A 71211-nucleotide genomic window follows, 5' to 3' on the forward strand; every position below is an offset into this window, starting at 1 on the left:
CTTGTTCTGTATTCGTTATTACCCTGTCTGCATTCATGGCCTTGAACACAGTAAAAATTACAGCCCAAAGAGACCAGAAATTGGAATCTTTTTGCCCTGCCTGACAGCCTTTTTCACCTTAACTTTCACTTTGACCCAGATATCAGAATCCCTGGAACCCTCATCAGGGAACCAAGGAGTTTACTCTTGCTGTCTCTAAACACTTTTCTAAACCAGACTGATAGACATGACTTCCCTGCACTCTTAAAGATGCGTAAGCATAGCAAGATGAAGAGAAGATTTATCTTGTCCCATTTCCTTGTAATAAAATGTACTTACCTTATCTGACTGTCCAGACTTACCTTCAGGGACCCTGTTCCAGTGCCATAGGTCGACGTCTAGGGTGTTAGGAGCCCTGCGTCCGGTCGCATTCCTTTCTGTGTTTCCAGATGCTCAGTGGCCATGCCACTCCAGCATGCTTTGAAATGAACCAGTCCGCAACCACCACCACCACCACCACCACCACCACCACCACCACCACCACCACCAGCACCACCACCAATTTGGTTTTGTAAATAAAGTTTTATTGACATCGCCATACTCAGCATTTACATCCTGTTCAGTGCTGCTTCTGGCTGCAGCTGCAGGGCTTAGGAGCCACAGAGCCCTTTAGGCTCCCAGAGCTGAGAGCATTGACCATTTGCCTTTTTTGTGAAAGAGGTGACTGACCCCTGTGCTCGAGGTGGCCTTTCCGTGCCCTTTAACCCATAGCATAGGTCTCTGTGCCATCCTCTCCCTTTGCTATGCTGTGCACTTCCTGGTACATTTCTGTTAGCTCTTGACATTTCCAGAGCATTGGGTCTTGCAAATTGAATTTGCATGGCACCAGGAATAGACCTGATAGCAGGGTGTGGGACACTCCCTATGGGGAACCCTGCCCAGGGGCATAAGCTTACTTTTCCAGTCAACTCCCTGAACAGTGAGCCTTTGTGGGACAAGGTACTTCACGACATGACTTGACCTCTCTGCAGTGCACCCAATCCCTGCTTGGCTCAGATGTCCCCCAGAGAGGTTGTGTGTGTGTCCCCAGTAGAGGCAGCACTCTGTGTGGTGGCATTGACATGGCATCCAGGAAACTCAAAACCCGAGGGACATGTCGGGCAGTTGGAAGCAGATGTCTGCGTCCATGGAGAGAAGGATGGACTAGACACTCCTACAGGGGGTGAGCTGAGAAGCACTTCCTTGGCTTTTTCACAGCCCTGTAGGCTGCATGCCATGCTGTGTACCCATGCTGTGCTGAAGCCTCAGGCTTTGAGTCTCCCACAGCTGCTGTGTCCTGGGTCCAGGGTAGGATTAAGCAGACTTCAGCAGGAGAAAGGTGAAAACCCTGGTTGCAGTGTGGGGATGGCACAGTCATAAAACTCCTGCACATGAGGCCCCTGACTTAGAGCCGTATAGCAGCTGTGACCAGCCAGCTCTGGTGACACTCATCTGCAATGCCAGGCCATGGGGGGTAGAGGCAGTAGGATCAGTTGTTTAATTATCCTTGGCTACATGGCAAGTTCGAGGCCAGCCTGGGCAACTTTGTCTATGAAAATAAGACTAAACTAGGTCTTGACTCTGAGCATCACTGCCTGTACCTGGCATGGTTGCCCCACCCCAGGTAAGAAACCCCTCTGTCCAGAGGCCATAACTGCAGGAGACCCCTGGCCAAGTGTCTATACAGCGCCCTGTTTGACTGGTCTGTGCTGAGGACCAAACACGCTCTCCTCAACAGGAAGGACATGGGAGAGGCTGTTTCTGTGAGGTCCCGGGCCCTGAGATGGCCAAGAATAAACCCTGTCCTTGGGAAAGCCATGGAGACTAGGAACCCAGGGGATCTCTGCAAACACCAGGGCTGGCAGGGGACTCTCATCCTCTACAGCAGCTGCTCTCAATCTGTGGGTTCTACATCAGAGCTCCTGCACACCAGACATTTACATTACAGTTCCTCACAGTAACAAAGTTACACTCATGAAGTAGCTCTCCAATAAGTTTATGGTTGGGATCACAACATGAGGAACTGAAATAAAGAGACACAGGATTAGGAACGGTAAGAACCGCCCTTCTATAGGAACCCAGGCATTTGCACTCGGTGTCTGGAAGTGTGATAGGCTAGGCTTCACCCTCAGCGATGCCAGCATGTGGGCACCAAGCCTAGGTTCCACCCCAATGCTTCCTGGATATGTGCAGGCCTGGTTCCATCAAGAAGTAATAAAGGAACCCTTGGCAAAAAAACACTGGGTACCAAACAGGTCAGGAAAACACACCCCCTCTTCTGCAACTCCTCTCAGGAGGGCTAGTCTTTCCAGGAGGCCCCGGCTATAACCAAACCTTGTCTCCCAGTGCTTGCCCATTGGTGTCTTGGCCATATTCAGATTTGAGGACTTTGAACAGAATAGCTTCCAGCAGATTTGCATCAATGAATCCAACAAGCAGTTGCAGTCCTACTTCACCCAGCGCATCTTCAAGCTGAGGCAGGTGAGAGTGGACACCTATTCCCCAGCCCAGCCCGGCCATCACCCTGAATGTCAGCGATGTCCCTCAGTATCAGCAGGATGGGGCCTGGGCACCGTAGGTTCCCCAGGACCTAAAGCTATGTCCTTGAACTAAGTGCCATGCTCAGCCCTTCCAGCCTCTTTCAACCCTTCTCGATGCTCAACTGCTCCTGCAGCAAGGCATCAGTGTGCACATTCTGTCACGTCATTTGTGTGTGTCTACAGGTGGTCAGAGCCTGTCCCCTCTGTTCCTTTCTTTTGCTGTATTTGCCTTTCTGAGGAGGCAGGACTCACAGGTATGGGAGGCAGCCACATGCATATTCTGCAGCCATGTCTGACTCCTCTGAGGCTCAGTCCCACTTACACACCTACCCTCCAACCTCCCCACTCCATGTCACCCCTGGAGCTCTGTAGACCTTCCTGCTTTCTGTCTTTATATAACTGGTGACACTGCAGCCCTCAGTGGTGTCATACAGTGTTAGTTTGTCTTTGCACTGCCTGGAGGTCTGACTTAGGAGAATGGCTACCATTCTCATTCCTGTTCAAGGGTCAGAATCTGAATCCTCTGTAAGGCTGAATAATATTCCAGCACATGGCTGGGCCATGTTGAATTTACACAGCCACCTATGGATCTTATATTTTGGCTTGTAAACACACACATATAAGACTCAAGTGACACCCAAATGGAGAATTGCTGGAGTCCTCCATGGCTTTCTGAACCGTCTGAGAGACCATCCTGTCCACAGTGTATAGGGCACCATCTACTCATAGCTCACACAGCATGAGAAGATTAGGGAGGGTTAACCTGGCTTCTCTGTCTCCTACTTTCTGCCACACTAGCCCTAGCATCTTTCTGTATTGCAGTGAATGTTTAGAACCCAGGAGGATGGCAGCTCCCTTGCTCAAATATAGCAAGTTCCTCCTTGCCTGTTTGAGACTGAGTCTCATGCAGCCCAGGCTGGCTTTGATCTCACCATTAGTTAAGATGGCCATGAACTCCTGGTTCTCATGCCTCAGACGTCTCTGAGTGCTGGGTGACAGGTATGCACCACTCTTAAGTCCTGCCACTGGGACAAGAGTGAGCAGAGCCAGCTCTGAAGCACACACTTTGCTGGTGTCAGTGATGACTGACTTATGATCCTGTCTTCCTTGCCCATGGCCCTTCTCCTTGGTGCATGCCATCCTTCCTCCCTGTGACTCATGGGGGACACCAAGCCTGAGGATGTCAGGAAGAAGTTTACTTACTTCACTGGGTTGGAGGCTGTTAGATTCCTGCGTCAGTAGGTGAGATTCAACCTAGAAGGTTTGTGGCATGAGAAACGGGAACAGAACTGGCATGGCAGGAACAATCGTCGCCTGGCTCTGAGAAGACCATGTGGGCAGAAACTCATCGTTGGGCAGGTAGTGAGCTCAAGACCAGGCTGGGCATTGCTCAGCACATGTGAACAGGTGTGCTTACATGGACATGTGTTTCCCCCACATGGTCACCACTTATCCAGGCACGGTGAATACTCCAAGGAGCTTTTTATGTTTTAACATTGTGTGTGTTTGTGTGTCCATACATGCATATACACACATACATTCGTACATATACACGAATACACGTACATGAAAACACATGCATATACATGACTATACACATTCATGCTGACACACACATATATACACACCTACATGCATACACACATACACACACACATACACACACATACACACATACATGCATACACACATACACATATACATACACACATACACACATACACACATACACACATACATGCATACACACATACACATATACATACACACATATACACACATACACACATACATGCATACACACATACACATATACATACACACATACACACATACATGCATACACACATACACATATACATACACACATATACACACATACACACATACATGCATACACACATACACATATACATACACACATATACACACATACAATACATATACACACAAACAAATACACCTATACACACATATAGACAGACATATACACACATATACATATACACGTATACACATACATGCATACACACATTCATATCCATACGTACATACAGACATATACATACATACTCACATACATGTAAGCACATGAGTGGAAGCCAGAGGACAGCTTGGCCCTTGGTTCTCTCCCTTTTACCACGTGGGTCCTGGGGATTGAGTCAAGCTCATCAGACTTGACAGCAAGCCCCTTTAACTGTAGAGCCCTCTTGTTGGCTGCCAGTCACCTCTTTCCACAAATTCTATCCATGGTGGAATGTTTACAGTTGTTATTCTCATGATTCCTTCAGCAATAGCGCAGACATCATTTACACTGCATTAGGAGTTATAATTCATGTAGATGTCAGGAGAGCTGGAGGCGTGGATCAAGAAGAGAGCCCACTTTCAATGTCATTATGTGGTATTGCCTTAGGCCCTTTTATACACTCAGGTGGCCTTGTCTGAGTATATGTTTGAGGTCTCTCTATGACTGTGCAAAGAAGTAAGGGCTAGGGCTGGGCCACAAAATAGGAAAGTACTTGTTCATCCAAAAACAAAAACAAAAAAACAAACAAACAAACAAACAAAAATAGCTCTAGGGTTAAATATTGGTGCTAGTACTGAACTACACAGCCAGAAGGTATTTTTCTAAGTAAATAACACAATATTGGGGATGACAATATGATCAAATATCCTACAACATAAGTTTGCAATGTTACCTACATTTTATAAAACAAGTCTGACCACCGTTTTGGTTGTTTCCAATCATGTCTGAGTGCATCATCACGGGAATCCCAAGGAAAATCAGAAATGGGTTCTTGAAGCTGTTGCACAGGGCCAGTATAGACCTAAATACCACAGAGGAAACCTTGATTCTTATCTCAAGGGATCATTCACCATCCCTCTTGTCACATAACTTATGACAAGACGTCACCTTTCCTAAACTTAGCCTTTTTCCCAAGTGCTGCAGAAGGGAAGATCTGGTGTCAAGGGGTCTGGATTCAAACCACAGGACACTGAATTCATTTAAATAGGTGTAGTTTATTAATGCACACACCAATACAGTTCAACCAGAGCAACAGCTCACAACTGTGTACTGGACATTGCTAGGCCCAGCTCATTGCAAAATCCACATGGGCTCATGCACAAGTGTTGGAAATGCTTCGGTCTATGGGCCCTGACTCAGGCCATTTTACACATAATTGTTCCTATTTTCCTTGAATCTATTGGGTCCTATGTGAAGAATACACTTGGGGAACTTGTTAAGATTAACAAACCTCATAACATACAGAACATAACAGGGTATGTGACCAGCACCACACAGTTCAACGTCAGAGTTTTTTGTTCTTTGTTAGTGTTTTTCTTGGCATCCATGATGTGGAGGCGTATTACAGAACAATAGGAAAGAGATGGCTGCTGTAACAAATTCACTGCTATTAAGGTACGTATGGGGGCAAGACCTCAACAGTAGCCCTTAAGATGGGAAGGAGATGATGTGTTTGATAACTGAAAGGAGCTGCCTCAGCTGTGTTTCTCTGCCTGCTCAGTGCCCATTCAACATCACTCTGTCCCTGAAGAGGAACTCAAGGTCTGCCCGCTGCTGCCTGTGAGCCAGGACTAGGCACAGAAAGGCAAGGCCACAGCACTGGTTTCCAATCCCTCAGTAATGCTGGATTTCCAATAAGGTACTTGTATACACAAATACAGTGTGGTAAGTTGCAATAGATACTAATCATTTCTCACATAGGGCAGCAGTTGATTGACTACAACTAATTCTATTAAAAAAAAGAAACCTGGCTCTTGTAGAAATATACAAAGAAATATCTAGGATGGTGGGGGATGAATTCTGCCATGGACTGAACTCAGAAAAGAGGGGTTGGGAGAAAGATGCATGGTTAAATAGCCCACCAGGTTCACATTGTGTCAACTTGATTTAATCTAAGGACAAAGAAGTGGAGTATCTCTGATGGCTTCCTTCTAGTCCCTTTAAAGCATCACTGGGGTTTGAACTCAGAACTTCACACTTCTTGATGGGGCAACTACATTCAAGGAAGCTTAAGATTTCCATAGGCACAGTATTATGCTATATATACAGAGTAGATAATACTAAGATGTTCAGATGGTGATGTCCATTTGTATGCACTCTTAATGTGGACCTAAAAAAAGAGAGATCAAGGTCCTTAAAATAGAAAGATCAGTTCCAGTTGTTTTCTACCATTCCAAACAGAACGACTGGTAGGGAGAGAATGGTAAATAATCGAGAATTCGTAGATGATGCTTTGAATGAAGTGTGGATTTCTGTGCTGGTTTAAAACAGGGTCTCAAGTATCACATGTTGCCCTCTACCTGGCTGGCCAGGATCACTTTGAGCTCAGATAAACCTCCTTTCACTTTGCAATAAATAGGCTTATAAGAGTGGCCTCCAAGGACAGTGCAGACAGCATTAGCCTTTCACAGTTGAGGTGTGTAACCCACAACTATAGTTTTAGCCATGTTTTTCCATGTCTACCAGCTATTTCAGATTGTTGCTGTTATATGCCTGACAATCAAGGATGCAGAAAAATAACCTGATACAGAGTAAGGAATGGTGATCACATGGTGATCTCATGGTGCCTCTTCCGTACGTTATGGATGAGGTTTGTTAAAATTCCAATATTGCAAAAAGCTTTATATAGGGCCCATCACATTAAGGGTCACTATGCACTGTTCTATCTAAAATGGCCTAATCAGAACTGACTCCCATATAACACTTCCTGCAATCCTCATATGAGAAGCTTGAGCTTTTAGTTTTGACTTTTTCTTTTCTCGTTCTTTCTTATTTTTTACTATATAAGTTGAGACAAAGATAGTTAAGGCCATGAATTTGCCCCCAAAATTTGAACTACGGATGTGATCAATCAGTGTTAGTGGGTGCATTCTATAAAGTATTCATTTTTTACTATGATAGATGCTTTTGTGTTTGGTGGGGTGGCCATTTCCCAGTGTACAGGTGCTGGGACCTTGCTCTATCCACTTAATGATGTTTATAGCCTCATATTAGATGTTTCTGTGCACCCTCTATATCTCTTGTGTATTTTATTTTTCTGATAAAAGCTCATGGTATATCTTACTCAGGCCTGTGAGCAGTGCTCCTTTGGCGGCAATGGTGCAAAGAGCAGAACCCCACAAGCAGCATGAGGTTCCCTTCACTGGAGTCTCCAATATTGCATTTTCCTCTGGCAACTGGTCTCCACACTTTTCCTAGCACCATAAAGACTTCAACTCTTTCTCCTAAGGAATTTTCTGGCAATTGTCGATTGCTAAGACATGACTTCATGAGTGTTCCCCTAATACACACGCATGTTGTAACCTACCATGCAGACTATTTCTTGATGTGATATAAAGCACCTGTACAGAATGAGACAGGAGAACTTTTGACTGCATATTCAAGCTGGTGTGAAATCTCAGGAAGTTTTAATGGCTAACATTGGTGAATGAGGACAATTTGAGTTAGGATGAGACATTTATTTAGGCAAGATTTGACAGGAAACATTCATTTAGATGCATAGGAATTACTAAGGTTTTTTATAATGAAGCCTTGAGGAAAATTTGGCTTTGGAAGGAGATGCTCAGTGGCTCTGCCCCAGGAAAGTCTCCTGGAAAGGGCCCCTCAGCATATGCTCAGTACAGGGAGAACATTAGCAGGAGGCAAAGTCTGCTCCCCATGACATCTGCTGTCCCTTCTTGGACATTCTATTGTCTCCTAGAGAGTTCTGGCATCCTCTGTGATGTCACCAGTGTTGTAGTGACAACCAGTGCCCTAGTTTCTCTCAGTCTGAGTCTGGCGGTTACAACCTAAGACATGTTTTCCTGTCTTCGCAAGCGTTTTGGGAGGGGGAACGTCGATTGTGGACAGACTAGAGTGAAGGAGTCTGGCTTTTCGTCTCAAAGTAATGATGGACAAAGACAGCACTTCTGGGGAATGTGGAGTAAGTTCTGGGCAGTGTATTTTGAGCATCCTGCCAGTGTGGCTGCAGGCTTAAGCTGACCTTTCTAGCAATGGGCCACAACAACTGGAGCATCTGAAAAGGAATTGAATTTTCCATGAATATCACAATTCCTTAAAGTCAAGGATTTCAGAACTTTAGTTTCCCCATCCCCACTGGGAGGATATGGTAAGGCCAATGCTATTATACTGTGAACTTCTGGCCTTTACTTTTCTCTTCATTTGTTCTGTTACATTGATATAATAACACCATCAGTAGTCATGGAGGGTCCACCTTTTCTGAGTTTAGACAGGGCAGCAATGTATTTCACTATCATTGCTTCTTTAAATACAGTGGGTATCTGACAGTAGTAACAGGGAGAGATTGTGCTCCAGGCAATAACCTTATTTCTTAGACCTTCTCTGATTATTTCTAACTGTCAGGGTCATCGTTTGCTTTATATATTAGAGGTTGTATGTTACAAAAATTTTTCTACAATACCAAACCTATTTTGAACGTGTAGACCAAGATTCAGCCTGTAACCTATTCGCAATTCTGGGGCATTTGGTATTTCACATAGGGACACTGATAAGTCTGTTGAACATATCCTCCCTGGAAATGCATTTTAAATCCAAAGTTGTTGGCTTATAGTATCAGGGTAGGGCATCTGAGTGTCTCCAATCACTCAAGTTTTGTGGATGGTGAATTTATCATCTGAGTTCTGAAGCCACAGGAGTGAGGGTCCTGAAACCAAGCTGTACCCTGTTCAGCTGATAATAATCCTGGAGAAGCCATCTCCGTGGTACATGTAAGCACGTGATGTCCGGCATAGGGAACACTTGGCTGCTTCCGTCTCTTGGTCTCTATGGAGTAGTGGGAGAACTAAGATCCCCTGAGGAGGTCTCTTAAGCATAGACCAATCGCCTAGCAGTGACACTGGGTTCCTGGCTTGTTCTCCTGTTTAGGCCTCACTGAGGTCTATGGACACTCTATGCATTCTCCCCATGCAGGTTCACTTGTGTTCTTCTACCTACAGACGCTGGGAGAGAAACATCATCACCTGGCACTGAACTAAGCAAGAATCAGGCCAAGAAGGAAAAGGAGAGGCTGATTAAAGAGCTGCAGCTCATTACCGAGGAGAGCAATGACCTGAGAGATCGCCTGAGGTTTCTGACAGACAGATCCATGAAGAACAGGTATGAATTGCTCCAAATGCTCTTGTTTTATTCCTGGGTCTGCAAGGTCACCTTCTTATCCTATTAAGGTTTTGGGTTCTAGAAAGCTGTGCCTTTCTAACCACCCTGTGCTAAACCTCACCTCCTGTATAGTGGAGATTCAGAACCTGACCCTTCCTGAGGAGTGAGATTGAAAATGGACTCATCTGCTTCCATTTATTTAAAAGCAGAACTTGTGGTCTGAATGAAGAATTCAGGGATAAAGTCAGGGATAGTGAGTGCCCAGTGTGCATTTGCAAAGCCCTTGACAGCTGGTGGCTTTGCAAGATTGTAATTGCAGTGAGTTTATGGTGAGTCTCTGTCCTTGCTAGGCAGGGGACTGAGTGCTGGAAGATCCAGGCAGCAGCCTGGGGTAATATAGGACCCACCCTGAGTTCATATATTCCTAAATGCCGATGTTCATTGTATTCTATCATTTCGGACCAGGCCACACTTCAGGCAAAATCCATATTATGAAGACCTGGAGAGAATGGAGGAGGCGGTCATGTCAATTCTGCACAACTTAGAGATGGAGAACACTGAGGTCCATGAGAACAACCATAAGCTGAAGAAGGAGATTACCTTCTCTAGGTAAGTCCTGGTCAGAAAGGCTATCACTTGTGGAATGGCCATTTCTGACTTTCTTTGTTCTGGATTGGACGGTCTTCAGCTCTGGTTCTATCTCTTGTGCTATTTACCCATCAGTGTTCCAGGGTCATTAGGACTCAGTTTTCAGTTCCATAAAAGACTGTTACTCATCCCAGGATTGTCTAGGCATCTTCAAAAGGCTCTAGAGAGAACAGTATTGATCGAAGTCAGCAGAAGTTTATTAGGCTGACCTGGACATATGGTGTCACACCAGGTTTTACAAAACTCAGTGCGTGGACCACATGGTTAGCATGACCTTCTCTTGGTTCTACTGACCTCCTTTGAGGGTGTTGGCCCACTACTAATTGATGTTGGCCCCATGCATTGGGCTTTCATGGATAGTGGTAGATCCATGTTCTTTCTCAGAGGTGTGGACACTAATTGGTGTCAGGCCAAGCAAACAATTTATTCTTCCCCGAATTAACTCTTTATGGTTTGTGCAGCAGCCTTATATGTATCAAGATGCATTTTATTAAGTCTTCATGGGTATGTGGGACCTGGTAGAGTTAGTGGGACTTGGGAGTAGGAATGGCAGAAAGGGCCAGCATGATCTTACTATGCAGACTGTATTTCCAGAAACCTGCTCAGCCAGCTCCTGATGGAGAACACATGTAGGAAGAAGTTGGTCCCACTGAAGCAGGAGAGCAAGGAGGTACATCTTGATTGTGCACTGAACCAGAAATATTTGGTTGACTTCAACAAGAAAGATAAAGACCATCAACGGCCAGAACCAGCATTATCAGGTAGGGACGTGTTAGCTTAACAATATCTGATAAAATTTGCCATATTGATACATCTTTGCTTCTCTTACCACCTTTCTAATTTACACTCACAACCAGCCAACCACCTCATGTAATGGAATTGTTCATTGCTCTGCCTATGCACAAGTATTCTGGGAAGTTAACCACTTTTCAGAAACTGAATTACTGTGCAAGCATATTTTGCTGCTCTTTTTGAAGCTGCAGTCTAGAAATGGTGACAGATGAATAACATATCATATTATTGCATATCCATGTGATACATTGGATCCTATGTAGAGTTTTGAACAGTTTCTTGGTTCTTTGACAAATGACACTCTGTGGTCATGTGATCTCTTGTGTAGGAAGCACCTTTGGGATAAGAACCAAGTGCAAATGTCAAATTAGTACTTGTCATTGGCTTTAACCTTGGTGACATATGGACATCTCCTTTCTTCCTGCAACCTGATGAGGTCTCTTGCCATTGCCCTGTTCTTGGTTTGCACTGGTATAAGTCTGGGTCCCATATTGGCAGCCCACATTACTGTGAGGCTCTCTGGAGATTTTGCCCTGCCCACAGAGTTAGCAACAATGATATCACTTAAAATGTCCATGTCGACTGTCCAATAGAACTGAGGTGGTAGAAGGCAGCATTCTGACAGCTGGCTTGCATTTCCCCACCAAATCAGTGTCTGAAAAACTGCCTTCCTCTCCCAGGTCTCAGAAAGTGCAAGAGAGCTGGAATTGGACACACAGCAGTAAGAGAGCTTCCTGAAGAATAAGTTGCTTTCTCAGGAGTCCCTGATGACCAACATCCTGAATGGTAACAACATTTTTTGGATGAGTATTCATCCTCTGAGTTAATTTGTCATTTCTTAGAGACCCTAAATTTATATACCACTAAGCCAGCCTGACTGATTGAAGTCTTACTTTCTTCTCAGAAAACAGCACTTGAGAGACAACTTGGGGGACCGCCTTTCATTATGTGTGCTAGAGGAGAAACAGCAATACGTCTGTTCTTCTAAATGTTCGTTAAGAATATGCTTTTAGAAATATTTTTGTTATGATTTTAATTGAAGTTTTCTTTTTGTTGTTTCATATTTATATGTTCTTGTTACTATTTTTACTTTCAAATATTTTTAAATATTTTTATTCATTTTAATCCTGTTTTGTTGTAAAAATGTATTTGTTATGAATAAAAATTGAATTCTATCTCTTGACTCTTAAGACCATCATTCTTACTCAAGGGTTCTGTCCCCTCCTGTGGACTTAGAACTGACAGCTACAGATGGATCTCTGCATGTTCCATGGATCCTGGGCTAATAAGTGAATTCAAAGTCACCAAGGGGTACACAGTGTGACAGTGTCTTTTGTGTGGAGAATGTGGCTGTTCCTCGGACACACACTTTATGATGTAATCACTGACACACTTTACCCAATTGTTAGGGTCCACGTGGTTCTTCTGAGAGAGCAGCAGATGCTCTACCCTGTGAGTCATCACCACAGCTCCTGCAGGTGGCTTTTGTTATTCCACATGAGGGGCTGTATTAGGTGGACAGGATCACCTATGATTAAATAGAGAGATCTCAGGAGATGTGTGTTCACAGGGAACTTACTGAGCCGTACATGCTCAATGTGTTAGCTTGCCAGGCATCCCTACAGGGCTCTGGTATTCCCACTCCTCATTGTGGGTCAGGATCATCCTCCAGCACCACTTAGTTTTCATATTAGAGCAGATCTTTCACCTGTTATCAATGATGACCATATGTATTATGCACATCTGATAAAATACAGAATAGAAACTAGATCCTGTAAGCCAGCTTGGCATAATGTGTTCTATTGATAGCAAGAAACGTATCTTAATCTAAGCAGTTTAGGGAGAAATACAGAATAGAAACTAGCTTCTTGTAGGCCAGGTTGGCATAATCAGTTTTTTGATAGTTAGCAAGAAAATTATTGTAATCTAAGCAGTTTAGGGAGGAACCTCAAGAGCATCCATAGTGAATGCAGCCTGCAGCTGTGAACACAGGTTTCTGTTGGAGAGCAGGCCTGTGCAAGCCCAACCGAGGTGGGACAGTTCAAGCTAACCTTTTTCCATGGCCAAACTGGGATCGTATTAAGAATGTATTTTTTTCAGGTGACTGATTTCCAATTTGTGGAATTGATCTAACTTGCTGAGAGTGGAGGTGACTCAGAGAGTTAAAGTACAGAAGAACCAATCCAGTATGTCCACAAAAGCTTGCTGTCACCCCAGGGCTTTTAAAAGCTCACCAGCTAGAAAAGCAATGTAGTATTTGGTTACTCTCATGCTTAGGTCTAGTCATTCATTATAAACTGACCATGACACAAAAAGTGTCATCTGTGTCAAAACTAGTTGTAACTAGATTCACCCCACACTATCACATCACTACCGTATTTGAGGTTCTCAGTTACTATCTAAGAACCTGGAAGAGGCCTGGGTCTTGCTACACAAACTCATAATTTATGTCTTCATGACACTGTGTGCTTTGTTCTGTTGATGCTACCATTGGCATACAATACCTTGGATACTTTGTGCTGACATCTGTGACATGAGACAATAGTTCATGTCATCCTATCCTGAATAAAATGTCCTTAGAGTACAGTGTAGTGGGAGGGGCCTTCTTTTCCTGTGAGATAGCAAAACATTTCCAGTCTTCAGTCAAGTCTGACAGACATTGTCCAGTACCTGTCTTGAGATGTCCACCTTTTCAGCTGAGAGTCTTCATCGAGGCTGCTCTGTAATTCTGTAGAAGATTAATAGGGTTCCAGCCCTAGGATTTAATTCAGTGTGACTGTACTTGCCGAACATGCTCAAAGCCCTGAGATCCACCCTAGCCCTCTGTGCTTTAGAGAAAGAAAATAAAGAACCACATTGCAGTTGAAGTTTCTCATCCAACAAAAGGAGAGCCTGCATAGGGCCTTTAAGTAACTCTAAACCCCAGCTTCTGCCCACAGCTCCCTCCATCAATTCCATGATTGGTGTGTTTTCACTACTACTCACTTTCTTCTGTGTGCAAAGAATGTGCACCATGTCAGTAAGTGTGTGTGTATGTGTGTGTTTGTGTGTGTGTGTGTATGTGTGTGTGTGTGTGTGTGTGTGTGTGTAGTCCCTAGTGAAAACTGTCGAGATACATGCAGACTCATGCTACTACTGTCCCATGGCACCTTGCAGGGAACCCTGAAATGGTGGCTACTTTAATACAGTCTAAACCGGGTGTGCATGGTTTCTGTAAGGTCACCACTACAGAGAGCAGGAAAAGCTTCAGTAGTCACATGGATGTGATCAATCAGTGTTAGTCATGCCCTTCCAGCATGGTAGACTGCAGGTTGTCTGTCCCCAGCACTTTGCTCTCTTGTGCCCAAACAATGCCAAGGTCAGGGCCGTTGAGCCGTGAGGCAGAGGCTCACCACCCTCAGTCCTGCCTAAGACCCCTAAGACTGTCTCTTTTGGGTGTGTGCGTGCTGGACACTCATGGATCCTGAGATCTCCGCAGCTGAGGTGAAACAGTACCGGAGCCATTGCAATGTGGGCACACATTTGGTTTTGGAGCTGGGCCACTCTTTGACTTTTATTGAGTGGAGAGACAACTGTTGGCTGAGCCTTTGGTGAACCGGATGGCCCCTGGCCACGTCAGCAGTCAGCAGTATCAAAGCTGAGCAACCAGTGTTTTATGTTTCATTTTGTCATCGCTGGTCACTGTTCTGATGCCACAGCACATGGCTGGTCTCAATCTCCCCATGTGGCCACAATCCCTAATTGATATTGCCTCCACTTCCCAAGTGCCACTGGGATTTCTGTAGAACCCCTAAGGCAGCAGCAAGCAGGAGCTCCTGACTATTCCCTCCCTGCTCTCTGGATCTGCAAGTCGTTCTGTGTACATATGGCTATTCCCTCATATACTCTTGATGCCATGATACCTTAATAAACACTTGAATCATGCCCTGATGGCCAGTTTTCAACTGCTACCTGACACCATCTATAATCGCCTGGGAAATGAGGGACAGTCTGGATCAGACTGTCTTTTGAGCATGACTATGCGTGACTGTCTTCGTTGCTGTGGGAGATGCCAGGCAACCTCTTTTCTGATCCTAGAGTCCCTATACCCAGCCACTTGTCCCCTCTACAGCCAGACCCTACTTCTGCTCCTAGGCACTGTCTTGGACTTCCTTCCCTCAGGTGGCTTCTCTCCTTTGGTTGCTACAGAAACCTGTTATGAGGAAAGGAACAGGGAGTTAAGAGTTCAAAGCCATCTTCCCACTGATGTTCTTTCTCAGAGGTCAGTGGGACACTTAAAGAGTTTTGTGTATACATTTTATTAAGCAAGGGACAATCATGCATCAGACACAGGAAACTAACAGCACATCTACTGGACCTCCTTCAACACCTGGGCATCTCTTATGGCCTGTGCTTCTGTGTGCTGAAACCTGGGGACCAACTTCCTGTGGGGTTTCCCAGGGTGACTATGCACATTACTACACTGGCGTAAATCCTCAAAACTCACAAACATCAACAGGACTGCCACAGGAACGGTTCTACATCAACAGATACCACAGATCAGCAAGCAGAAGCATGGGAGGGTGGTGCTGTGGCTCACACACTTCTCTTTCCTCACTAGGGCAGGTGACCCGCTGAAGAAAACAAGGGGGCAGCAGGATAGAACAGGAAAACTACAACCCAGTCCTTGCATTAAACACCCAAGCACATTTAGACTAGAAGAGAGAAGTTTGCCAAGAATGAGGGCCACTTTGGACATCCATCATCAATAGCCCTGGCTGTCTAGGCCAGCATCAGATCCAGCAGTCTCCAGGCAGCTTTCCGCCAGGCCCTAAAGGGTGCTAAGAGCATTAACCATGAAAAATAGAACAAGATCTCTGCCTCTTGCCTGACTGACAGACAAGCATGTGTATGCCCTGGCTATGCTCACGCTGGGACCCCTTCTAGATATTAAGATATAGAGACCTGATAGTTGATTAGGACCCTGTTCGAAAAGGAAGACACCGGATATTTCCCTCTGGCATCCATATGTGCATGCATGGTTGTACAAGCTGGTAGAATCTCTCTCTCTCTCTCTCTCTCTCTCTCTCTCTCTCTCTCTCTCAAAGTTTTGAAGCACAGCAGAAGAATCTCTGGGACTCTAAGCCTGAGCAACCTCATCTGTGAGCCACAGCTTCTGTGTGAGAGCTCCTTTGTGTGAGAGGGGTAGGGTGACTGAGGAAGGTTGCTGGTGTCCATCCCTGGCCTGCATGTGCATGCATACAGAGACATGGACACATGCACATGCTGAGTACCCCTCATCCAATCCTGAAATCTGAAAACATTGAATTTCAAATCCAGGCATTCTCCTAACCTACACCTTCCCTCAGGAATTGGAGATGAGGCCTTGCAAGAATCCTCAACCAGTGAGACTGGCCCAGACCTTCTGAGATCCATTCTGCCCCAGGAGAACACAGCAGGTGGTATCAGGACAACACAGAAACTCAAGACTCCAGCCTGATGCAGGGACCGCCTGCTGGGTTAGAAGACTCAGCATCAGGTTCCTGAAGGAAAACATCACCTCTGAACACACAGGGTCGATGTGGCTATGCCTTCAAGGCATCTTCAGCAGCAGCTTAAATGGACTAGAAATGACTATGGGAATCTGCCTGCAGGGTGATGTGAGAATCCTTTTGCTCAGGCTTGATCGCTAGATGTTGCCACAGAAAACCTTGAACTCTTCTTGGAGTACAGTCCAGGCAGAGGCTGAACACAAAACATTCTGATTATGAACTGAGTTTAACAGATAATCCGGATCCTGAGGGCCACAGGCCCAAAGGTCTGCACTGCAGGGGTGAGGCATCACTGCAGGGATGACCACACAGTGCAGGGGTGAGGAGTCACTGCAGGGATGACCACACACTGCAGGGGTGAGGAGTCACTGCAGGGATGACCACACACTGCAGGGGTGAGGTGTCACTGCGGGGATGACCACACACTGCAGGGGTGAGGTGTCACTGCAGGGATGACCACACACTGCAGGGGTGAGGTATCACTGCAGGGATGACCACACACTGCAGGGGTGAGATGTCACTGTGTGGATGACCACACACTGCAGGGGTGAGATGTCACTGCAGGGATGACCACACACTGCAGGGGTGAGGTGTCACTGCGAGGATGACCACACAGTGCAGGGGTGAGGTGTCACTGCAGGGATGACCACACACTGCAGGGGTGAGGTGTCACTGCGGGGATGACCACACACTGCAGGGGTGAGGTGTCACTGCAGGGATGACCACACACTGCAGGGGTGAGGTGTCACTGCGGGGATGACCACACACTGCAGGGGTGAGGTGTCACTGCGGGGATGACCACACAATGCAGGGGTGAGTTGTCACTGTGGGGATGACCAGCAGTATCCCAGCCTTGGCCTGGGAATAGCCATTGACACCCACACTTTCTGGGGCAACATTGTCTCCTGAGGATAGAGTCAGGCCAGGAGCAGCAACTGATGTTCACGAGGGACAAACTTTCTTCACCTCCTGCCCATGCTGGCCCTAGGATCTGGGCTTTTTTGGTGACATGAGTGCTGAGCCTCCCAGGTAGATGGGTTTTCAGGGGTCAGGTGGTGATTGTCACCAAAGATATCCATAAGGATAAGTCATACTGTACTAATTCCCATATTAGATCCCTTCTCACAGGTCACAGGGGCCATAGTGGGTCCTAAATGTGGAGTCAGGTTCCTGTGCACTTTTGAGGAGACTGGTCAGACATTTAGGCTTCGTGATATTTTGTTGGCATTATTTTGGGGGGATTTTATTTTTACTGTTGGGGCCAAACCTGGGGCTGCCATGTGGAGGGAAAAGCTTTGCCAAAGCTGTAGATCATCCCTAATAATAAACTCCTGAATTCTCCCAATCCTGGAACTATCTAGGTCCCTCACATGATGCAACCTTTGGGGCATTCCTCACATAGAATCATGGGGTGGACTGCATCCCAAAGAGAGACAGTGGGAAAAATTCCCCAGTGTCTCCCTGTGGCTGTGACGATGGGAGTGCTGACCAGTGGAATGCAGGCCCCATGTGAAAGCCTTTTGGTTTCTACTTGAGTGGAATCTTCACCATGCCTTTTTTTTTTTCTAGAAACACAGGTTGCCCTGGAACTTACAGTCTTCCATCACCCTGACTCAGTTTCCCATGACTGGGATCATAGGCTTAAATTACTATGCCCATTTTTCTTTTTTGTATTTATAAATCTGCTAAAAAGCCAGAAGGATCCAGAATGTAAAATGGTGCGGTCCAAGGCATTTCCAACAGGGGATTCTTGACCTAGGAGTATCCAGACCAGTGTTTATTGTGTGGCTACTTCATTCCCATAACAGCTTATATTTGACAAAGAATTCCAAGTTGTGATATCACTGGGCAGCAGGTGATATCCCATACAGCAGGACTGACTCAGGTTGTAATTAAGGCTGGAGAAACTTACTAGGACCCTGGTAATCCTACTGAAAAGAAAATTATACGAATTCTAGGTTTAAAAATATAAAATGAAAAGAGTTAGCCCCAAAAGCCACAAACTCAGGGCTAAGCCCTGCTGCCAGGAATAGCAGGCCATAAAGATAAAGAAAAGGAATGCAAGAACCAGCTCAGGCTATCGAGGACTGAGCCATAAACCATCCAAAGACATCCCCCCAGCTTACTCAGAGTCATACTTTAACCAGATGTCCTCCAGACCCTGATAAGCCCCTACTTGTGCTCTTCAGCCATTGTGTCCTACAGAGAGCATTCCAAGAAACCGGACAGCCCAAGCCTAACCAGAGGTGTTTCAAATACAAATGCTCCATCAGTTTTGACAAACGTTTAAAAATAATGAGGACCTGAAGACCCTACCCTTCTCCTGATTTAGTAGCTCTGTTCCAGGAACCAGGGGGCCATAAAACCTTCTGGTGTCCCCTTATCTCCTGGAGCCATAAAACAATCCTGTAACTTGTGGTACATTCCCCTTTGACATCCCCCATCCCCTGGTGCTCACAGCCTCTGCCTTTAAATACTCTTTTTCCCAGCCTCTCGGGGCCGACACCTCTGTCTCCTGCGTGGGATACGTGTCGGCCCGGAGATCTCTGTAATAGGTCTCCGTAATAAACCTCGCCTTTGCTTATTACATCCAAAATGGTCTCTCTGTGTCTAGGGTCCGCGATTTCCCAAGACTTGAGTAAGGGTCTCTCTGCGTGGGATCTTTCATAATGGGGGCTCGTCCGGGATCTGCGCGACTACCCCAGACTCCGAAGACCCCTTGGAGGTGAGTTGGATGTTTGTCTGAGTGTTTCTGTGTGAGCGGCGCCGCAATTGTCAGTCTGTGTCTGTCTCTGTTTTGGTTCCGCCGTGTGTGTATATATGTGTGTCTTAGTACTGGTCAGTGTTAAGAGGGCAGATGGGTATTCCTGCCCTGTGGTAAGAGGGCAGATGTGTGTTCCTGCCTTGTGCTGAGAGGGTGGATGTGTATTCCTGCCCTGTGGTAAGAGGGTGGATGTGTATTCCTGCCCTGTAGGAGAGTGGATGTGTATCCCCACTCAGTGCAGCTGCCTTTGTGGTCCGTGAGGACCCCCTGGCTGCGGAAGGGGGGACGCCCCGGGCCCGCAAGGCTGCAGCCCCTGGAAGACGTTCCACGGGCGGAGAACAGTCGGGAGAGCCCGGCTATGGACAGTCAGGAGGACCTGACTCTGGTTTTCTGGAACAAAGGAGATGGAATGCTCCTTTTACCTAGGCGGGAGTGGACGAGGAATCCCACTCCGTCAGAGGTCGAGTTCGGCTGCCTATTTAAATATAGGCACGGACAAGTGTGCTTAGTCGTTAGGACAAGAGGACACTCTGGAATCCTGTTGGGAGGTGGAATTAGATGGTCCATCTCATCCCAAAAGCAGCTAAGGTTAAGCTGCAGTTTGGGCCACGTACTGAAGGTACCAGGCATCTGTGAAAGTTGGTTATAAGATGCTTTGTCTTGATATTGTTTGTCTGGCTTGTTTTCTGTGGTATTGTCGAGTGTCTTTTTGGCTTTTGTTTCGTTTTTGAATTTTGGACTGACGACTGTGTTTGAATTTGGACTGACAACTGTGTTTAAAATCTTGGACTGATAACTGTGTTTGAAATCATGAAACTGTTTGCTTTGTTCGTCAAAGAGTTTTACTTGGTCCTCTTGGTGCTTAAGTTAAGAGTTAAAAATAATTTGCTTGAGAAAAATTGTTTTCTGCCAGGGAGTTTTGTCTTTCTCTCTTGAGCCTCCTCCCAAGGAGAGAGGCGCCACCCTTTACTCCCCTTGATCAGCCTAGCTGCTGTTAACAGTTGTGTAAACAGACATTAACAAAAGCCTTGAGGAAGAAACCGCTCATAAATAAAAAAGTTCCCCAGATTAGGCCTCCGGTATGAAACAAGTATAGTGAGTAAGAAACTTAATTTTATGGACCCCGCTCTAGTGGCAGTGTGTTGGTTGATAGCCAACGTTAATTTTTAAAACATAGTGTTTTATCTGTGCTTGTGCTCGCAGCACACAGTAGGGGGGAGCGAAATTAGCTGCGGAGCTGCTGCAGCGAGCATGGGGACTTCTCAAGTCTCACCCAATTTTTCTGGCTCTTCAGGAGCTGTTTAAAAGGAAAAGGCTTAAGATAAAAAGAAACACTATAGAGAGATTTTTTAGTAAATTGCTACACCTTGGTTCGCTATCTCTGGGAATCTCACGGTAGACAGCTGTGATAAGCTGGGGAAGATTTAAATTTTGCCTGGGAACAAGGAATCTTAAAGGCGGAGTTTCAGCCGGTATGACACTTAGTGCATAGCTGCCTAAAAGATCAGAAATGCTGTCAACAGGCTATAAAAAAGGGACAGGCTGTGTTAGAAATGCTACATGAAGAATGATCTAAAAAGGCTAAAAGTGAGGTGGGAGAGGACTCTAAGAAAAACAAGAACAAGAAAGGAATTTCTGCTTTTAGTGACCAGACCTTCAACTCTTGCTCACAGAAAGAGGGTGCTCATTAAGAGAAGTTCTTTAAGGAGCCTGCCTTATCTGCTGGCCCTATTCCAAGAGAGGAGCCAGTCTCCAGCATTAAATTACTTTTCTCACTGGTCATCATTAGCATGGAGAATGCCTTTGATCCTATCCCCACAGCAGCCAGTTCCTGCCCCTGTGGTAGAAATGTCCCAGGTTGGGGGGCAGAGAAGCCCCTAAAATAGTTTCAAAGAATCTACAACAAACTGTAAAGAACTTTGTTTTGTTTTGCCAGTTTGAATTTAGAATTCAGGCTTTGGCTGTGGCCGAGGTCAGGATTAATGTTTTCGTTTCCATGGGCCCTTAGCCCACTGAGACAGTTTGGTAAAGGACTACTACTACAGTCCTGATATTCAGAGACATGGAGAGAGCTATAGTTTTTTTTTATTAAAGGTTGGTACTATAGTATTAACAATCTCTTTATTAGATATAAGAGACAAGAAGCCCCAGGTGAACTGGTTACAATTCTTTTGTCAGCTGCTTAGTATCTAACACTCAGGTTCTATCGTCTCTCCATCCTTTTATTATTAGTTGTTACTGAAAGCCTAGTGCCATTTAGAGGATGGGTCTCTTGAGTGATAAAGCCACTGAGCTGGCACTAAAGGAAGGTACTCCTTAAGGGAAAATCTAAGTCCAGAGAGACAACCGGTAACAGATAGACTGCCCCTCTGCTCACTTTTCTGTTTCACAGACACAAGGTCTTTTTGTCCCAAGAAAGCCTCCTGGCTTAGCTGTGTGACTAAATGCTATTTGCCCTCTTCAGTGGACCTCTATTCTCAAGATTCTCTTGTTTTCTCACCATCCCATTTGAGATGCTTGTTAGTAACTGTTACAGGTCTTCTTTACCACCGAGGAAAGACAAAATCCTACTAGAGGCCAGAAAAAGTGTTCCAGAGATGGATGGAAGGCCCTCACTTCTGCCTGCTCTTTTCAGACGCCTAAAGGTAGGGAGTGCCAGGTCTGCCGCCAGGCTCCAAGGGTGGGTCTCTGAGGGGCTAAAAAATGCCCCACCAATCTGGCTAAGATAAAGAAAGGATATGAAGAAAAAGTTACAAAAATTTAAAGGGTTAAGTTAAGTTGCTGAGAGTTAGTACAAGTTACAGAGAAAGAGGTAAAAAGAACAGAAAGCTAAAAAAAAAAGAGACAAAAAGAAGAGGAAGTTAGAGAGATAAAGAGAGATAAAAGACGAGAGAGGAACATATACTGGCCACAGTAGTTAGGGAACCTAGGAAGATAGTACCTGGCAACAGAAGAGAATTCCTGACTAAAGATCAGTGTGCCTAATACGAAGAAAAAGGATATTGGGTCAGGGACTGCCCCAGAAAGAACAAGAGGGGACACTGGAGAGCCTCTTGGTGCTGGCTATACACAGAGATAGAAGGGAAGCCCGCCCAGTTGTTTTGTGGATACAGGGACCCAATGCTCTGTGCTCCTATGCCCCCCTGTGGGCCAATATCCAAAGACCTTGAGTGCAAGGAGCTACTGACAACGAACAATACTTATGGACTGCCCGAAGAACAGTGGACCTTGGCGTGGGCCGGGTAACCCACTAGTTCATAGTCATCCCTGACTGCCCCCATCCCTTGCTCATGAGAAAATTGCTCTCCAAATTGGCTTGCGTGGGCTGAAATGGCTGGATGAGGCCATGTGTATACATATCTATAGACTGTGTATGTGGAGCTTAAGACCTGTCTCAGTACACCAGTAACTGATGCTGGGAGTTGAATGGCTTAGTGCTTTTCTGCCTGAAACACACCGTTCCTGCCAGCATGGCACTAACAATTATCACCCAATCCAGGACTTAAACTGTGATAGAGTGGCTGATAGAGTGTCCCTAAAGATGGGACCACTGGTCAGCTGCCATGGACTAGATTCTCCACCGGTTGGGGACAATCTGGTCACCTTGCTGCCCAATCCGGACCTGGAGCCACCACAGCACGAGTGTCAAACACTGACAGAAGCACATGGGTGGAGGAAAGACCTCTGCGACTGGCTGATTGACCCCTGCTGAAAGCCGAGGACCTTGTCCACAGATGGGAACAGTTCTCTTCATGAATGAAGGTCAGAGACAAGTGGGTGCTGCCATGGTGGACAACACAATGTCATCTAGAATGGCTGAACCTCTACCCCCCCAGCACATCAGCGCCACAGATATCTTTGCCATCTCTTAGATGCCCTGATGAAGCCAACAACTGTGAGTACTATTCATTGCCCAGGAAAACAGGAGGGAAGAGATTCAGTGACATGGGGCAGTGACAAAACAGATAAAGTGGCTCGGGAAATGGCTATACAGGAGCCTATCCTGGTTACAGGCCTGCAAGAGACAGCCACTGAGAACTAGGATTAGACTAAGGGATGGCCTCACTTAGAAAAGGCCCAAATTGCTTAAAAGATAAAGGACAATGGCACACTTGAGGGGAAGCTATACTCCCCAGAGAACAAAGAAAAGACTCACTTTGCCAAATAAAAAAATAGACTCATTTAAGAGATAAGAAGTTTGTCCAAATAGTTAAAATATATATAATAGACTTTAAGATTTTAGCCAAGAGAGACAATAAAAAAGTATAAAATACGTCAATAAATAAATGCTTAACAAACAGGACAAAGAGACCTAGAGAGTTTAACGAAAAGTCGAAGTGAACTTCACTGAGATAAAACCAGAAAAATATAATCTCCTAGTGCTTGTAGATACTTTTTCAGAAATAGACAGAGAAGCTTTCCTCACCAAACGAGAGACGGCCTCTGCAATCATCAAGAAGATACTGAAAGAAATCTTCCCCAGGTCTGGAATGCCCAAGGTAATCTGGTCAGACAACGGTCCTACTTTCGTTGCCAAGGTAAGCCAGGGTGTGGCCAAATATTTAGAGGTCGATTGGAAATTACATTATATTTACAGACCTCAAAGTTCAAGACAGGTAGAGTAAATAAACAGAACTCTAAAAGAGACCCTAAACAAATTGACCATGGAGACTGGCACAGACTGGGTGACACTCCTTCCCTCCTGCTCTCTTCAGAGCAAGAAATACCCCTTCCAAATTCAGCCTTACCCCCTTTGAGATCTTATATGGGGCCTCAGCTCCCCTGACTGTATTAGATGATGTTACTGAACCAACATGTCATAGTAATAATGATTTGTGTGCCAGGCTAAAAGACCTACAGGTGATACAGAAAGAAATCTGCTCACAGCTGACAGCAGCCTATGCCCCGGAGACCCCTGAGACATCCCATCAGTTCCAGGTCGGAAGCAGCTACACTGAGCCCAGACACTCGATCCTCGCTGGAAAGGACCATACCTGGTGCTGCTGACCACCCTGACAGCCGTCAGTTCTCAGCCCTCACCAGCCGTGTACTAGCTGTTAGGGCTGAGAGCTGGGACCTAGAGGGAAATTTAGTCACGTTTGTCCTGGGTTCCATCGAGATAGGTGTGGGGATAGGCTTGATTTCTATTACAAATGATGTAACATTACATATGTTAGTACTCCTAACACTTCTTGGGACTGTGCCTCAGGGATCACAACCTATATAAGTTTAGAAGTTCTGAAAGACAGTCATGACCTTGGTATATAGGTTTAGATAGTGTCCAGATAGAATCCTGATGCCAAAGACTTTTTAGCTGACCTCCAAGAATACCTAACCTCCCTCTCAGAGGTAGTCCTTCAAAATAAAAAAAGATTAGACCTGATATTCCTTAAAGAAGGAGTCTGTGTGCTATACTGAAAGAAAAATGTTGCTTCTATACAGACCATTCAGGAGTAATTAAAGACTCCATAAATAAACTTAGAAAAAGGTTAGACAAAAGACAGACAGAAAAACACATCAGAGATAGTTCGAGAGCTAGTTTAGTAGATCTCCCTAGATGACTACCCTACTCTCTGCTACAGCTGGGCCATTATTAATAATTTTCTTGGTTTTAGTTTTTGGCTCCTGCGTGACAAACAGGTTAATTGCTTTTGTTAAAAATCGAGTGGGTGCTGTGCGGTTGATGGTTGTGAGACAACAGTACCAGTCAGTTAGGACAACTGGTGAGACCAAATACGAGACTTGATATCAAAATTCTAAGATTAGAATTATTTAGTAGGAGAAGACGGGAATGAAAAGAAAATTATACGAATTCTAGGTTTAAAAATATAAAATGAAAAGAGTTAGCCCCAAAAGCCACAAACTCAGGGCTAAGCCCTGCCGCCAGGAATAGCAGGCCATAAAGATAAAGAAAAGGAATGCAAGAACCAGCTCAGGCTATTGAGGACTGAGCCATAAACCATCCAAAGACATCCCCCCAGCTTACTCAGAGTCATACTTTAACCAGATGTCCTCCAGACCCTGATAAGCCCCTACTTGTGCTCTTCAGCCATTGTGTCCTACAGAGAGCATTCCAAGAAACCGGACAGCCCAAGCCTAACCAGAGGTGTTTCAAATACAAATGCTCCATCAGTTTTGACAAACGTTTAAAAATAATGAGGACCTGAAGACCCTACCCTTCTCCTGATTTAGTAGCTCTGTTCCAGGAACCAGGGGGCCATAAAACCTTCTGGCGTCCCCTTATCTCCTGGAGCCATAAAACAATCCTGTAACTTGTGGTACATTCCCCTTTGACATCCCCCATCCCCTGGTGCTCACAGCCTCTGCCTTTAAATACTCTTTTTCCCAGCCTCTCGGGGCCGACACCTCTGTCTCCTGCGTGGGATACGTGTTGGCCCGGAGATCTCTGTAATAGGTCTCCGTAATAAACCTCGCCTTTGCTTATTACATCCAAAATGGTCTCTCTGTGTCTGGGGTCCGCGATTTCCCAAGACTTGAGTAAGGGTCTCTCTGCGTGGGATCTTTCACTACCACCCTGGGGCCTTTAGATAGCCTTAATCTGATCTTCCCCCCTGTGCTATTAATCAATTGCTCTTGAAGGTAGATTTGAATTTACAGTCACTGTGAGGCAGGAGAATTAGGACCCTACAGTCACTCTGGGCTCCATAGGAAGAGCCTGTTTCAATAGTAAAAGAGGTCACCTGTGAGTTCTTACTGTCTTCCCTGAGGCCTTACTGCTGGAGTTAGACTAGCTGTCTCACCAATTGAAGTAGAGGGCAGAATGCTGGTGCCTTCTATAGTGAGGACTAGTGACAGATGGTCTATGGAAATTCTAGAAAGGTCTACAAGTATTTATGTCCTGTGCATGGGAACTGCTGGCTTCCCTGTGTCCTTTGCCTTTATTTTGCAGTCCATGGGGCACCTGGAAATGTCCCCAAACCAGGCTGTACACAGGGCCTGTCCCGTGACTCTCACTTGCGCTCAGAGCCTGCCTGATAGTCATAGGTCTGACAGAGCCCTGACACCTGCAGAGACCACTATAAGGGACCCTGCAATCCCCATACTGCCCATCAGTGTCTATAATGTCCCTATATGACACTGAGACAGTCTAAGCTCCTTCCCATCTTTATGCTGCATCAGAATCTGACCATTGCTACATTTGCTCCTCTCATACCCACACTAGAAGCCCTGTACCCACACTAGTCCCAGCTGGCCTGTTGCCTACTGACATCTCATGGACTCTGCCCCAATATTCCCTCTTTGCCTGGGTCCCTGCAACTGTGTCCAGTTCTGCCTGCTTCCCTGCCTCCCCTCTTCCATTTTCCAAATGGCCACATTGACACATGGGTTTCTGGGTCTCCCACTCCTCGGATGCTGGGAACAGGTTCATTCTTTGCTGTTTGAATGGTTGTCCTAACACTGGAGGACCTTGCTTCAAGTAGTGGCAGTCAAACCTGGTGCTGATCGTGTCAGATCTGTCCAGGCTGTCTGTGTGACTGTGGCAATGCGCCTCTGTTTTGGCTGAGTGTTATTTACCTCCCTCATGGCCATGTGATAATCAGACCATGAGCATGTTCATTGTTTGGAAAGAAGGGTGTGGAGGACATATGCTCCTCATCCTAGCATTAGTGGAAAAAAGACATAGGCAGATGATGCATTCTAGACCATCCTGGGCTATAGAAGCTCTGCCTCGAAGAATGCAGGTGGAGCAGGGCTGGGGTTCAGTTGGTTGTCTAGCAGCCTACCACATTGAGCAGGCACTGCTCAACCACCTGTACATACACATCTCCTGAGATCTCTCTCCTAAATGGGAGGTGATCGTGTCCACCGAGTACAGCACATGCCCTGGAAGGACAAAAGCTACCTACAGGAGCTGTGGTGATGACTCCCAGGTTAGAGCATCTGCTGCTCTCTCAGAAGAACCACATGGTCCCTAACAATCATCTACAATGGGGAATGCTATTCCCTCTTTTGGATCATGAGGGAAATGCACTCAGGAGTGGCCCAGACATACATTTGAAAAAAAAAGATCCATTGAGTTAAATGATAAAAATAAATATAATCAGCAACAATAAAAAACACAGCATATGAATGATCAAGTGAAACGGCACCTATAAAAATCTATTTCCCAAAATGACGTTGATGGTCATTATCTTTGTGGTTTAATACTAATGCTGTATTGTAAGAAAAACTTAGGCACATGGTTCTCCATTAGGATTATTCTATATTCCTTTGTGAAAGTTGTCATTTTTTCTGCAGCTCTACAGGCATGAGTGTGTGTTACTCAATATCTGGTGCACACAGTCAATAAGGAATGTGTGTTGTAGACTGATATAGACTAGGATGAGCAGAACACATGACAGCATGGATACAGTATGTCAGTGATTACATCATAAAGTGTGTGTCCATAAAAAAAGTCACATTATCCACACAAAGGCACTATCACCCTGTGTACACCTTGGTGGCTTTGAATTCCCTATTTACCCATGCTGCCTGGACCATGCAAAGATCCATATCTAGCTGTCAGTTCTAAGTCTACAGGAGGGGAAAGGACCCTTGAATAAGATGGTCTTAAGAGTCAAGAGTTACAAATCAATTTTTATTCATAAGGAATACAATTTACAAAAAACAGGCATAAAATGAACAACTAAAATGGTATAAAAAATGAAAAACAGTAACAAGAATATATAAGTATGAAATAACAAAAAGAAAACTTCAATGAAAATCATAACCAAAAACATTTCTTAACAGCATTTTCTTAATGAACATTTAGAAACACAGTTGTAGTGCTGTTTCTCCTCTAGGACAAGACGTCAAGGCAGTCCCCTCAGATGTCTCTCAAATGGTGTTGTCCGTATGAGAAAGGAGAAGGACCTCAACCAGACAGTCTGGCATACGGATACATAAATTTAGGGTCTCTATACATTGAGGAAATTATCTGAGAAGAAGAATATTCCCCCAAAAAGTCTTTGACTGTGAGGATTGTCGTCACAGGGAACTCCTGAGGAAGAAACTCACTCTTCAGGGGGCTGTCTTCCTGGGATCCGTCCTATGCCATGTCTCCTGCAGTTTCTGAGACCTGGGAGGAGAAGGCAGCTATTAAGACACTGATTTGGTGGGGACATGCATACCAGCTGTCAAGTTGCTGCCTTCTGTCCCCTCAGCTGCATTGGACAGACAGCACTGATCTTTTCACTGAAATCATTGCTGATATCTCTGCAGGCTGGGAACATCACCAGCAACCCTCACAGTACTGTGGGAGAACAAGCTGCTCCTCAGACTCTACCAGTGCAAACCAAGAATGGGGAAATGGGGAGAGACCTAATTGGGGTGCAGGAAGAAAGGAGAAGGCCACATGATACCCAGATCAAAGCCAATGACCAGGACTCATTTGCCATTTGCACTTGGTTCTTATCCCTACAAGGTGCTTCCAACCATAACATGACCCCTGTATGACCTTTGTCACACGACCAAGAACTCGTTCAAAACTCTTCATAGCATCCAATCTGTGATAGGGAGATGCAGTCATATGATATGTTATTCCTCTGTCACCATTTCTGGACTGCAGTTTCAAAAAGGGCAGAGAAGTATAATTGCCAATAACTCAGTTTCTGAAGAGTGGTTAACATCCCAGAATACTTGTGCATACACAGAGCAATGAATAACTCTATCACATAAGGTGGGTGACTGACTGGGTGTGGGGAGATTAGAAAGGTGATAGGGGAAGCAAAGATGTATCCAATAGGCAAATGGTATCAGACATTGTTAATCTGACTCAGCTGCTTGTTCCTACCACATTTTGCTGGGTCTGGAGGTTGCTGGCCTTCTCCTGTTCATCTTCATCCTTCGGGTTCAACTCAAACAAATATCGCTATAACTCCTTGCTCTCCTGCTTCAATGTGACCAACTTCTTCTTCATACATGCCTGGTCCATCAGGAGCCGGCTGTGCAGGTTGCTGGAAACACACTCTGCATAGTAAGATCCTGAAGCCTCTTCCTCCCATTCCAACTGCCAAATCCCACAAAGTCCACCAGGACCCAGATACCCATAAAGACTTCATAGAATACATCTCCATACATGTAAGGCTGCTGCACAAACAGCAAATGGCCAATCCAGGGAAGAATAAATTGTTTCTGTGACCCAAGCACCAATAAGAGTCCATGTCTGTCCAAAAGAACAAGGGATCTACAACTACCCATGAGAGCCCAATGCATCGGGACAGCATCAATTAGTAGGCAGCAAATAACCACAAGAGGACAGTATGACCAAGGGAGATCATGCAAACCATGTGGTCCACACATTGAGCTTTGTTAAACCTGCTATGACCCCAGAGCCGCAGGTTGGCCTAATAACACTCTGATGCCTGAATCTGTGTAGTTCTATCCAGAGCCTTGTAAAGATGCATAGACACTGTGGTGAGAAGTCACAGTCTCTTAAAGAACTGAAACTGAGTCCAAAAGACCCACAGCACAGTGATATTTAAACAGCAGAAGACATGGACCCAGAGCTGCAGGCTCTCCAGTCCAGAACAAAGAGAGGCAGCAATGGCCATTCCACAAGTGAGGGGCCCTTCTGACCAGTACTTACCGATAGAAGTTAATCTCCTTCTTGAGCTCCTGAAATTTCTCACGATGTTCAATGTTCTTTGTGTCTAAGTTGTGCAGTAATGACATGACCTCTTTCTCCTTTATCTTCAAGTTTTCATAAAATGGATTTGGCCTGAAGTAGGGGCTGGCCCCAGGAAGATAGAACCCAATGAACATCGAGGTTTAGGATTATATGAACTCAGGCTGTGTCCTGTACTACCCCAGTCCTGGAAGGACACTTTCTGAATTCTACATATTTGAATTCTTCAGCTTCAGAAACTTGGAATTGTGTGCCCAGGACAACAGAAGCTAAGCACCCAGATAAAGGGTTCCCTGGCTCACTTTTTTCAATCAGGAGGGCTGGATCTGCATTCAAACCTGTTATGCTGTCAAGAGCCTAGGCCACAGAGCTTACCCAACCACACACACACACACAGACACACACACACACACACACACACACACACACACACACACACACATCCAGAAACCTCTGATTTCATTTTTCCTGTCTTGACAAGTGGAATGCTACAAGCCGAATAACTAATATTCTAGAGGCAGACAGTACACATAATTCTGGAGATGAGACCAGATATTGCCACAAACTTATAATCTGCTCAAGGCATACAAATGTATAGACAAATGTGACCACACAGGCAAAGAACTGTACTGTTGAAAGTGGGGCTTCCAAAATAAAGTACTTACACCTCCATGAAACTATTTTACAGGAATATCCTGAGGTCAAAAAACAGACCCCTAAATTCCAAGGGTGGAGGGACACAGAAACATATAAAAGTTGTGCATATGCATGCAGACCTGTGCACACACAGACACACAAACTGGGACACACCCACAAGAAAAGAAAATTAAACAGACTCAAAGAATGAGAAAGAGAGACAAATATGGAAAGAGCACAATGAGAATCATTAGAAATGTATGCACCATTACTGTCTCAGTGTTTAAGGCACACAGACAAGAAGGAACAGGCCAGAGCCTCAGGCCTTCTAGTTAAGCATGGAGATGAACAATGTGGGACCTGTTACCTAAGGGTGCTGCCATGAGATGATAGCGTTCAGTCACATTCCTAGCAAGTACAAACACTGTCCACAAACTCACAGCACCTAGAACCTTGCAAAGCTGCCACTTGTCAAGGGCTTTCCAATTGTACACTGGGAACTCATGCTCCAGTGACTTTATCCCTGAATTCTTCACTCAGATCACAAGTTCAGATTTTCAACAGGCAGAATCAGAGAGTCCATGTCCAAACTCACTCCTCAGTAAGGGTCAGGTTCTGAATCTCCTCTCTATGGGAGATGAGGTTTAGAACAAGGTCCTTTGTTTGGAGCAATGCATACCTCTTGTTCATGGATCCACCTGTCACATAAAGGAGGCGATCTGTCAGCTCATTTCTCTCCTTGGTAGTTAGCTCCAGTTCTCTATTCAGCCTCTCCTCTTCCTCGTTGTCCTGCACCTTGTTTAGGATATTTTCAGGGGATGACGTCTGTCTGCAGGCCTCTGTAGGTAGAAGAACACAAGTGAACCCGCATGGGGTGAATGCATAGAGCATACACAGACCACAGTGAGGTCTAAACAGGAGAACATGCTTGGAAGCCAGTGTCACTGCAAGAAGTTTGGTCTGTGTAAGAGGCATCCTAAGTGGATCACAGTCCCCCCACTACTATATAGAGACCAAGAGATGTAAGCAGCCAGGTGTTCCCTATGCCCGCCCACACAGGCTTACAAGTACCAGAGAGATGCCTTCTCCAGGATTATTATCAGGTACGCAGGCTACAACCTGGTTTCAGGACCATCACCCCTCTGGTTTCAGAAGTCAGATCATCAATTCAGCATCCACAATGACTTGATTGATCAAGGAAACTCAGATATCCTACACTGTTACTCTAGTCCAATAACTTTGCATTAAAAAGTCATGTAGGGGGAGGACATGGTCAACAGACTTATTAATTCCCCCTACTGAAATGACAAATGCCCCAGAAGTGCCAATAGGTTACAGGCTCTTTCTCTACCTGCTCCATATAGTTTGGCTACTGTAGAAAAATATCTGCCACACAGAACCTCTAATATATGAAGGTAAGATTGGCCACGTCAGCCAGAGGTAGTCAGAGGAGTTCTAAGAATATAAGGTCATGGCCAGGAGCACAGTTCTCTCCCTCTTACTACTGTCAGATAGTCACTGAATTTAAAGAAGCAATGAAAGTGAAGTACATTGATGCCCTGTTTAATTCAGAAAAGTTATACCCTCCATGACTCCTGGTGGTGTTATAATATCAATTTAACATACCGAATGCACTGTAAAAGTAAAGACTAGAAGTTCACCCAATAATAGCAGAGGCAGTGCCATATCCTCCATGTGGTTATGGAGAAACTAATGATGTGAAAACCTTGACTTTCAGGAATTGTGATAATCATGGAATTCAATATCTGTTGAGATGTTCCAGTGGTTGTGGCCCATTGCTATAAAGGCCAGCTGAAGGCCCCCACACTCACCCCTGAGAGGAAGATCAACATACACTGCCCAGAACTTACTCCACATTCCCCATGTGTCCATCATTACCTTTAGGTTTCGTTTGCTTCACTCTAGACTCTTCTCTATCAACATCAACTCTCCCAAAGCACCTACAAAGACGGGAAAACATGTCTGTGGATATATCCTTTGGACACTAAGAGAAAAAGTAGGGAATTGGTTGTCACAACGATACTGGTGACATCACAGGGATTCCAAGGTCTCTCTAGGAGACAATAGAATGTCCACGAAGGGACAGCTGATGTCATGGATAACAGACTTTGCCTCCCTGCTAATGTTCTCCCTGTACTGAGCAAAAGCTGATGGACCCTTTTCAGGGGACTTCCCTGTGGCATAGCCACTGAGCACCACATGCTTCCAAAGCCAAATTTGGCTCTAGGCTTGATTGGAAAAACCTAAGTCATTACTATGTATCTAAATGAGTGCTTCCTCCCCAATCCCTGCACAGAAATGTTTCATCCTACCTCAAATTCTCCTCAGTCAGCAATATTACCCATTAAAGATTACTGAGAAATCACACCAGTTCCTATAAGTAGCCAAAGAGGTCTCCTGTCTCATCATGTGCAGGTGCATGAAATCACACCCAGAAATAGCCTGTAGGATAGGTGGCAATGTGGGTGTGTGTTATAGGTACAACCTGAAGCTTTGTGCTTAACATTTGACAGTTGCCACCAGATTCTTTAGGAGAAAGAATTGCATTCATTATGGTCCTGGCAACAATGTGGTGATCTGTTAGGAGAGGAAACTGAAATATTGGATCCACCAGTGAATGAACCCTCAGGCTGAGTGTGGGGCTCTCCTCTTTGCACTTAAGTTACCAAAGCAGGATTGCTTACAGGCCTCTCTAAGCTATAACGTGTGATTTCATCTGAAAAATAAAATAGTCAGCAGATGTGGGGGGGGGTGCAGCCAAAGGAGTAGGACAAGCCTAGAGACATAACTCAGTGGACAGAGTAAGAAACAAGCATCTTCACTCCTGTTTCATGGATCACCCCACAAAACACAAAAGCATGTATCGTACTAAAAAAAAAGCCAGTTATTTTATTGAATGCATACACTAATACTGTTTACAGTATTAGTATCAAAGCTCAGATTTTGGGGGCAGATCCATGACTTGAACTATCTTCCTGACAACATATAAATCAATCAATCAATCAATAAATAAATAAATAAATAAATAAGAAAAAAAACCACAAAAATAAAAAACACAAAAAGCACAAGCCTCTCATGTGAAGCTACAGAAGAGTGATCCAGTGGTCACTTCTGACCAGGCCATTTTAGCTATGACAGTGCATAGTGACCCTTAATTTGATGGGTCCTATATAAAGCTTTGTGCAATATTGTCATTTTAACAAACCTCATCCAGAACATACATAACGACACAGGATATGATTGCCATGTCCTTGCTGTGTACCAAGTTATTTTTCTGTGTCTTTGACTGTCAGGAATATTACAGCAACAATCTGAGATGGCTGGTAGACTTGGAAGAAAGTGGATATGAAAGATCCCCATTTATATATCAGTACAGCCATTTCTTACGAATGAGAATCTTTTAAGCTGGCCCTCGCTTAGCCCCTACACATTAGACAATAGACCAGAAAGTACAGAAAGCACATTCCCACCCACTCTCTAGGAAGCTGCCGGACCATAAGAACAGAGGGTACAGAACATATTTACTGCAGGGCAATTAGAAGACAGGAAACATCTCTGGGAAGCTGACTGATCACTATAGAAGTGAGATGTCCTTGGTACTGAATGCAGCTGTGCTATAGGCTGACATCGCTATAGCCTTGTCCTGGGAACTCCAGAACAGAAACACCTGCCAAGACAGATATCCTTGGTCCTTGTCCTGGGAAACCCAGGATAAGAAAACATATATCAAATCAGACATCCTTCCTACTGAAATAGCTACATTGATGTGGTTACGGCCTTATCCCAGGACGAGAAACATCTGCCTAGTTATCCTTGGCACTGAAATAGCTGAGCTAATGAAACTGTGTGATCATAAATGACTGTTTAAGCTGTACATTTCTGTTGTTTGAGGCTCCTCACATCCCTCCTCGTGAGGACCGTGTCGAGCCCCAGTGCATTGGTATCCCAAAGTAAACCTCTTGTTTTTACATCAAGACTGAGTCCTGTGTGTTCATGGGGTGGTGATTATCCTCAGGACTGGAGCGAGAGTCTCCTCTGTCTGAGGGTCTTTCAGATAAAGCTATAGTTGTGGGTTACACACCTCAATTCTCATTGGCTAATGCTGTCCTCACAGTCCTTGGAGGCCCCTTTGTAAGACTACCTGTTGGAAAGTGGAAGCAGCTTTATTTGAGCTCAAAGTGAACCTGACGAGCAACTTAGAGAACAAGATGGGGTAATTGAGAACCTGTCTAAAACCAGCACAGAAACCCACCCTCCATTCAAAGCATCATCTACCAATTCTTGAATTTTTACCATTCTCTGCCAACCAGTCTTTCATTCAGGAAAGGTAGAAAAAAACTGGAAATGATCTTTTTATTCTAAGGACCTTGATCTGTCTTTCCTTAGGTCCACGTTAAGAACAAATGAAATGGGTATCACCATCTGAACAACTTAGTATCACCTACTCAGCATTTCTAGCCTAATACTGTGCCTATGGCAATCTCAAGCTTCCCTGAGTGTTGCTGCCCCAGCAAGAAGAATGAAGAACTGAGGTCAAACCTCACTTAACCTTTCAAGGGGTTAGAAGAAAGCCATCAGAGATACTGCACTTCTTTGTCCTTAGATTAAATCAAGATGATACAACATGAATCTATTGGGATATTCAACCATACATCTTCCTCACAACCCCACCTATCTGAGTTCATTGCTTGGCAGAATTCATGCCCCACCATCCTAGATATTTCTTGATTCATTGCTGCCAAGGGCCAGGTTTCCTGAATTTTGTTTTTTGTAGAATTGGGTGTAGTCAATCATAGTTGCCCTCTGTAAGAAATGACAAATATCTATAATAACTGACCACACTGGACTTGTGTATACAAGTACAGTGGTGGAAAATTAAGCCTAACTGAGGAGTGGGAATTCACCACAGTGTCCTGGCCTTTCTCTGCCCATATCACAGCTCACAGGCGGATGGGGCAAACCTTGAGTTCCTCTGTAGAAACAGAGTGATGTTGAATGGACACTGAGCAGGCAGAGCAACACAGCTGAGGCAACTCAATTCCAGCAACAAATGCATTATGTGTTTCCCATCTTAACAGCTCCTTTTGAGGACTTGTCCCCACACCTAGCTTAAACACAGCAATTTTCATACATGCCTGCCTGCTATTTCATATTGTTGCTGTAATACGCCTCCACATCATAGATTTCAAAAAAGAAAGAAAATAAACCTGACAGTGAGAAGGGTGATGCTTGTCAACATCTAGTGTGTTGGGGGCCCAGGTATGGTCACAAATAACCAGGACACAGGGGATGCAAAGCAAAGGCAGATGCAACTGCATGCAGCTGCAAGTTTATTAACCCTTATACAGGCATGAATATGGATTACCTCACTTTCCCTTTTGGCAAGATATAATAAGATCGTTATTCCCATGATATCAGGAACGACTGAGGCAAGACTAGGCAAAGAAGTGAGACTAAGCAAAGGCTTCTCCTTAAAATATCTGTATAGCAAGTCACCCCTCTTGCTAGTATCACAATCTACTTGTCATACCCCAGAGACCATGAGAGCTGCTTCCACAAAAAACGGACACAGTACAGCATAGTGTAAGGTAAAGTGAGAAAAACATTTTCTTCTCAAGGGCAGCGTTCCAGCCCCTGCTTGCATCTCTCAGCCGTCTTTCCTTGATCCTGTCTGGGAAGTGTATCTCAATGATTCCTCAATTTCTCTCTTTGTCCTTTTGTTTTAAAAGTAACACTTTCTATAACATAGCTAATTGTCCTTGAAGGGGTTTAATCATGCAAAAAGAAAGCAATATAATATATAATGTATGCAACCTTTAATGACTGTATCTATTTTCTTAGGGGTATTATTCAGATACCTTCCCAGATCTGGATTTAACTTTGGTAATTGTTATCTGTCTACAAAATCAACAATATCGAATGAATATTCCAGTTTTCTGGCGTAAAGTCCTCGGGAGTAAGAACTAATGATTTTGGAATTTGCTCGGTGTCTATTGTTATGTCCCTCATTTCATTTCTGATTTTTAATTCATGTATTGTCTCTCTTGTGCATTGTTAGTTTGAGGAAGGGGTTGTCTCTCTTGTGGATCTTCTCAAAAAAAAAAAAAAGAGGAAGAAAAGAAAAAGACAGCTCTTGCTTTCCTTGACTTTGTATTTTTCTCTTTGTTTCTAAAGGCTTGATTTCAACCCTGAGTTTACTCCTTTCATCAGATCCTACCAGACTCTCTATGGGATGAGGCTTTGCCTCACTTGGTAACAGCAGCATGGAATAAATGAAGCTTCTGCTGATCTCTGTTGTGGTGTTGCACATCACAATCTCACCGAAAACCATGCATAGCCTGGTTTTAGGCTCTATTAAAGCAGCCCAGTATTTCAGTGTTACCTGCAAGGTGCCATGGAACGGTAGTAACATAATTCTGCATGCACATCGACAGGGTTCTCCATGGTCTTCTGGGTCATTTGATAATAATTTATAGTGAGTTCATGGATGAACACACACACACACATACACACACACATACACACACACTTTACTGACATGGTGCATATTCTTTGCACACCAAAAATAAAGTGAGCGTTACTGAAAATGCACCAATAATGGAATCGAAGGAGGGAGCAGTGGGGAAGCTGGGGCTTAGAGTTACTTAAAAGACCCGATGCAGATTCTCCTTCTATTGGAGGAGAAACTTGATAAACCATGTGGTTCTTTATTTTCTTTCTCTAGAGCACACAGGACTAGGGTGGCAGCTAGGGCTTTGAGTGTGTTTGGCTGGTACTGTAGCACTGAATTAAATCCTAGGGCTGGAACCCTATTAATCATCTACAACAATTACAGGGCAGGCTGGATGACGACACTCAGCTGACAATGTGGACATCTCAAGACAGTCACTGGACAATGGCTGACACACTTGTCTGGAGACTGGAAATGTTTCTCGATCTTGGAGAGGAAAGAAGGACCCTCCCACTACACTGTCCTCTAAGGAAGTTTATTCAGGTGAGGGATGACAGGGACTGTTTTGTCTCATGTCACACGTGTCAGTAGAAAATATCCTAGGTATTGGATGGCGCTGTTAGCATTAACAGAACAAAGCACATAGTGTTGGGAAGGATAATAAATTATGAGTAGGATTAGAAAACCCCAAGCCTCTTCCAGGTTCTAGGAGAGCAAAAAAAAAAATTACCACGAAATACAGCATTAATGGGATAGTTTGGTTAAATCTAGTTACTAGTTTCTATTGTGATACCTATTGTCAGTGCCTGTGCCGACAGTGTGTGAATATCGGGTGTAGGTTTGTGGGGGTGAAAGAAAACACGTACACGGGTCACCCCTTTTTAGCCAGTGCCACCAAGGCTTTACTGAGATCTCCTTATATACCAGAGGCAAAAGCAGTGGAAAAACAACAAGGCAGGTGAAAATCCACAACCAGGAAAATAGGACAAGTCTGTGTGGTGAAAGTTCCAGCCCAATCAGGGGCATAAACAGCTTCTTAAAAACAAGAAGCAGGAAAGCTCAGTGGGGAGGAAGGGTGCCATGGAAAATCCCAGCCCCAAATCAGGGGCTAAGAGCAGCTGTCAAAGGTGTAAACAATTTCTTGCTATAGCAGGCTGAAAGGCTCCACCAGGGGGGGAGGGAAACACCAAGGTAGGGCCCAACAGGAGCCTTCACTGGTGGCTCTAATGTTTCACTTTCCTCTGCCAACTGGCCTCCACACTGTTTCTAGCACCATAATGATTTCAAGTCTTCCTCATAAGGAATTTTGTGGCAACCGTTGAATGCTAAGCACGAGGCTTCATGAGTGTTCCCCTAACACACACCCATGTTGCAACCTTCCATGCAGGCTATTTCTTGATGTGATTTCAAGCACCTGTACATAATAAGACAGGAGAACATTTTGAGTGCATATTCAAACTGGTATTATTTCTCAGGAATTTTTAATGGCTAATATTGGTGAAGGAGGATAATTTGAGTTAGGATGAGACATTTTTGGGCAGGATTTGGAAGGAAACATTCATTTAGATGCATAGGAATTACTAAGGTTTTTTTATAATCAAGCCTTAAGGAAAATTTGGCTTTGGAAGCAGGAGATGCTCAGTGACTCTGCCCCAGGAAAGTCTCCTGGAAAGGGCACCTCAGCTTATGCTCAGTACAGGGAGAACATTAGCAGGAGGCAAAGTCTGTTCCCCGTGACATCAGCTGTCCCTTCTTGGACATTCTATTGTCTCCTAGAGAGTTCTTGGCATCCTCTGCTATGTCACCAATGTTGTAGTGACAACCAGTGCCCTAGTTTCTCTCAGCCCCAGTCTGGCAGATACATCCTAAGACATGTTTTCCAGTCTTAGAAGTGTCTTGGGAGGGGGGGATGTCGATTGTGGAGAGACTAGGGTGAAGGAGTCTGACCTTTCGTCTCAAAGAAATGATGGACAAAGAAAGTGGTTCTGGGAATGTGGAGTAAATTCTGGGCAGTGTCTTTTGAGCTTTATGTGGAGGCGGGGGGAGGGATGGTGGGGGTCCTGCAAGCTTAAGCTGACCTTTCTAGCAATTGGCCACAACAACTGGAGCATCTGCAAAGGAATTGAATTTCCATGAATATCACAATTCCAGAAAGTCATGGATTTCTGAACATTAATTTTCCCATCCCCAAAGAAAGGATATGGTAAGGCCAATGCTACTATTCTGTGAACTTCTGGCCTTTACTTTTAAAGTTGATTGGTGGCTTGTTTTTTGTTTGTTTATTTATTTATTTAGTTGGTAATATTATTTATTGCCAAAGTCAAACATCTGGGTTACATCCTGGGACCCACATGACAGAAGGAGAGAAATGGCTCCTGAAAGTTGTTTTGTCATGTGCTGCACACACACACACACACACACACACACACACACACACACACACACACTCACACACTCACACACACTCAGACTCATACACACACAAACTTTAAAGCAATAGTAATTTTTCTTAGAGTCTGATATAATTGGTTCTAATACAAAGACAGCCTGAATGTAGTTACTATATAATTAAATAGTACTCATGCTCTCAGGCAAAGAGTTTAAAGTTTATAGGTACCTAATAAACTCGCATTGGGACATATAAAGAACATTTAAATGTTCAGCAGAAATACAAAGAACAACTAATTTAATTTGTTAAAAGTGAAAGCCTATACAATTCTGAAGGTTTTTATACTGGTTTTATTATACATGTAACTATGAAAAGAAAACATACATACTTGATCAATGAAATGAGGAAGAGTGATTTAATGAACAGAAAAATGGATGGTACTTCAAAATTTCCATGATTACATATTACCTATTTAATTCCCTCCACAATAGCAAGAAATGGACATTATTATTTATGCGACATTACAGATACATAAACCGAGAAAATATTGTTTGGCCTGATTTTCTGAGCTTCCTTAAAGGTTTAGTTAATTGACAGAGCTGTGGTTTAAAATTAGGGTCCATATTCTTCTGTTTTTAAATGTGTGACACTTTTCTCTTTTTTTCTCCATCTTTATTAAATGGGTATTTCTTTTTTACATTTCAATTGTTATTACCTTTCTGGGTTTCCAGGCAAACATCCCCCTAACCCCTCCCCCTCCCCTTCTATATGGGTGTTCCCCTCCCCATCCTCCCCCCATTACCACCCTCCCCCCAACAAGCCCCTTCACTGGGGGTTCACTCTTGGCAGGACCAAGGGCTTCCCTTTTATTTCTAGTGGATGCTGCTCTCCCTGATCTGTGGGAAGTGGATGGGGGGAAGGCCCTGGCCTGAGGTGAGTTGGAACTGGGGTAGAAAGGCATAGGGCCTCCTAGGTGAGAATGCCAAACCTCCACTGCTGCTGCAGCCACCATGGAGAAGCCCTTGTTCCTGCTGCAGGGAGGAGAGTCTGGTGGCCACAAGATGGCTGAAGGGGAGCTGAGAGTGGACAGCTTCATCACCCGCCTGCTGGAGTTATGAGGATATCATCCGGGAAAAATTGTGCAGATGACTGAAGCAGAAGTCCGAGGGCTGTGTATCACGTCTCGTGAAATCTTTCTTAGCCAGCCAACAGCTGTGAACACAGATTTCTTTTGGAGAGCAGGCCTGTGCAGGCCCAGAACCAAGGTGGGACAGTTCAAGCTACCCTTTTTCCATGGCCAATCTCAGATCATATTCAGAAAGTATTTCTTGGGCTAAAGAGATGGCTTAGTGGTTAAGAGCCCTGACAGCTCTTCCAGAGGTCCTGAGTTCAAATCCCAGCAACCACATGGTGGCTCACAACCATCTGTAATGAGATATGATGCCCTCTTCTGGTGTGTCTGAAGACAGTCACGGTGTACTTGTATATAATAAATAAATAAATAAATCTTTTAAAAAAAGAGTATTACTTCCAGGTGATGGATTTCCAATTTATGGAATTGAACTAACTTACTGATGGTGGAAGTGACACAGAGAGTTAAAGTACAGAAGGAATAATCCAGAATGTCCACCAACAGTTGCTGTCACACCAGGGCTTTTAAAAGCTCAGTTGCTAGAGAAGCAATGTAGTCTTTGGTTATTCTCAAGCTTAGGTCTTCTAGTCATTATAAGCTGACCATGACACAAAAAGAGTCATCTATATCAAAATAGAGAATAGTAACTAGATTCACACCACACTATCACATCACTACTGTATTTGAGGTTCTCAGTTAATATCTAAGAACCTGGAAGAGGCCTGGGTCTTGCTACAAATACTCATAATTTATGTCCCCATTGTCAGCTGAGATTCTTCATGCAGCCTGGGGTCAAGGAGGTCATCCCACAAAGCACAAAACACCCATCTCAGATAAACATGTATGGTTTATTGAATCCAAAACATCCATGAATTTCAGGACACAATTAAATGTTGAAACCTAAGGATAATAGATATAGAAGAGAATTAAGATTTCTTGTTCATAGATCCAGTAAACACCTTCAACAAATCATAGCAGCAAACTTCCATAAGGTAAAGAAAGAAAAGGCCATAAAGGTACAACAAGCCTACAGAACATCAAACTAATTGTACCAGAAAAATTCCTCCATTCACATAATAATTAAAACGCTAAATGCACAGATCAAGAAAGAATATTAAAAGGGGTAAGGTATAAATATCTAGTAACAAATAAATTCAGACGTATCTGAATTACACCAGACTTCTCAACAGAGATTCTAAAAGTCAGAAAATCTTGGGCAGATGTAATGCAGACACAGGCTCCTATATTCAGCATAATCCTCAATCACCATAAAAGGAGGAACGAGGATATTTCATGACAAAACCAAATTTAAACAATTCTTTTCTCTAAGAAAGCCTGTTGCCCCACCAAAAGGAGATCCTAGAGGTGTGAGGTGGGAATGGATATGTGTGGGTGGGGGAGCACTGTCACATAGGCAAAGCTGAGCAGAAAAGGGATATAAGGTTTGATGAGGGGAGTGTGGAAAGCAGGACAACAGTTGAAATGTAAATAAATAAAATAACCGATTAATCAAAAATTGCCAAAAATAAAATAACAAGTAAAAAGGTAAATGAAAATTAAACCAAACCAAACAAACAAACAAACAAACAAAACCCCTGTAGTGTATTGGCCTAATGCTGCTTGTATTGTAATGCTAATTGTAGAACTCAAGACTGGTGAACCCCAAATAACTGACCCTGCTCCCAGTTAACTGTGATTATAAAGAAGCCAACAGACAACAGCTGCACAGCAGAGAGATGGGGGAGGGGAGCTTTGAGGGCTTTGCTAGAGAGGATCATGAGGAGGGAAGAAGGAAGAAGAAGCTGCCATAGAATAAAGGAAGAACGTGTGTGATGGAGAGGAGAGAGGAAGAGGACAGCAGCCATGGTTAAGGGAGAGGAGAGCCTGGTCCTGAGGGCTGTCCAAGTGGAACAAAGAGCAGCCAAGATGCTACACAGCCTGTAAGAGTTAGCGTTATTGTTTGGAAAGTAGATCTGATACCATGGAGGGCAGGCAGCTGCACAGCTACTGTGCTGACTAATGCACACTAAAAATAAATTTAACACAATATGAGTAACCAGTAAGACAGCTCTGTAGAGGATCCTAAAAGGAATACTTTAGTTTGAAGGGAAGGACAAAATACCAGAGAACACAGGGGATAAATTAATAAAACTAGGAAAGTTAATCAAAGAAGACTGTGAAAACCACAAAAGTTAACAAAATGACAAAATTTAATACATAGGTTTAAATAATAATTACATATCACTAAACTCAATATCTAGGGTGGTGGGGCATGAATTCTGCCATGGTCTGAACTCAGAAAGGTGGGGTTGGGAGAAACATGTCTGGTTAAATAGTCCACCCACATTGTGTCAATGTGATTTAATCTAAGGACAAAGAAGTAGAGCATCTCTCACGGCTTTCTTCTAACCCCTTGAAAGGATCACTGGGGTGTGGCCTCAGTACTTCATACTTCTTGCTGGGTCAGCGAAACTCAGGGAAGCTTGAGATTGTCATAGCACAGTGTTAGGCTAGATATACTGAGTAGATGATACTAAGTTGTTCAGATGGTGATACCCATTTGCATGTGTTCTTAATGTGGACCTAAGGAAAGAGAGATCAAGGTCCTTAGAATAGAAGGAACATTCCCAGTCCTTTTCTACCATTCCAGACTGAAAGGCTGGTAGGGAGAAAGTGGTAAATAAGAAAGAATTAATAGATGATGCTTTGAATGAAGGGTTGGTTTCTGTGCTGGTTTTAGACAGGGTCTCACGTATCCATGTTGCCCTCTCCCTGGCTGGCCCGGTTCACTTTGAAGTCAGTGCTTCCATTTCCAATAGACAGTCTTACAAGAGGGGCCTCCGTGGTCTCTAGGACAGCATCAGCCATTGACAGTTGAGGTGTGCAACCCACAACTATAGTTTTAGCCACTTTGTTCCATGTCTACCAGCTATTTCAGATTGTTGCTGTTCTATGCCTGACAATCAAGGACACAGAAAAATAACCTGATAGAGAGCAAGGACATGGTGATCACATCCTTGCCTCTGCTGTATGTTCTGGATGAGGTTTGTTAAAATTCCAATATTGCAAAAAGCTTTATATAGGGCCCATCACATTAAGGGTCACTATGCACTGTTTCATCTAAAATGGCCTAATCAGAACTGACCGCCAGACAACACTTCCTGCGAAGTTCCTATGAGAAGCTTAAGTTTTTTGTGTTTTTTCTTCTTCCTTCCTTCCTTCCTTCCTTTCTTTCTTTCTTTCTTTCTTTCTTTCTTTCTTTCTTTCTTTATAGGTTTAGAGGAATGTATTTTGGGCCACGGATCTGCCCCTAGTATCTTAGCTATGGATGTGATCAATCAGTGTTAGTGTATGCATTCAATAAAATGTCCATTTTTGACTAAGGTAGATGCTTCTGTGTTTTGTGGGGTGACCCATTGTCAATGTCTAGTGAGTTGGGGCCCTGGGTATGGTCGCATACCCACAGGACAGGGGGTGCAGAGCAAAGGCAGAAGAAACTACACGCAGTTGCAAGCTTTATCAATCCTTATTAAGCTAAGAATATGCATTACTACAATTTTCATTGTGTCAAGATACCATAAGATCATTATTCCCAGGATACCAGGAACAATGAGGGAAGATTAAACAAAGAAAGATGAATAAACAAAAGCTTCTTCTCAAAATATTCATATAACAAATCACCTCTCTAATTATAATCAAAATATACTCACCATTACCAAGAGAGCATTAGAACCACTTCCACAGAAACGGGACACAGCAGAACATAATTTAAGGCCAAGTGAGAAAAACATTTTCTTCTCCAGGGCGGCATTCCAGCCCCTACTTGAATCTGTCACCAGGCCTTTCTTGACCCTGCCTGGGAGCTGCATCTCTATGTCTTAACAATTCCTTCTTTTTTCTTTTGTTTTAAAGTAACACTTTACATAACATAGCTAAAGGTCCTTGTAGGACCTCATGTAAAAATAAAGCAACATAATACATAATGTACATAAGATTATGGCAAAACTAGCTCCTCCCATGCTATGGAAAATCCTTTGAAGCCAAGCCTTGGGATCTAATCCTGTCAATTGATCAGCCAATAATTTCGCTATTTCCATAGGGGTAGTATCTTCTAGCTGTTTACCAAAAGACATTCGAACATCATATTTCAAGGCATTAATTACTTTTGAAGCACTTCATTACCCTCTAAATAGGCTTGAATTAACTTCCAATCATGTTCTGTGTCATTTTCCATATATTTACTAACACAAAAGTAGTAGGATTTCATCATGATAAGCAATATAAGCCCGATAACTGGCATTGGCCGCAGCAGAAGAAACCATGAGTAAAACACACATTGCTAAGAATAAGTGCTCAGCAGTAAAGGACTTTCTTGAAGGGGACAAAATTATTCCTTTCAGTGCTTAATCGCTTCACCTGACCCCACAGGTAATAGGGTTGTCACTGCACAGATCCTTATCCATTGTTGTTTGTGGACAATAAGAGAAGCCAGGGCCTCAGTAATGGAGGACACCTCCTCATCTCCTGAGAACATCCATCAGGAGAAAATGTAGCTGGTTTAACTGGATTCCTTTGAGGGTAGGGAGCAGTTCTTATTATTCTGTGCTTGGATCCATCTCCCGGGTAACCAGAATAGTCTCCCATCCTGTAATGAGACAAAACCCTCTCCCCTATATACAATGATGTCCCTTCCTGCCATTCAGCATCCCGGACAATTTTTATCCATACTGTCTGTTCCATGCCTTCTGGGGGGAAGTTCAACAAAGTGTCTATCGGCTATTGATATAACTTCACCTTGTGGTAAATTAAGAAAATTAATAACGTATAATGCTTGTGCCAATATAGCTCTGGGACTGGTCTGCAAACTCCATTCAGGTTGAATAAGGCCATCTCTTTTCCCCCTTTTTAATTTTATAATTTGTCATTTCAGGGTATGGTGAATTCTTTCAACAAAAGCTTGTCCTTGTGTATTGTGTTCTGTACCAGTAATATGTACAATATGATATCATTGACAAAATTTTTTATATTGATAAGAAATATATGTTGGTCCATTACCAATTTTAATTTTAGAAGGCGGTCCCATAACAGCAGACGTTTCCAATAGATGCTGTATAACATGAGCAGTGCGTACTCCTGGCAATGGTGTAGCCCACACAAATTTTGAAAAATTATCTATGCTTACATGTATATATGAAAGGCGACCAAACTCAGAAATATGGGTTATATCGATCTGACACGATGTATTAAGTTGCATCCTTCTGGGATTAATTTGAGATGGAATACATTTTATACGTGAAGACTGACACATAGGACAATTAGCAATAATTTGTTTGGCTTGAGAATAGGGAAGCTTATATTTAATATGTAAATATCCTGTATTGGCATGATTATGACTGTGTTCTTCTAGGGTAGCAAATGCCACTAATTGATCTACCATATGATTGCCAAGTGTTAAAGATTCTGGAAATTTTGAATGTGATCTAGTATGTGTAATGAATATTCTAGAGTTTCATAATAACAATAGGCCTTTAATATGTGAGAATAACATTTAATATAGGCTTAGATGTAGAAACAACAGCAGTCTCAATATTCTGTACTACTCCTACAACATAAGCGGACTCAGCTATAATATTTTTACATCATGAGTAAAATCCTGGAATAAATTAATTACCGCTAATAATTCATTTTGTTGTACTGACCCAAAAGAAGATTCTTGTCCCCAAAATTAATCTTTGGTCCAATAAGCCATCTTGTTCTTAGAGCCGTCTGTAAACACAGTAAAGGCTGATGGTAATGGATCAACAGAAATTAGTGTATTTCTCAATTTTTTTTTTGTTTTTTAAAGCAATCCCACAATTTACTATGGGGAGGATGAAATTCAATATTTCCAGTGTAAGAAATCATGGCTAATTGAAAAACCTCAGACATCTGCATTAAATATTCCCCTTTATCTTTGCTTAATGGGAAAACAATAGCAGCACAATCATATCCCCACAGAGTAACAGGTCTTTGTATGCCTTGCTGAATACTTAAAGAAATTTGTTCCTCATATTTTGTTAATGTTTGGTTAAAGTTTTATTTAATATAAACCCATTCTAAAGGCAACTCATCCTGAGCGAAAGTGCCTGTAGGATATTCAAGAGTATTTAAACATAATTTAATAACTCTATCTGGATCAATACATGCCAAATATGCATCTTTCCATTTTCAGAAAAGATACCCTTGCATGCCTTCATATAAGCATTAATATCCCCAGCCTCCTTTATAGGTAATAATGCTCTCCTGTACTCTTCATTAGCATTTTCAAAAGCAAGCATTTGCAGCAGTTGTCCTCCAGCTTCCTCTCCTACCATTGTTCTTTCCAATGTTAATTTTAATATACATAAAAACTTAATACATGGTTCATAGAAAGCTACTACCTTTTTCAACCAACCAGTATCATCCTTTATAATAAGTCGGTTGGGCCACACCTTGAATCGATGCTAGCCTAAGTATAGGAAAAGAAAAAGCAGGTGAATTTGTCATCATCATCGTGTGAATCTAATGGTCAACATGCCATCCTCAGGAAACGACTTAGAAAAACCTGCTTCAGGCAGTGGTGCAGAGGGCAAAACTTTTACTTTCGTTTTGTCTTAATGAAGCTCTAGCTTCTTGTTCTGTGTTCGTTATTACCCTGTGTGCATTCATGGCCTTGAACACAGTAAAAATTACAGCCCAAAGAGACCAGAAATTGGAATCTTTTTGCCCTGCCTGACAGCCTTTTTCACCTTAACTTTCACTTTGACCCAGATATCAGAATCCCTGGAACCCTCCTCAGGGAACCAAGGAGTGTACTCTTGCAGTCTCTAAACACTTTTCTAAACCAGACTGATAGACATGAATTCCCTGCACTCTTAAAGATGCTTAAGCATAGCAAGATGAAGAGAAGATTTATCTTGTCCCATTTCCTTGTAATAAAATGTACTTACCTTATTGACTGTCCAGACTTACCTTCAGGGACCCTGTTCCAGTGCCAAAGGTCAACGTCTAGTGTATTGGGAGCCCTTCGTCCGGTCGCATTCCTTTCTGTGTTTCCCGATGCTCAGTGGCCATGCCACTCCAGCATGCTTTGAAATGAACCAGTCCGCAACCACCACCACCACCACCACCACCACCACCACCACCACCACCACCACCACCACCACCAGCACCACCACCAATTTGGTTTTGTAAATAAAGTTTTATTGACATCGCCATCCTCAGCATTTACATCCTGTTCAGTGCTGCTTCTGGCTGCAGCTGCAGGGCTTAGGAGCCACAGAGCCCTTTAGGCTCCCAGAGCTGAGAGCATTGACCTTTTGCCTTGTTTGTGAAAGAGGTGACTGACCCCTGTGCTCGAGGTGGCCTTTCTGTGCCCCTTAACCCATAGCATAGGTCTCTGTGCCATCCTCTCCCTTTGCTATGGTGTGCACTTCCTGGTACATTTCCGTTAGCTCTTGACATTTCCAGAGCATTGGGTCTTGCAAATTGAATTTGCATGGCACCAGGAATAGACCTGATAGCAGGGTGTGGGACACTCCCTATGGGGACCCTGCCCAGGGGCATAAGCTTACTTTTCCAGTCAACTCACTGAACAGTGAGCCTTTGTGGGACAAGGTACTTCACGACATGACTTGACCTCTCTGCAGTGCACCCAATCCCTGCTTGGCTCAGATGTCCCCCAGAGAGGTTGTGTGAGTGTCCCCAGTAGAGGCAACACTCTGTGTGGTGGCATTGACATGGCATCCAGGAAAGTCAAAACCAGAGAGACATGTCGGGCAGTTGGAAGCAGATGTCTGTGTCCATGGAGAGAAGGATGGACTAGACACTCCTGCAGGGGGTGAGCTGAGAAGCACTTCCTTGGCTTTTTCACAACCATACATCCTGCATGCCATGCTGTGTACCCATGCTGAGCTGAAGCCCCAGGCTTTGAGTCTCCCACAGCTGCTGTGTCCTGGGGCCAGGTTAGGATTAAGCAGACTTCAGCAGGAGAAAGGTGAAAACCCTGGTTGCGGGGTGGGGATAGCACAGTCATAACACTCCTGCACATGAGGCCCCTGACTTAGAGCCGTATAGCAGCAGTGACAAGCCAGCTCTGGTGACACTCATCTGCAATCTCAGCCCATGGTGGGTAGAGGCAGTAGGATCAGTTGTTTAATTATCCTTGGCTACACGGCAAGTTCGAGGCCAGCCTGGGCAACTTTGTCTATGAAAATAAGACAAAATGAGGTCTTGACTCTGAGCATCACAGTCTGTACCTGGCACAGTTGCCCCACCCAGGTAAGAAACCCCTCTGTCCAGAGGCCATAACTGCAGGAGACCCCTGGCCAAGTGTCTATACAGGGCCCTGTTTGACTGGACTGTGCTGAGGACCAACCACGCTCTCCTCAACAGGAAGGACATAGGAGAGGCTGTTACTGTGAGATTCCGGGCCCTGAGACGGCCAAGAATAAACCCTGTCCTTGGGAAAAGCCATGGAGACTGGGAACCCACGGGATCTCTGCAAACACCAGGGCTGGCAGAGAACTCTGATCCTCTACGGCAGCTGCTCTCAATCTGTGGGTTCTACATCAGAGCTCCTGCACACCAGACATTTACACTACAATTCCTCACAGTAACAAAGTTACACTCATGAAGTAGCTCTCCAATAAGTTTATGGTTGGGATCACAACATGAGGAACTGAAATAAAGAGACACAGGATTAGGAACGGTAAGAACCGCCATTCTATAGGAACCCAGGCATCTGCACTCGGTGTCTGGAAGTGTGATAGGCTAGACTTCACCCTCAACGTTGCCAGCATGTGGGCACCAAGCCTAGGTTACACCCCAATGCTTACTGGATATGTGCAGGCCTGGTTCCATCAAGAAGTAATAAAGGAACCCTTGGCAAAAAAACACTGGGTACCAAACAGGTCAGGAAAACACACCCCCTCTGCTGCAACTCCTCTCAGGACGGCTAGTCTTTCCAGGAGGCCCCGGCTATAACCAAACCTTGTCTCCCAGTGCTTGCCCATTGGTGTCTTGGCCATTTTCAGATTTGAGGACTTTGAACAGAATAGCTTCCAGCAGATTTGCATCAATGAATCCAACAAGTAGTTGCAGTCCTACTTCACCCAGCACATCTTCAAGCTGGAGCAGGTGAGAGTGGACACCTATTCCCCAGCCCAGCCCAGCCATCACCCTGAATGTGAGCTGTGTCCCTCAGTATCAGCAGGATGGGACCTGGGCACCATAGGTTCCCCAGGACCTAAAGCTATGTCCTTGAACTCAGTGCCATGCTCAGCCCTTCCAGCCTCTTTCAACCCTTCTGGAAGCTCAACTGCTCCTGCAGCAAGGCAGCAGTGTGCACATTCTGTCACGTCATTTGTGTGTGTCTACAGGAGGTCAGAGCCTGTCCCCTCTGGTCCTTTCTTTTGCTGTATTTGCCTTTCTGAGGAGGCAGGACCCACAGGTATGGGAGGCAGCCACAGGCATATTCTGCAGCCATGTCTGATTCCTCTGAGGCTCAGTCCCACTTACACACCTACCCTCCAACCTCCCAACCCCGTGTCACCCCTGGAGCTCTATAGACCTTCCTGCTTTCTGTTTTTATATAATTGGTGACACGGCAGCCCTCAGTGGTGTCATACAGTGTTAGTTTGTCTTTGCACTGCCTGGAGTTCTGACTTAGGAGAATGGCTACCATTCTCATTCCTGTTCAAGGGTCAGAAACTGAATCCTATGTAAGGCTGAATAATACTCCAGCACATGGCTGGACCATGTTGAATTTACACAGTCACCTATGGATTTTATATTTTGGCTTGTAAACACACATGTATAATACTCAAGTCACACCCAAGTGGAGAATTGCTGGAGGCCACCATTGCTTTCTGAACCGTCTGAGAGACCATCCTGTCCACAGTGTATACGGCACCTTCTCCTCATTGCTCACACAGCATGAGGAGAATAGTGGGGGTTAACCTGGCTTCTCTGTCTCCTACTTTCTGCCACACTAGCCCTAGCATCTTTCTGTATTGCAGCGATAGTTAAGAACGCAGGAGGATTCCAGCTTCCTTGCTCAAATATAGCAAGTTCCTCCTTGCCTGCTTTGAGACTGAGTCTCATGCAGCCCAGGCTGGCTTTGATCTCACCATTAGTTAAGATGGCCATGAACTCCTGGTTCTCATGCCTCAGACGTCTCTGAGTGCTGGGTGACAGGTATGCACCACTCTTAAGTCCTGCCACTGGGACAAGAATGAGCAGAGCCAGCTCTGAAGCACACACTTTGCTGGTGTCAGTGATGACTGACTTATGATCCTGTCTTCCTTGCCCATGGCCCTTCTCCTTGGTGCATGCCATCCTTCCTCCCTGTGACTCATGGGGACACCAAGCCTGAGGATGTCAGGAAGAAGTTTACTTACTTCACTGGGTTGGAGGCTGTTAGGTTCCAGCATCAGCAGGAGATGCTCAGTAGCTCTGCCCCAGGAAAGTCTCCTGGAAAGGGCACCTCTGCTTACGCTCAGTACAGGGAGAACATTACCAGGGATGCAAAGTCTGCTCCCCATGACATCTGCTGTCCCTTCTTGGACATTCTATTGTCTCCTAGAGAGTTCTGGCATCCTCTGTGATGTCACCAGTGTTGTAGTGACAACCAGTGCCCTAGTTTCTCTCAGTCTGAGTCTGGCGGTTACAAGCTAAGACATGTTTTCCCGTCTTCGCAAGCGTTTTGGGAGGGGGAACGTCGATTCTGGAGAGACTAGAGTGAAGGAGTCTGGCCTTTCGTCTCAAAGTAATGATGGACAAAGACAGCACTTCTGGGGTATGTGGAGTAAGTTCTGGGCAGTGTATTTTGAGCTTCCTGCCAGGGTGGCTGCAGGCTTACGCTGACCTTTCTAGCAATGGGCCACAGCAACTGGAGCATCTGAAAAGGAATTGAATTTCCATGAATATCACAATTCCTGAAAGTCAAGGATTTCAGAACTTTAGTTTCCCCATCCCCACTGGGAGGATATGGTAAGGCCAATGCTATTATACTGTGAACTTCTGGTCTTTACTTTTCAGTTCATTTGTTATGTTACATTGATATAATAACACCATCAGTAGTCATGGAGGGTCCACCTTTTCTGACTTTAGACAGGGCTGCAATGTATTTCACTATCATTGCTTCTTTAAATACAGTGGGTATCTGACAGTAGTAACAGGGAGAGATTGTGCTCCAGGCAATAACCTTATGTTCTTAGACCTTCTCTGATTTCTTCTAACTGGCAGGGTCATCGTTTGCTTTATATATTAGAGGTTGTATGTTACAAAATTTTTTCTACAATACCAAAACTATTTTGAACGTGTAGACCAAGATTCAGCCTGTAACCTATTCACACTTCTGGGGCATTTGGTATTTCACATAGGGACACTGATAAGTCTGTTGAATATATCCTCCCCGGAAATGTGTTTTAAATCCAAAGTTGTTGGCTTATAGTATCAGGGTAGGGCATCTGAGTGTCTCCAATCACTCAAGTTTTGTGGATGGTGAATTTATCATCTGAGTTCTGAAGCCACAGGAGTGAGGGTCCTGAAACCAAGCTCTACCCTGTTCAGCTGATAATAATCCTGGAGAAGCCATCTCCGTGGTACATGTAAGCACGTGATGTCCGGCATAGGGAACACCTGGCTGCTTACGTCTCTTGGTCTCTATAGAGTAGTGGGAGAACTGAGATCCCCTGAGGAGGTCTCTTAAGCATAGACCAATCGCCTAGCAGTGACACTGGGTTCCAGGCTTGTTCTGTTTAGGCCTCACTGTGGTCTATGTACACTCTATGCATTCTCCCCATGCAGGTTCACTTGTGTTCTTCTACCTACAGATGCTGGGAGAGAAACATCTTCCCCTGAAACTGCTCTAAGCGAGAAGCAGGCCAAGAAGGAAAAGGAGAGGCTGATTAAAGAGCTGCAGCTCATTACCGAGGAGAGAAATGACCTGAGAGATCGCCTGAGGTTCCTGACAGAGAGATCCATGAAGAACAGGTATGAATCGCTCCAAATGCTCTTGTTTCATTCCTGGGTCTGCAAGGTCACCTTCATCTTATTCTATTAAGGTTTTGGGTTCTAGAAAGCTGTGCCTCCCTAACCACCCTGTGCTAAACCTCACCTCCCATATAGAGGAGATTCAGAACCTGACCCTGAGGATTGAGATGGAAATTGGACTCATCTGCTTCCATTTATTTAAAAGCAGAACTTGTGGTCTGAATGAAGAATTCAGGGATAAAGTCAGGGAGAGTGAGTTCCAAGTGTGCATTTGCAAAGCCCTTGACAGCTGGTGGCTTTGCAAGATTGTAATTACAGTGAGTTTATGGTGAGTCTCTGTACTTGCTAGGCAGGGGACTGAGTGCTGGAAGATCCAGGCAGCAGCCTGGGGTAATGTAGGACCCACCCTGAGTTCATATATTCCTAAATGCCGATGTTCATTGTATTCTATCATTTGGGGCCAGGCCACACTTCAGGCCAAATCCATATTATGAAGACCTGGAGAGAATGGAGGAGGCGGTCATGTCAATTCTGCACAACTTAGAGATGGAGAACACTGAGGTCCATGAGAACAACCATAAGCTGAAGAAGGAGATTACCTTCTCTAGGTAAGTCCTGGTCAGAAAGGCTATCACTTGTGGAATGGGATTTCTGACTTTCTTTGTTCTGGATTGGACGGTCTTCAGCTCTGGTTCTATCTCTTGTGCTATTTACCCATCAGTGTTCCAGGGTCATTAGGACTCAGTTTTCAGTTCCATAAAAGACTGTTCCTCATCCCAGGGTTGTCTAGGCATCTTCAGAAGGCTCTAGAGAGAACAGCAGTGATTGAAGTCAGCAGAAGGTTATTAGGCTGCCCTGGACCTATGGTGTCACACCAGGTTTTACAAAACTCAGTGCGTGGTTAGCCACATGGTTAGCATGACCTTCTCTTGGTTCTACTGACCTCTTTGAGGGTGTTGGCCCAGTACTAATTGATGTTGGCCCCATACATTGGGCTTTCATGGATAGTTGTAGATCCATGTTCTTTCTCAGAGATGTGGACACTAATTGGTGTCAGGCCAAGCAAACAATTTATTCTTCCCCGAATTAACTCTTTATGGTTTGTGCAGCAGCCTTATATGTATCAAGATGCATTTTATTAAGTCTTCATGGGTATGAGGGACCTGGTAGAGTTAGTGGGACTTGGGAGTACGAATGGGAGAAAGGGCCAGCATGATCTTACTATGCAGACTGTATTTCCAGAAACCTGCTCAGCCAGCTCCTGATGGAGAACACATGTAGGAAGAAGTTGGTCCCACTGAAGCAGGAGAGCAAGGAGGTACATCTTGATTGTGCACTGAACCAGAAATATTTGGTTGACTTCAACAAGAAAGATAAAGACCAGCAACGGCCAGAACCAGCATTATCAGGTAGGGACGAGCAGATATGTTAGCTTAACAATATCTGATAAAATTTGCCAATTTGATACATCTTTGCTCCTCTTACCACCTTTCTAATTCACACTCACAACCAGCCAACCACCTCATGTAATGGAATTGTTCATTGCTCTGCCTATGCACAAGTATTCTGGGAAGTTAACCACTTTTCAGAAACTGAATTATTGTGCAAGCATATTTTGCTGCTCTTTTTGAAGCTGCAGTCTAGAAATGGTGACAGATGAATAACATGTCTTATTATTGCACATGCACATGATAGATTGGATGCTCTGTAGAGTTTTGAACAATCTCTTGGTTCTTTGACAAATGACACTCTGTGGTCATGTGACCTCCTCTGTAGAAAGCACCTTTGGGATAAGAACCAAGTGCAAATGTCAAATTAGTACTTGTCATTGGCTTTAACCTTGGTGACATATGGACATCTCCTTTCTTCCTGCAACCCAATGAGGTTCCTTCCATTGCCCTGTTCTTGGTTTGCACTGGTATAAGTCTGGGTCCCATATTGGCAGCCCACATTACTGTGAGGCTCTGTGGGGATTTTGCCCTGCCCACAGAGTTAGCAACAATGATATCAGTTAAAAGCTCCATGTCGACTGTCCAATAGACCTGAGGTGGTAGAAGGCAGCATTCTGAGAGCTGGCTTGCATTTCCCCACCAAATCAGTGTCTTAAAAACTGCCTTCCTCTCCCAGGTCTCAGAAAGTGCAAGAGAGCTGGAATTGGACACACACCAGTAAGAGAGCTTCCTGAAGAATAAGTTGCTTTCTCAGGTGTCCCTGATGACCAACATCCTGAATGGTAACAACATTTTTTGGATGAGTATTCTTCCTCAGAGTTAATTTGTCATTTCTTAGAGACCCTAAATTTATATACCACTAAGCCAGCCTGACTGATTGAAGTCTTACTTTCTTCTCAGAAAACAGCACTTGAGAGACAACTTGGGGGACCGCCTTTCATTATGTGTGCTAGAGGAGAAACAGCAATACGTCTGTGCTTCTAAATGTTCGATAAGAATATGCTTTTAGAAATATTTTTGTTATGATTTTAATTGAAGTTTTCTTTTTGTTGTTTCATATTTATATGTTCTTGTTACTATTTTTACTTTCAAATATTTTTAAATATTTTTATTCATTTTAATCCTGTTTTGTTGTAATAATGTATTTGTTATGAATAAAAATTGAATTCTATCTCTTGACTCTTAAGACCATCATTCTTACGCAAGGGTTCTGTCCCCTCCTGTGGACTTAGAACTGACAGCTAGAGAAGGATCTCTGCATGTTCCATGGATACTGGGCTAGTAAGTGAATTCAAAGTCACCAAGGGGTACCCAGTGTGATAGTGTCTTTTGTGTGGAGAATGTGGCTGTGTCTCCGACACACACTTTATGATGTAATCACTGACATGCTTTACCGAATTGTTAGGGTCCATGTGGTTCTTCTGAGAGAGCAGCAGATGCTCTACCCTGTGAGTCATCACCACAGCTCCTGCAGGTGGCTTCTGTTATTCCACATGAGGTGCTGTATTAGGTGGACAGGATCACCTCCAATTAAATAGAGAGATCTCAGGAGATGTGTGTTCACAGGGAACTTACTGAGCTGTGCGTGCTCAACGTGTTAGGTTGCCAGGCATCCCTACAGGGCTCTGGTGTCCCCACTGCTCATTGTGGGTCAGGATCATCCTTCAGCATCACTCAGTGTCCATATTAGAGCAGATCTTTCACCTAATATCAATGATGACCATATGTATTATACACATCTGATAAAATACAGAATAGAAACTAGCTTCTTGTAGGCCAGATCGGCATAATCAGTTTTTTGATTGTTAGCAAGAAAATTATTTTAATCTAAGCAGTTTAGGGAGGAACCTCCAGAGCATCCATAGTGAATGTAGCCTGCAGCTGTGAACAGAGGTTTCTGTTGGAGAGCAGGCCTGTTCAAGCCCAGAACCTAGGTGGGACAGTTCAAGCTACCCTTTTTCCATGGCCAAACTGGGATCGTATTGAGAATGTATTTTTTCCAGGTGACTGATTTCCAATTTGTGGAATTGAACTAACTTACTGAGAGTGGAGGTGACTCAGAGAGTTAAAGTACAGAAGGACCAATCCAGTATGTCCACAAAAGCTTGCTGTCACCCCAGGGCTTTTAAAAGCTCAGCAGCTAGAGAAGCAATGTAGTATTTGGTTACTGTCATGCTTAGGTCTAGTCATTCATTATAAGCTGACCATGACACAAAAAGAGTCATCTGTGTCAAAATAGAAGCTAGTTGTAACTAGATTCACCCCACACTATCACATCACCACCGTATTTGAGGTTCTCAGTTACTATCTAAGAACCTGGAAGAGGCCTGGGTCTTGCTACACAAACTCATAATTTATGTCTTCAGGACACTGTGTGCTTTGTTCTGTTGATGCTACCATTGGCATACAATACCTTGGATACTTTGTGCTGACATCTGTGACATGAGACAATAGTTCATGTCATCCTATCCTGAATAAAATGTACTTAGAGTACAGTGTAGTGGGAGGGGCCTTCTTTTCCTATGAGATAGCAAAACATTTCCAGTCTTCAGTCAAGTCTGACAGCCATTGTCCAGTGCCTGTCTTGAGATGTCCACATTTTCAGCTGAGAGTCTTCATCGAGGCTGCTCTGTAATTTTGTAGAAGATTAATAGGTTCCAGCCCTAGGATTTAATTCAGTGTGACTGCACTTGCCGAACATGCTCAAAGCCCTGTGTTTCACCCTAGCCCTCTGTGCTTTAGAGAAAGAAAATAAAGAACCACATTGCACTTGAAGTTTCTCCTCCAACAGAAGGAGAGCCAGCATAGGGCCTTTAAGTAACTCTAAGCCCCAGCTTCCCCACAGCTCCCTCCATCAATTCCATTATTGGTGTGTTTTCACTACTACTCACTTTCTTCTGTGTGCAAAGAATGTGCACCATGTCAGTAAAGTGTGTGTGTGTGTGTGTGTGTGTGTGTGTGTGTGTAGTCCCTAGTGAAATGTGTCGAGGTGCATGCAGACTCATGCTACTACTGTCCCATGGTACCTTGCAGGGAACCCTGAAATGGTGTGCTACTTTAATACAGTCTAACCCGGGTGTGCATGGTTTCTGTAAGGTCACCACTACAGAGAGCAGGAAAAGCTTCAGTAGTCACATGGATGTGATCAATCAGTGTTAGTCATGCCCTTCCAGCATGGTAGACTGCAGGTTGTCTGTCCCCATCACTTTGCTCTCTTGTGCCCAAACAATGCTAAGGTCAGGGCCGTTGAGCCGTGAGGCAGAGGCTCACCACCCTCAGTGCTGCCTAAGACCCCTAAGACTGTCTCTTTCGGGTGTGTGCGTGCTGGACACTCATGGATCCTGAGATCTCCGCAGCTGAGGTGAAACAGTACCGGAGCCATTGCAATGAGGGCACACATTTGGTTTTGGAGCTGGGCCACTCTTTGACTTTTGGTGAGTGGAGAGACAACTGTTGGCTGAGCCTTTGGTGAACCGGATGGCCCCTGGCCACGTCAGCAGTCAGCAGTATCAAAGCTGAGCAACCAGTGTTTTATGTTCCATTTTGTCATCGCTGGTCAGTGTTCTGATGCCACAGCACATGGCTGGCCTCAGTCTCCCTTTGTGGCCACAATCCCAAATTGATATGGCCTCCACTTCCCAAGTGCCACTGGGATTTCTGTAGAACCCCTAAGGCAGCAGCAAGCAGGAGCTCCTGGCTATTCCCTCCTTGCTCTCTGGATCTGCAAGTCGTTCTGTGTACATATGGCTATGTCCTCATAAACCCTTGATGCCATGATACCTTAATAAACACTTGAATCATGCCCTGATGGCCAGTTTTCAACTGCTACCTGACACCATCTATAATCGCCTGGGAAATGAGGGACAGTCTGGATCAGACTGGCCTTTGAGCATGACTATGCGTGACTGTCTTCGTTGCTGTGGGAGATGCCAGGCAACCTCTTTTCTGATCCTAGAGTCCCTATACCCAGCCACTTGTCCCCTCTACAGCCAGACCCTACTTCTGCTCCTAGGCACTGTCTTGGACTTCCTTCCCTCAGGTGGCTTCTCTCCTTTGGTTGCTACAGAAAACTGTTATGAGGACAGGAACAGGGAGTTAAGAGTTCAAAGCCATCTTCCCATTGATGTTCTTTCTCAGAGGTCAGTGGGACACTTAAAGAGTTTTGTGTATACATTTTATTAAGCAAGGGACAATCATGCATCAGACACAGGAAACTAACAGCACATCTACCGGACCTCCTTCAACACCCGGGCATCTCTTCTGGCCTGTGCTTCTGTGTGCTGAAACCTGGGGACCAACTTCCTGTGGTGTTTCCCAGGATGACTGTGCACATTACTACACTGGCGTAAATCCTCAAAACTCACAAACAGCAACGGGACCGCCCGCCACAGGAACGGTTCTCCATCAACAGATACCAGAGACCAGCAAGCAGAAGCATGGGCGGGTGGTGCTGTGGCTCACACACTTCTCTTTCCTCACTAGGGCAGGTGACCCGCTGAAAAAAACAAGGAGGCAGCAGGATGGAAGAGGTAAACTACAACCCAGTCCTTGCATTAAACACCCAAGCACATTTAGACTAGAGGAGAGAAGTTTGCCAAGAATGAGGGCCACTTTGGGCATCCATCATCAATAGCCCTGGCTGTCTAGGCCAGCATCAGATCCAGCAGTCTCCAGGCAGGTGTCAGCCAGGCCCTCAAGGGCACTAAGAGCATTAACCATGAAAAATAGAACAAGATCTCTGCCTCTTGCCTGCCTGACAGCCAAGCATGTGTATGCCCTGGCTATGCTCACGCTGGGACCCCTGCTAGATATTAAGATATAGAGACCTGATAGTTGATTAGGACCCTGTTCGAAAATGAAGATACCGGATATTTCCCTCTGGCATCCATATGTGCATGCATGGTTGTACAAGCTGGTAGAATCTCTCTCTCTCTCTCTCTCTCTCTCTCTCTCTCTCTCTCTCACACACACACACACACACACACACACACACACACACACACACACACGCACACATTCAAAGTTTTGAAGCACAGCAGAAGAATCTCTGGGACTCTAAGCCTGACCAGCCTCATCTGTGAGCCACAGCTTCTGTGTGAGAGCTCCTTTGTGTGAGAGGGGTAGGGTGACTGAGGAAGGTTGCTGGTGTCCATCCCTGGCCTGCATGTGCATGCATACAGAGACATGGACACATGCACATGCTGAGTACCCCTCATCCAATCCTGAAATCTGAAAACACTGAATTTCAAATCCAGGCATTCTCCTAATCTACACCTTCCCTCAGGAATTGGAGATGAGGCCTTGCAAGAATCCTCAACCAGTGAGACTGGCCCAGACCTTCTGAGATCCATTCTGCCCCAGGAGAACACAGCAGGTGGTATCAGGACAACACAGACACTCAAGACTCCAGCCTGACACAGGGACCGCCTGCTGGGTTAGGAGAAGACTCAGCATCAGGTTCCTGAAGGAAAACATCACCTCTGAACACATGGGGTCGCTGTGGCTATGCCTTCAAGGCATCTTCAGCAGCAGCTTAAATGGACTAGGGATGACTATGGGAATCTGCCTGCAGGGTGATGTGGGAATCCTTTTGCTAAGGCTTGATCACTAGATGTTGCCACAGAAACCCTTGAACTCTTCTTGGAGTACAGTCCAGGCAGAGGCTGAACACAAAACATTCTGATTATGAACAGAGCTTAACAGATAATCCGGAACCTGAAGGCCACAGGCCCAAAGGTCTGCACTGCAGGGGTGAGGCATCACCGCAGGGATGACCACACAGTGCAGGGGTGAGGTGTCACTTCAGGGATGACCACACACTGCAGGGGTGAGGCATCACTGCAGGGATGACCACACACTGCAGGGGTGAGGTGTCACTTCAGGAATGACTACACACTGCAGGGGTGAGATGTCACTGCAGGGATGACCACACACTGCAGGGGTGAGGTGTCACTTCAGGGATGACCACACACTGCAGGGGTGAGGTGTCACTTCAGGGATGACCACACACTGCAGGGGTGAGGTGTCACTGCGGGGATGACCACACAGTGCAGGGGTGAGGTGTCACTGCGGGGATGACCACACACTGCAGGGGTGAGGTGTCACTGCAGGGATGACCACACACTGCAGGGGTGAGGTGTCACTTCAGGGATGACCACACACTGCAGGGGTGAGGCATCACTGCAGGGATGACCACACAGTGCAGGGGTGAGGCGTCACTTCAGGGATGACCACACACTGCAGGGGTGAGGAGTCACTGCAGGGATGACCACACACTGCAGGGGTGAGGAGTCACTGCAGGGATGACCACACACTGCTGGGGTGAGGAGTCACTGCAGGGATGACCACACACTGCAGGTGTGAGGTGTCACTTCAGGGATGACCACACACTGCAGGGGTGAGATGTCACTGCAGGGATGACCACACACTGCAGGGGTGAGGTGTCACTTCAGGGATGACCACACACTACAGGGGTGAGGTGTCACTGCAGGGATGACCACACACTGCAAGGGTGAGGTGTCACTGCAGGGATGACCACACACTGCAGGGGTGAGGTGTCACTGCGGGGATGACCACACACTGCAGGGGTGAGGTGTCACTGCAGGGATGACCACACACTGCAGGGGTAAGGTGTCACTGCGGGGATGACCACACTGCAGGGGTGAGGTGTCCCTGCAGGGATGACCAGGAAGCTGACTGAGCTCCTCAGGGCTCTCCCTGTCCTGAAAGTGCTTCCTTCTAGGTGAGCACTGCAGCTTTCAGGGAGCTGGAGGCCTGTGTGGGCAGCAGTAGAAACTGCTAGCCTTGTTATTCACAGCTGAAACTATCACACAGGGCATTCCAGAAGTGAACACCACCAAAGTGGGGCCTTTCACAGCATTCTGGGTAGGATGGCACAAAGCCCCATGACAATTTCGCCTGCGATCCATACCAAATGTCTGCTGTCAGTGCCTGTCTCTTAGGAGCCACCTGGATGATCCAGAGGATGGTCCTAAAGAAAAGGCTTGGCAAAATTGAGGTCTCCAAAGCCAGAGGAGCAGTGAGGAGGTGCAGGGGCCATAGACCATGGAGACTGATATATGCTGATGTTAGACTACCCAGACTCATCCCTGTGTCCAAGTCTGGATGTCACAGAGGCACCTGGCAAAGTTCCCAACAGTGTCCTTCAGGATTCAGCTGTCTCCCTACTTGCCCTCCACCTAACCCACTTCCTGTGGTTCTGGGAGTCAAGGACTTCATCACCTTTTTCGTTTTCTTGTCATATTGCAGGTACTGTGACTCGACCACTCTTCCTCCTGCAGGAGACACATCATTTGTCACAGACAGGACTGCTGCACCAGGAAGACCCAGAGCATAACCAGGACGCTACAATGAAAACATGACTGGCCCTTCATGCTGAATGACAGGAAAAGCACCCAGCCTTCTCTTTGTTGCAGACTGGATTCCTCAGCATTCCTGTTATGAACAGGGCACTAGTAACCTTCACAGGATACTTAGTGTTTATAAGACATTTATAGAATTCATCTTGTATATAGGCCATTGGGCTAGGAGCCAGCATCAAGGCATCAAGTAGGAGGAAATACAGAAACATTCTAGGAAGGGACAGCCAGGGGCCAGTGGGATGGCTCAGTGATTGAGGACCAGAGTTCAGATCCCAGCACCCACATGGATGTTCACAGTCATCTGTAGAATCAGATCTAGGGGGTCCCATGACCTCCCCAGCTCCCAAGCAGCTACATGTGTGCGTCTTAGACACTTCTCACTCACCGTTAAACAACCTAAGCCACAAAACATCCCACACCTTCTTGGATGGGCCCATCCCTGGGGGAGTCTTCTGTGTTCTGGGCTTCAACTCTAGGAAGGCTTGGCCTTGTTTTATAGGATGTCTTATTACTTGTATCAGCAGAGAGAGAAAAAAAAGATCCAGTCCTGGAACCCTAGAGGACACTGCCATGATGTCACTGCTGTGCTGGAATAGGCTTAGAGATCTCTCCATGATCCATCCGAGTCACCTAGAGCTCAGGGAATGATGGAAAAGTCCATGTGAGATCGCCCAGCGCTTGCAACCATGAGAAAGCTTGGAAAACACAGGGCACATGTGGTGTTTGATCCTGGGTCAGTTCAACCCTCTTGAGCCTGCAGCTAAGACAAACAGATACACTGGCCTGAGTGCACAGGCCAGATCTCAGAACCTGTTTGCCAACCATGGAACACTCTGGATTCCTCCTCTCAGCTGGACCTTGATCTGCTACACCTCATCCACCCAAGCTTCTCAAGAAATGAAGCTACCAGGTTAATACAACCACAAACTGAAGGCAGCAAGAGCCTTCACCCGCCCAGTGGCAATGAGGTCAGTCCATAGGTCTCCTGTCCCTGCACCCTCAGTACCTGTGAGAGCCATGCCCACCTATTCCCTTCCGAGGTGAGGACAATTATACCCACAACCTTGCTTTCAACAAATCCTGCCTTGGCCACTGGTGGGACCCTCATGAGATGCAGCAATCTGATGCAGGCCTCCTCAGACACTTTGGCTTCCTTTCTGGCTGCTGGAGCTTGGGCCCTCTGGTCTGGCCTAATGTAGGATCAGCAACATCCAACTCTGTCGGGCCTCAGCCATCCCACCTTGGGGGCCCTGCTTCACTCCTAGGTGCATTCTTTTCCCACATCTCTCCAGTCTCTCCCTCATCCCTAATTCCCCTCGCCTCTCAGGCCCAGCCCTTCAGTCTCTGATGGAGACTGTCCTGGAAGGACAGGAGCCCCTACCCTGAGATACTCTCCCACCCCTTGCTGCTGGGCTCTGACAACTCTGCCCTTGGGCTGACTCATCTCTACAGGCACAGCCTGCTGCTCCCCTGCCCCTGCAACCCACTTCCTAGCTCTGCTTCACACAAACACTCTAAGATCTCTACACTGGATTCCTGTTCTATTTTGCTCCCCCTCTCTCCTCCAGAAGTTCTGCTGCTCTCTCTCACCACAGCAGGACCCACCAAGACACTGCTCCTGACCCCAGCAGCCACCAGCAGCCCAGGTCATGGGGCTACTAACAGCTTTGGCCCAGGACTCAGGGCTCCTTCCTTCTTCAGTATCGAGACCAGGCTGAGACCATCTGGCCTGCTGCTGGGTCCTTGAAACCCTCAGTCTCACAGCCTCTGGGCACTCTGAGCCCTAGTCCTTATGGCTAACAAGTAGCTGCCCAGTCAAGCAACATGGGCCTCACTGGCTTCCTGGTGTGCCATGATGCTTTCCCTGCATGGCCGGGGATGACTGCATGCTAGGATTATGTCTGGAACTAGACCTGCAGGTAACACCTGATGGGTTGACCAGGCTGTCCTCCTACTCCTGTTCTCAGGAGATTCTCCTGACTAAGCCTCCCAAGTGCTGGGATGAGAAGTATGTGCCACCATGCCAGCTAGGGGTCTTCAGGTGTGATGAAAGACTGGGATCTGTGGTCCTGGTTATTTCCAACAGTGGGGACACCAGTGTTCTGAACATTCTGTCATCTAGGACTTATATTCCATGTACTTCACACGAACACTGGGAGACTTCTGCACTGGTTACCTGTTCTCTTTGAAACCTGTCTTCAGGTATCTGACAGTGGGAGTCTCCATGAAGTTTTTGTCACCCTGAGGATGTGGATATATTAATAAGCTCAGGCAGCATGCAAACACAGCAGAGGTTACAAACAAGACTACCAGGCTGGGGCCACTAAGTGATAGAGTGCTCCTTTGGCATGGTGAGGGCCCAAGTTCTCTTGCAACCAACATCTGCTGGGGATGTAGCTCAGTGATTAGGCACTTGCCTAGCGTATGTGAGGTCCTGGGCTCCATCCCTAGGACTAAACCCTCATCCCCTACCCTGAACTCACCAGGTCCAGGCATCACTGTCAATCCTGAGGGCTTGAGTTTGATCCTTAGGCCCTCTCTGATACAAAAAGAGAAAAAACTCCCTTGATTTGTGTTTGACCCCCACATGTGTCATGCCCGCCCCACTTCAAGTGTATAATTAAGGAAAGCATGAGTAAGTGGTTGAGAGGCACTCACTGCCCTTGCAGGAGACCCCAGTTTGCTTCTCAGCACAAACTGCATGTGACTCAGCAGGTCTCAGGGTAGAACTGGATATGTGACCCTGTGCTAAAGCACTGTCCTGAGTGGGGACTGCAGCTTCTGAAGAGGAATGCAGGCCTGGCCTCCAGACCTCCACCTTCCAGGCCTGTCTTGAGAGCCTGATGCCCTGGCCAAAGAGACTCCATCTCTCCAGAGGAGCACTGCACTCAAATGACACCTCATTGATGAAAACTATCAGTCCCCAAAGGCATGCCACTGAGCAGAGATAGCCTCAGTCATGCACCTCTGCCCATCCCCAGTTCCTCGTGTCAATAACTCAACCTTTCATGAAGTAGATGGCAATGCTTGAGGGAGGATGATCAGTAGTTTACTGGCCAGTCTGGGCTCTATGAGATACTCTCCCTGAAATCAGAGCCAGCAGGAAATTCAGCTTGAAAGCTCTTTTTAGCCGAGCTCAAGGACCTGGTTCAGAGCCTGGGACCCCACACGGTAGGATAAAGTGACTCCCATGGCTTTTCCTCCACCTTCAACACTCATGCTTTGGCATGCACACCCCTACAAGGAGATCAATATACATGGGATAAAAAATTAAACAGAAACATTAATGAAGACAATGCAGACACTTTTTAAAGGATCCCGGGAGCCCTCACTTTGTACTGTCCTTTCCTTTGCCTTGGGAACAGCACCTGCACCAGAGACTGGAGACTTCCTGCAAAAGAGAGAGGAGAGATGCACTGTTCATTCAGCCGGGGAGCTGTGCAAAGACCAGAGCCACCCGCCTTTTCCTGACAGTGGGAGCTGGGCCCAAGTGTGGGCTGCTCCTACTAGAGGAACCACAGGAAGAGGACCACCTTCCTCAAACCTTCCTGGAAGTCAGAGCACTGGCTATGGACTTCCCTCAATCCTCAGATGACACAATTTCAGCAATGGCTCAGAGCATCTTAGGACAGAGAGGGACCAGAGCTTCCCCCCAAAGCAAGATCCCTGTCTTATCTGACAGGTATGAGGGCTTAGGGATGGGACAGAGGATGTGACAAGGTTACATGTAGCACAGGGCTAGGTTAATAAGGCAATCAAAGAGGAAAGAAACCTGGAAGATTCCTCATGTGTTCTTTTTGCTCTATTCGTAGGGATGAGGGGCAGTGTGGGGTAGAGGACTAGGACACAGCATAGCCTTCTCTGCTCATGGTGAGCTTTCTAGGCTGCCTGGTCACTGTGACCAGCATCTTTTCAACTGTGCCATTCTACTACCAAGGCTGACACAACTGATGCACCATGTAGCAATAGGACTTTACTGACTTAGGGACATTTGGAATCTCACAATGATCATGTGTCACAGAAGAGTTTTTTTTTTTTTTAAAGAAAAGGATTTAAAAAAAAAACTATTTATTTTGTCCATATGAGTGAGTACACTGTCCCTGTTTTCAGACACAACAGTAGAGGGTAGAAGATGAGATTAGAAATGGTTATAAGACACAGTGTGGTTGCTGGGAATTGAACTCAGATCCTCTGGAAGAGCCGTCAGTGGTCTTAACCACTGAGCCATCTCTCCAGCCCCAGTATATTGTATTTTCAATATTGTTTGTTTTATTTCTTTTCTCACGTATGTCTGTATGGCGTTTCTGTGAGTACAGGTGCTCATGTGCTTGTGTAAAAGTCAGGGACAACCTGAGCACAGGTCCTCACCTTCTACCTCTCGTCCATGGCTGTGTATGCTAGGCTAGCCCTTCCCCCTAATCCTAGAGACTGTCCACTTTAGGCTCCTGTCTCCCTGTGGGAAGGGCTGGATGACAGACTCTACTGCATCCAGGTTCATGTGGCTTCTAGGGACCTAAACTGTTGTTGGGCTCGTTCAGATGAAAATAAACACCATTTCACAGCCCTGGCTGGGCCAGGCAGCGCACAGGTCTTTGCTGCTCTTGCAGAAGACTTGAGTTCAGTCTCCAGCACCAGGGTCAGGTGGCTCACAACCATCTGAGACTCCAGGTCCAGGGACTTCCAAGCTCTTCTGGGTAAAGCTACATGGCAAAAGCAGGGCTGGGAGCTGGAGGCTTCTAGTGTTGGCTTCTCCCTGCAGTAGGGGGCAAATCATGGGCATGTGAGGTAACATGGAACCCTGTAATTCTACAAAGTGCAGAAGATCCTGATGTCCCTCATGGTGCCCCAGAGCCTGCTCACCACACATGGAGGCTTCAGTAACATGGCCTTGTCCTGACCTGTGTGCACTCTGCATCCTCACTCTCTACCCCCTGCTTTTCGGCGTTGGAAGTCTCAGGTGTAGGAGGCGCCTACCATAGGCCTCTTCTCTCAGCATTTCAGCATTTTACATTTTATGTAGTTTGTGGTCTTCCTGTGCCATGATATGCACATGGAGAGCAGAGGACACAATGTGGACTCAGTTCTCTGCTTTCATCCATGATCAAACTGAGGCCATGAGGCTGGGTGGCAGAGCCTTTACCTGCTGATCTGTACCCACTTGACCTTCACCACGCATCCTTTGCTGTACACAGATATATCAGCCTGTGACTCTCATCCTCCAGTCTCTTATGAAGCAAACCCCATAGGTGTGGAGCTCTCACAGTTAGCCAGGGCTAAAGGGGAAGGCAGCAAGCCCTTTAGGAACTCTAGAAAAATGTCTATACTGGGACTAAACTCGTGCTGCCATGTAGGGCTACATTTTTCCTTTAAAACAGAAGGATGTGTGGTGGTTGTGGCACAGGCCTTTGATCCTAACACTTGGGAGGCAGAGGCAGACAGGTCTCTGTGAATTCTAGGCCAGCTCCCTCTACAGAGCTAGTTCCAGGTCAGCTACACAAAAGAAACCCTGTTTCCAAGAGTAAAACAAAGAAAGATAAAGAAAGAAAGAAAGAAAGAAAGAAGGAAAGAAAGAAAGAATTTATATTTTGTATACAATGAGATGCCTGCCTGTCTATGCCTGAAACATCATGTTAACTATAACTCTTGTCACATCTGCATTAATTCAAATACTGAAGGCCAAATGGTTAAATCTTAATGACAATACAATGGGGGGGGGGTGCTGAAGAGATGGGTGGTTTAGTGGCTAAGAGCAGAAGACCAGGGTTCAGTTCCCAGTGCCCACATGGTGGCTCCTATTAGCCTGTAATTGCAGTTCAATGGAATCGTTCTGGACTTCATGGGCACCAGACATACCACATGGTGCACAAGCATTTATTAGGTGAAACACTCAGGCCCATAAAAATAAGTAAATAAAATATATGGTTAACAGACACTGTGATTCAGGAAGTTCTTAGTGACTTTGGTTATCATTTCTCTCTCCTGGAGACCTGTCTTCCTCATGCTCAGCCTCCCTGGCTTCTAGGACATTTCTTAGCTCTGTGGATCATGAAGTACTCAACACCATAAGCCAAGCATTGCAAAGCCATCTGCACCTTCATTGCTACACCTTCACCATGGCTGTGTCTAAAGGGAGAGACTTGGATCCCACAGATGTAAGGCCAAACCTGTTGGGCTATGTGAGCCCAGCCACCCAATAGTCAGATCTTCTCCTGTCCTTGGCTATGGCATGAGGCTCTTAAGACAAATTAATCTGAAGGATCTCAACAGCTATGTTGTTAGACCTCTCATTGCTCTGCCCGACCTACAAGCTCCTTTACTGGCTCAAATTCACACCGGAACTCCTCTCCTGCCTCAGCCACCATCAGCTCTTCTATTCCTCTCCACCTGTGCTCTGAATAATCCACACTAAGGTGGACGTTAACCTCTCCATGGACCTCCAGACGTATGCTTGTGATTACTCTTCATTGGCTGTTTTGTATGGGTAGGTGGGTTCTTCTAGTCTCATGCAGAACACTGCTCACACATTTTGGATCTTACGACACCCTCTTGATTGAGAATTCTGACTAATGACTGACTGGGCCTTCCATGCCTGAAGTCACCCTCTGTCTCCCAGTCCAAGATGAGAATCCCCACCCTAACCCCATGGTGTCCAGTTTCATCTCAGAAGCTAGGCCCTGCACTAGCCAATATCATTTGGATCTTCGTCTCTAATTCTCTGTTAAATCGTTCCTCTCTTCTTTAAAACAAATTCATTTTGTTGTTTATTTTTTGAGACAGGGTTTCTCTGTTTGGCCCTGACTATTCTGACATGCTCTCTGTAGATCAGACTTGTCAGGAAACCATATATCTGCCTGCCTCGGCCTCTTAAGCACTGGGATTACTGGATTGTGCCAGCATGTTTAATTAAAAATTAATTAGTGGCAGTGCATGTTGGCACATGCCTTTAATTCCATGCGTTGGGAGGTAGAGGCATTGTGAGTTCCAGGACAGCCAGGGCTATAAATTAACACCTTGTCTCAAAGAAAACAAGCCAAAAATGAAACAAAAATGTTGCAATATGGTCTTAGGTATGTAACTGAGTCTGTTCTTGAACTCTGAATCCTCCCACTTTCACTCAGGTGCTAATCAGCAGGCTTCTGTCTTGACTTTCACTGAGCACTCAGGGCTGCCAGGACTGTTACCTCTCCCAGTGTAACTCCTGACTCTCTCATCAGCATCATCACAAAACTCCTGCTAAGAATTAAGGAAACCTGAATTCTAAGGAACAGTCGGAGCTCCAGTATTTCCAAAGCTCACTCTAATACAGATGGATCCTATGCTGCAGTAAAATGGTCACAGCTGGAGGTCTTAATTCCAGGACTTGGGACAGAGGGGTTGAAGGATCTTGAATTCAGGGTTATTTTTATGTTACATTGTTGCTCAAAGCGAGTTGGGCTGCTACAAGATACCCTGTCTCAAAACTATACCAAACACACCTAAAATGAGACAGAGGAGTTTGAGTGGGCACAGATGGGAAAGCTCGGAACTTTATGGCTAAGCCACCTGCTGCCAGCACCAACGTCCATGCACAGCCCCAATTCTGAGCTGTGTCTGGGACCCCACTTAGGAGCATGCACCAAAGTAGCTCAGATCCAGGGCTTTTGGTCTAAGAGGAATTCAGGCAGTCACACTTTGGATGCCAGTTCTCCAGCTCAACTGCCTGTCAGCCCAGGATCTGGTCTTAGTCATGGCTTGGCATCCCTAAATTCCTCCCAGCTGTGCTCTGAACTCACCCTGTGCCCCGTTCTGATGAATCTGCCATTCTCCATGGGAGTAGCCTCAAGAAGTCCCTCACATCTGAAGCACCACTCTGAGTGCACTAAATACTGCAGGGGAGGGGCGTGGCCAGCAGAGCACCCACCCCTTTCAGCTGTAGAACATTTAGCTCTAGAGTGAGCACTGCTGTGCATTGTGGAACTTAAGCAGTATCCCAGCCTTGGCCTGGGAAGAGCCGTTGACACCCACACTTTATGGGGTGACATTGTCTCCTGAGAATAGAGTCAGGTCAGGAGCAGCAACTGATGTTCACGAGAGACAAACTTTCTTCACCACCTGCACATGCTGGCCCTAGGATCTGGGCTTTTTGGGTGACATGAGTGCTGAGCTCCCTAGGTAGATGGGTTTTCAGGGGTAAGGTGGTTATTGTCACCAAAGGTATCCACAAGGATAAGTCATACTGTACTAATTCCCATATTAGATCCCTTCTCACGGGTCACAGAGGCCGTGCGGGGTCCTAAATGTGGACCCAGGTTCCTGCGCACTTTTGAGGAGACTGGTCAGGGCGCAGGCTTCAGGACATTTTGTTTGAATTATTTTGGGGGATTTTATTTTTACTGTTGGGGACAAACCTAGGGCTGCCATGTGCTGGGAAAAGGCTTTGCCACAGCTGTAGATCATCCCTAATTATAAACTCCTAAATTCTCCCAATCCTGGAACTTTCTAGGTCCCTCACATGATGCAACCTTTGGGGGATTCCTCACATAGAATCATGGGGTGGATTGCATCCCAAAGAGAGAAATGTTCCCCAGTGTCTGCCTGTGGCTGTGGTGATGAGAGTGCTGACCAGTGGATGGCAGGGCCCATGTGAAACCCTTTTGGTTTCCACTTGAGTGGAATCTTCACCATGCTTTTTTTTTTTTTTCTTGAAACACAGGTTGGCCTGGAACTTACAGTCTTCCATCACTCTGACTCAGTTTCCCATGACTGGGATCACAGGCTTAAATTACTATGCCCATCTTTCTTTTCTTGTATTTATAAATCTTCTAAAAGCCAGAAGGATCTAGAATTTAAAATTTTGCGGTCCAAGGCATTTCCAACAGGGGATTCTTGACCTAGGAGTGTCCAGACCAGTGTTTATTGTGTGGGTACTTCATTCCCATAACAGCTTATGCTTGACAAAGAGTTCCAAGGTGTGATGTCACTGGGCATCAGGCGGTGTCCCAAATAGCAGCATCGACTCAGGTTGTAATTTAGGCTGGAGAAACTTACTAGGACCCTGGTAATCCTAGCACCCTGGGGCCTCACATGTCCTTAGTCTGATCTAGTGATGAATCAACTGCTCTTGAGGGTGGATTGGAATTCTAGTCACTGTGAGGCAGGAGCATTAGTATCCTACAGCCACTCTGGGCTCCATAGGAAGACCCTGTTTCAATAGTAAAAGGGGTCACCTGCGAGTTCTTACTGTCTTCCCTGAGGCCTTCCTGCTGGAGTTAGAATAGCTGTCTCACCAAGTTGAAGTAGAGGGCAGAATGTTGGTGCATTGTATAATGAGGACTAGTGACAGATAGTCTATGGAAATTCTAGAAAGATCTACAGGTATGTATGTCCTGTGCATGGGAATTGCTGGCTTCCCTGTGTCCTTTGCCTTTAATTTGCAGTCCATGGGGCACCAGGGAATGTCCCAAAACCAGGCTGCACACAGGGCTTGTCCCATGATTCTCACTTGCACCCAGTGCCTGCCTGATTGTCATAAGTCTGAAAGAGCCACTGTATGCTCTCCTGACACCTGCAGAGAGCACTATATGAGACCCTACCATCCCCACACTGCCCATCAGGGTCTACAATGTCCCTCTATGGCACTGAGATGGTCTAAGCTGCTTCCCGCCTATATGCTGCATCAGAATCTGACCATTCC

General features: G+C 45.3%; 3 protein-coding genes and 1 long non-coding RNA gene across 5 annotated transcripts; 3 read left to right on the forward strand and 1 right to left on the reverse strand.

Moving 5' to 3' along the window:
* Positions 1-8329: 8329 nt before the first annotated feature.
* On the forward strand, positions 8330-12314 carry LOC134483548 (uncharacterized). The gene is made up of 6 exons (XM_063278779.1): positions 8330-8506; positions 9540-9699; positions 10165-10308; positions 10942-11108; positions 11820-11925; positions 12044-12314. Exons 1-5 carry the CDS (start codon positions 8380-8382, stop codon positions 11882-11884), a joined length of 663 nt encoding a protein of 220 aa, XP_063134849.1. The 5' UTR covers positions 8330-8379; the 3' UTR covers positions 11885-11925; positions 12044-12314.
* Positions 12315-18667: 6353 nt separating this feature from the next.
* Positions 18668-25881, forward strand: LOC134483251 (uncharacterized). The gene is made up of 2 exons (XR_010060093.1): positions 18668-23972; positions 24279-25881. It is a non-coding gene; the product is annotated as an uncharacterized LOC134483251 (long non-coding RNA).
* A 2142-nt stretch (positions 25882-28023) lies between these two features.
* Positions 28024-31842, reverse strand: LOC134483445 (disks large homolog 5-like). Its single transcript, XM_063278712.1, has 4 exons — positions 31377-31842; positions 30023-30166; positions 29228-29390; positions 28024-28513 (listed from the first exon to the last, which is right to left on the reverse strand). The coding sequence occupies exons 1-3, from the start codon at positions 31670-31672 to the stop codon at positions 29306-29308; spliced, it is 525 nt and encodes a 174-aa protein (XP_063134782.1). The 5' UTR covers positions 31673-31842; the 3' UTR covers positions 28024-28513; positions 29228-29305.
* A 19506-nt stretch (positions 31843-51348) lies between these two features.
* On the forward strand, positions 51349-55327 carry LOC134483446 (disks large homolog 5-like). Of its 2 annotated transcripts, none has more exons than XM_063278713.1 (6): positions 51349-51515; positions 52546-52705; positions 53170-53313; positions 53948-54114; positions 54833-54938; positions 55057-55327. In XM_063278713.1, the coding sequence occupies exons 1-5, from the start codon at positions 51389-51391 to the stop codon at positions 54895-54897; spliced, it is 663 nt and encodes a 220-aa protein (XP_063134783.1). In that variant the 5' UTR covers positions 51349-51388; the 3' UTR covers positions 54898-54938; positions 55057-55327. The 2 variants fall into 2 exon arrangements, with proteins under 2 accessions (XP_063134783.1, XP_063134784.1); XM_063278714.1 differs by having other exon boundaries at positions 51349-51506.
* Positions 55328-71211: the final 15884 nt, after the last annotated feature.

Source organism: Rattus norvegicus, chromosome 19, assembly GCF_036323735.1.
Source record: "Rattus norvegicus strain BN/NHsdMcwi chromosome 19, GRCr8, whole genome shotgun sequence".
NCBI classification, from domain to species: Eukaryota; Metazoa; Chordata; class Mammalia; order Rodentia; family Muridae; genus Rattus; species Rattus norvegicus.

What these genes read in the sequence shown, in the direction of transcription:
- LOC134483548 (XM_063278779.1), top strand. Translation starts at nt 8,380, where the DNA reads ATGTTTTCCTGTCTTCGCAAGCGTTTTGGGAGGGGGAACGTCGATTGT. An exon ending in GCACTTCTGGGGAATGTGGA is followed by an intron (nt 8,507 to 9,539) that starts GTAAGTTCTGGG and finishes TTCTACCTACAG; the next exon opens with ACGCTGGGAGAGAAACATCA. An exon ending in GCCAGAACCAGCATTATCAG is followed by an intron (nt 11,109 to 11,819) that starts GTAGGGACGTGT and finishes TTCCTCTCCCAG; the next exon opens with GTCTCAGAAAGTGCAAGAGA.
- LOC134483445 (XM_063278712.1), bottom strand. Translation starts at nt 31,672, where the DNA reads ATGCCTCTTACACAGACCAAACTTCTTGCAGTGACACTGGCTTCCAAG. An exon ending in GGTGGATCCATGAACAAGAG is followed by an intron (nt 30,167 to 31,376) that starts GTATGCATTGCT and finishes TCCTGGGGCCAG; the next exon opens with CCCCTACTTCAGGCCAAATC. An exon ending in AAGGAGATTAACTTCTATCG is followed by an intron (nt 29,391 to 30,022) that starts GTAAGTACTGGT and finishes GTGTGTTTCCAG; the next exon opens with CAACCTGCACAGCCGGCTCC.
- LOC134483446 (XM_063278713.1), top strand. Translation starts at nt 51,389, where the DNA reads ATGTTTTCCCGTCTTCGCAAGCGTTTTGGGAGGGGGAACGTCGATTCT. An exon ending in GCACTTCTGGGGTATGTGGA is followed by an intron (nt 51,516 to 52,545) that starts GTAAGTTCTGGG and finishes TTCTACCTACAG; the next exon opens with ATGCTGGGAGAGAAACATCT. An exon ending in AAGGAGATTACCTTCTCTAG is followed by an intron (nt 53,314 to 53,947) that starts GTAAGTCCTGGT and finishes CTGTATTTCCAG; the next exon opens with AAACCTGCTCAGCCAGCTCC.